We start from the raw sequence: 71522 nt of genomic DNA, 5'->3' as shown, positions 1-71522 counted from the left end.
GTGCTGAAAGTGTTCATTAACGAAGTGCTGAAATTGTTCATTAACGAAGTGCTGAAATTGTTCATTAACGAAGTGCTGAAATTGTTCATTAACGAAGTGCTGAAATTGTTCATTAACGAAGTGCTGAAATTGTTCATTAACGAAGTGCTGAAATTGTTCATTAACGAAGTGCTGAAATTGTTCATTAACGAAGTGCTGAAATTGTTCATTAACGAAGTGCTGAAATTGTTCATTAACGAAGTGCTGAAATTGTTCATTAACGAAGTGCTGAAATTGTTCATTAACGAAGTGCTGAAATTGTTCATTAACGAAGTGCTGAAATTGTTCATTAACGAAGTGCTGAAATTGTTCATTAACGAAGTGCTGAAATTGTTCATTAACGAAGTGCTGAAATTGTTCATTAACGAAGTGCTGAAATTGTTCATTAACGAAATGCTGAAATTGTTCACTACTTTTGCCTAAAAAGCGTACATGCTGCTTTGGCAACACATTTTTGGTAAACTCTCTTGATTTTGCTGGATTGAAGAATCATCAAAACTTTTACTACACGATATTGTCATTTAGTTAACAGTAGCAATTTTAAACTCCGGTTGAACCGCATCACTAAACAAACTGCAGAGATTTCTTGTCTCAGATGGCCAAATCACCTGAAGCTTTCCTGCTCAAATCGCCTTAACTGGAATAGAAGTAATTTGCAAAATGCGTGCAAGTCTTCTTCATTACAGTAGAATACACCTGCTAGCCTCTCAGTTTCGTAGCTTAAAATGCTAATTTATTTAATCCGCGGATAACACTGATGGCAGTCGCCTTTGCCAGATAACAAATATGCACTTGGTTGAAAATTTCACAGCTAGGGCCATTGATGAGAAAGCAGGTGTTGGCAACTGCATCTTCAAAACCTGCTTTGGGATTTGATACAAGAACGTCTTTATTGCGTGTGGTTTTATCACCCAAAACCTGTTGAACCCCCGCTTGTAGATAGCAGATGAGAGAATCTGATCCTTTGCTTTCTTATGATACAAACAGCAGAATTCACATATACTTGGCGTGAAAGAAATCACCTTGCTACATTTAGGGAAGTTCTAAAAGTACAGTGTAAGTACAATTACCTATCCTACATATTTACATCATTATCTAGAATGTTATTCAGTTTTAAATTAAAACATTGGGTAAAGTTTGAAAGTATATTAGCCGGGCTCTGTAGGAGAATGTTCCATGGTCTCTTAAACTATACACCGATTAATATTTATATTAACTGGAGTTTAGAAATACGTTTTTAGGTTTCAAATCAAGAAATCTTAGCTTGCCCGACGCGAGTTTGGAAATTGCGTATCCGTTGTTGGTCGCTGCACTTGATTAATATTTGATAAGATGCAACTGTAGTCACAACACATTCTTATTTGATTATTATCAACGTGTAGCAAAGTGATTTATCCCTACTAAAAGTAATTTTAAGCACTTCAAACAATGTGAGGGCCAGGTTTTCAGTTGAGGACTGGTGGACGGGTGACGGCCAGTTTGATATTCATGCTGAAGTTTAACAGAATTCAATAGTGTATGGAGTTAGTGATTTCATAAATAATCAATGTTTAGCGTGAATTTTCAACTTCAATCTGCGATTTCTTCAAATAACATTCTGTTTGACGTGAAATTTCAACATGATATTTAAACAAGGCTGGCATGGCACAACAGTATCGAACTCCTTGATATGACTTTGCAATCAAAACTAGTATTAAAAAAATTATTAAAAGCTCCAGCAATTTGATAAAAACTATAGCTGTGTATTTTCAAACCTGCCTGGATCAATTTTATCACCCAGTAAACAATTTGCCAAGGTGATCCATCTATTCGTGGAAGAAAATTTATCTTAAGTATGTTACAGTTACGTTTATTTTAATTTTCATTACTCAAATATTCAATGATTACTATCTTTATGCAGATTATTTGTTTTTCTGTGCTACAAAGCTGCCTTAATCTTTTAATTTTTTCTCAAGACTTAGGGTGCAGGTTTTAGAAAAGCGAATGCGTTTTAAAAGCAATTCGCAGTTCCTACTTAGTCCTTCATAACTGATATTTAAATTAGCTCTGCTGCAATCATCATGAAAATTGGCGGAGTTCTTGCATATGAAAGCAGGTAACACGTTTGGAATAACTTCGCCTTCAAAGGAATGAAATAAGTGATAAGAAATAACAGTGGTGTAGATAGAGGGGGAGCAAGGGTCGAAAAACCTTTCTGTGAGGCTTACCTTTTGTAGGAAAATCAATAATCTTTCTCTATGAAAATAAATAATCTTTCTCTATGAAAATCAATAATCGGAAGAAATAACGATGGCTCTTTGTTTCTTTAAGAGAAGTGAAATGATGTTTTTCAATTAGCTATGAACTAGCTATGGCATTCACTCCTTATTTCTAAGAATAACTTCAAATAACAAGAGCCTCAAAATTGGTCAAAATTTAAGAACAAGCAAAAATGAATGTAACTTTGCACAAAGTTTTAGAACACCCTTAAATATTCACCTTGTTAAAGTGCCTATGAAATGAAATTTGACAAGTTTAGATAAAGGCACATTTTTTATAAGCAAAATTTGCTGATTTCAATGATATATGTTGAGGTGATTTTTCCTCGAGGAATCGTCAAAAACTTGGGCTGAATATCTTATTTTCACGCTTTTGACTGTGACAAAGCGCGCGATATCCATGACGTCACAAGGTTAGCAAGTACGGAAGCAGTTGGCTAATAGAACACTGAGGAGTATAGAGGTCGCTATTGGAACTACAGTTAAAATTGCCGAAGGGGGCAATATTAAGTCAGGGTCCGTGTCCAATCTTTTTTAGGCGCATCAAACTGTCCTTTTTGTAAAGTTTCATACTGTTGTACCAAAGTACGACTGAAATACGATAATACCGTCTATTAAGGTCTGGGGCAGTGTACCCCAGTCTGAAAATAGAACAAGGGGGCAATTTTCAGATAGTGTTTATATCCTATAATTTTCTGCGTATCAGATTGCCACTTATTGCAAATTTTCAGCCAGGGTCTACATCCTATCTTTTTCAACATATCAAACTGTCTTATTTTGCAAAGTTCCGTGCTGAAGTACCAAAGTACGAATAAGATGCGATAACACCGTCTCTAAAGGTATCGAGCAAAGTACCCCAGTCTGAAAATAAAAAAGGGGGCAATTTTTATGGGGGCCCGAATCGTTCAAAAGTATCCCTTATTAATAGAAGTATACTTGTATTAAATATTGCCACGTTGAATTAGGAGCAATTTTCTTGGTTAGCTTCGCCACTGCATGACTCCGCACTCGTGACTAGGCTGAGCGTTAGGCTTAGTGACCTCGGTTTGAACAAGCATTTGAACACAACTTTGCCTGCCATAGCCCCATGTGCTGATGCAATGTAGAAATCGAATAAATTGCTCAATTCTTCCTGCATTGCCAATCATGTTTGCAGCGAAAGGAAACCCTGCTTGAGGAACTTTCTAACATTACAAATAATAATATAACTCAATAACCTGATAATCATTTATGTGATTTGATACTTCAGGGTAGGAAAACTTGCACCTCAATAGCCAACAAAAATGATTTTGGAATGTACCGTGATGAAAAAATAACAAGTCAGTTTAGATAAGGACGTAACCTTTCTTACCCTGAATACATTGTTAATACTTTGTTATCATTCAAAATGTGTATGGTACTATTTTTATTTCGGTGTAACTGTCAGTGTTAACTAGGGTTGCGGTGCGGGAGGCAGCTTGATTACCAAGGTATTTTGTCTCTCACCCCAAAAGTTTAAATTCATTTTGTATTGTAGTTGTTCTCTGTATTTTGAATTTTTTTGTTGTAAAAAAATCTTAACTATTGTCTGTAAAGAAATTTTAATCTATTTCTCTTTTTATTGATGCTTTTTTATATATTTTTATGATTATTTTGCACTATCATTTAGAATTGGAAGTGGCAGCTTACAACCCTTTACTCGAGGAGGCAAACATGAACTTTAAGTTTGTTTTTATTTTCTCGTACGCATATAAAAGAAAGGTACTCTGTATGAAACTCAAAATTTTGATTGCTTTTAGTTCACACGAGTGAATTAAAAATGTAGAAAATGACTTCATACAAACATCTGTACAAAATGTTGGTACATTCAAATTCTTTTCAATTGATTGCAAATCAAGTATAGACTCAGTATATGAGCAATCATGATACATTTATGAATCTAATACGGTTCGTTATATGAGAAAGCCAAACAACTATAAGGCTTAATCAAGTGCCCTCTTTAGAAGAACCCCTTCTATATAATCCAGCTCTTTTCTGGATTTTGAAAAGTCACCTTTAGATTTCTTTCGGTGCGTACTTCTTCTCTGATTTAGAAGTATTTAACCGTATTCTTTCTATTCAAGTGGTAAAATTGAGAATATTCGAACAATAGTGTTTTATGACGTCTTTAATATCGCCGTCGTGTCAAGAAAGGCGAATCCGTTACGAAATGAATTCGGTTATGTGTATCGGAATGAATTCGGTAATGTGAATTTTGTATCGAAAAAACCGTAAAACTCATGTCAAATTGGTTCAGTGAAGCCCACGATAAAATAAAAACCTTCATTTTTATTCTAACCTCGGGAGCAATGGATTTAGACTTTTTGTTCTTGCTAGAATATAACGATAAACAACCAAAACTGGATCAAACTTTGCTAGAAAGTCAAGCAAATCTAAATGATTTCCAAACTTTCTGAATGACGACATTTCCTTGTTTATTTTCAGAACGATAAATTCTGAAGATAAAATGCCCTGTAAAAACTCAATTGAAAACAAGAAAGCTATATTAAGCAATATTACCCAACAAAAATACAGAATATTGAGGAATGAATAAATACAAAAAACAAGCAACTTCAAGTAAATATACAGTATACAAACTCACATTCAGTAAGTCGAGTGAATAATCACCCAAAAATGGGATACAAAGCCTTTAAAGCTACCAGAAGTGCACGAGGAAAAAGCGAAGAAAAGCGGAATGGAAATATTTAATGCAAGCTAAAGTATACGTTGCAGAAAAGACTAATATAGAGTCCTGTCGCCATGAGTTGGTGCAATCAATATTAGCAAAAACGTGTTATCTTGTTTGAACAAAAGTTTTTAAAAAAATCTAATCACTATTGAAGGACATCTTGGTGTGTCCTCTAAACGATGTCTTTGAATTATTGCATGCGACAGCATGCCTCCTAATATTGACAAAGTTTGAGATTTTAGTGCAACGTCAGCAAAATTTCCATTGTCTTTTGGGAACAGGATCCCTATGGCAACTATGATTTTAGTGATCATCGCATTTTGATTTATAATTTTTTTCTTGTGTCATACACTTCGCTGCAGAATGTATGGCTTAAATGCGAGTGACACACACACACCTGAGCGACTCCTGAGGTATGACATTTTAGGGTAATGAATCGTACATCAATGATTAGGAAGGCAGTGAAGTCTATCAATTTCCGCATTGCACCGCAAGAAGTGACTCAGTGTATGGCGTTCTATTGCATCTCGCTATTAGGCTGGTTATTTCGTGCGTTTTTTTTGGTGTAAGGATTAACAGACTGATAAGAAAAAGCAGTCTTTGGATTGGAAGAAAAACTGATGCCTCCAGTATTTCTACGGATATAAGTGATTATGGATCAATTTTACTTCACCGGTCTGTTTACAACTAGGCCAGTCCATACCATTTTAGGTTCTTCCATATTGTCGCTTTCTGTAAAATTTATAAATTTTTCCTTTGGTACTTGCTAGATTCCTTTCGTTTCATGACCGATGACTTGCAAGGTGATCACTTGACACACCTCGTCAGAAATATCTGCTTCAAGTATTTGACTGTTTGTTTGCGAAGGTCCACCAGAAAAGATTAAAAGACAAGTAATAAATAAGAACAAACCAAATATTCGCCATCAGATCGATAAACTCATTTTGTTTAAAAATGTTTAGGGACTGCCAAAAGACTGTAGATCCTCCAAAAACAATGATCGGTACCATCACTATAAATGCCAAGAATTATACCTTACCTTCCCATTTTCCTTGAAATTCAATTATTCACGTTTGTAGGTGTTTCATATTTTACAGTTTAATCACTTAAAACTTAATTTTCGCCTGAATTCTTTGCTTAATTTTGCACGTTTCATAAAATTATTTGTACAGCACCTCTCCGTTCTTGCCATACAATGTTTTTATAGGCATAGAAGGTAAAAACTAAAAAACCAATATGTGAATAAAAGTATAAAATCCAAAATAGAAAAATGAGAAAAAAGGTTTTTGTTTTTATAGGCATAGAAGGTAAAAACTAAAAAACCAATATGTGAATAAAATTATAAAATCCAAAATAGAAAAATGAGAAAAAAGGAGATAAGGAGTAGTCACTACCACCTGGTTACAGCCTCAAACTCCGATGGGGGGTGGTTGTGTGTGCCCTTGTATGTTTTAAGCAATTAGCTTGTAAGGGGGCAGAAAATGATAAAAAAGCAACTCATCAGCCAGAAACCCACGAGGGACATTTCGGGGCTTTAATTCGGTATGTCCATTTCTCGTAGGCGCCCCTCGCAATCCTGCGTCCAGGATCACGGTTGCAAAGGTCAGGAAATACAAATAAAAAATATATATATATTATAACGATCAACAAAAAGTAGCAATCGACACAGAGTGCTTACTAAAGTAGGACTGTAGAGTGTATGGAGGCATTTAAATTGAGTGGGTGAAGAGGATAAACATGGTACTGCGTGGCTTTGGGAATAAAGGGCTGGGAGAAATGGGAAGGGTTAAAAGTATCACCTGTGGATAACAGCATAAAGTTAGAGTTGGCGGGGTTGGGTGTGGCTATGGGAAGGGCGTGCCAAATGGGTTGGGTAGAGGAAGAAGAGGGTACCTAATCTGGGAATGGGTTTATATGTATAGAATGGATGGAGGACAGGGCTGTTGAATGTTTGGAACAAGGGGGGGGGGAGAATTGGGATGCCTATCTGTTTCAGGGGCCCCATTTGAGGCCCCAATTAATTGGTGTAAACTTTGTATTTCGACATGTGCATGTTTCCTTGTATCAGACGCCACAATATCGTTGTCCATAGAGAATGTGGCGAGATTATTGGTGGAAAAATGTTTGTTTTTGTTATAGTAACAGTTATATCAACGAGCTATAGTAAAATCACACTTACGAATACACCTGATGGGTCTATCGGATGAGTTGTAATGGCAGTTATGTGACATATGTATGTCACTGAAAAAGCCGTTTGATTTGGACATGAAGTTTAATTGTTATATTTCCAATACGAGGGAATAGTTAATCAGTAAGTGTTGTCATACTGGCCTCATACCAAAGAAGAAATAGATAAGAAAACATTGGCGAGCCGTGAATTAAATTGCTAGCACTGCACCAGGGGATCATTTAAATGTGTAGTAATTATATCAGTTTAAAACTGTTATTTTTAAAGGTTAAGGTATTTCCAAACAGTATAACATTTAGTAGTTACTGTTGTAACAATGACCTTGTAGAAATGAAGAAGGAAGAATAGATTCCACAGGGCCGTAAATACAAACTGACCACTGGCTCGAGTAGGCCTGTTTTACGAATGGTAATTATTATGTGTGGCATTGAATAGCCTTTTCATTTGGAGGTAGGCTTTATGGATCATATTTCGAACGGTAGGAATTAGTTTAGCCCTCAGTGTTATTGAATTGACCTCATATAAACAAACAAACAAACAAACATATAAATGCCCAGGTAAAATTGTGAATAGATGCAGAAATTTTAGTTTATGAAGTAGCAACTATCTCTTGAGGTGAATAATAGAAAATAGCTAGGCCCATTTGTCATGGTTTTATTGCCATTTCTTTATTTGATATCTAGGTATTCGCTGAACACTTTTGAACACTTTCATATGGCGAACCTAGCCTTCTGTATAAAGCATGAGAATTTTGAAAGCTTCTGTTCTATTACAGGCAAAAATTCCTAAAATCCTCAAAATATACTTTGTCTCTACACCTGGAGTTTGGCAGATAGAAATCTATTCGTAATGATGGCAAAAACGGGAGCTCATTTGATGTTGCTAATACTTTTTCACTATAAGTTTTGTTACTAAGCTATTTTGTTCTGTTATTGTTGATATCGTGGTGATAATCAAGTACTTCTTGTGTTTGTCTTTGTCCATTTCTGTGTACCGCCATCAAACAACTTAACATTGGCTTTCCTCAAGCGCTGGCAGGTACCCTGGGTAACAGACTCTCTATTATCTTATATAGTGAGTCTGGTACCCAGGGTAGCTGGCAGGGGGCAAAGGAGCAATTGCCCCCCCCCCCTCTTGCCGATCAAATATCGGGGGCACCAAAATGAATTTTTACCTTAATGGGGTGCCGAAGGCGCCCTAGCCAAATATCTAGCAAACGAGGACAATTTACATAAAAGCAAACGAGGACACTTTATGACAATCCACGATAAATCGCTTTGAAGAGAAAAAAGATCACCTTGTAACATACCACCTCTTCTTTCTTACAAACTGTTTGCAGTTGCATAATATTGCAGTATGCGGTAAATATTGCAGTTGTATTTATATCAAAAGCAGAAGACAACAAATGAACCAATAATTTACCCTGCCTGGAAAATATATTTTTAAAAGGAACGGTTCTTGATATGCACGATTCTTGATATGAAAGAAAGGACTCACTTTTCAAATTCCGAAACAAAGCTTCAAAATATTTGCAAAAATCATCGCATGTAAACCAAGCAATGCTAGGAATTGAAAAATATTGACATGGGGTCAGCGAATCGTCTTCGCGCGTATTTTTTGCCAATCTCAACTTTTATCGCCCTTTTCTTCAAACTTTGTACATTCAGACTAGTGCACTAGCTCATGGCGACATGACTCTAGCGTTAAGACTAATATAAAAAGCTGTCACATGAGGCCAAATAAAAAGTAAGCTAATACAATTTCCAATTAAATATATTTTGGACTGTTAAAGAGTTTAGTAGCCATTACCTGAAATTCATTATGTTTGGTTGATTCAACCACTGTGTGCGAAATGAGCCGTATTTTTGCAATCCTAGGGCAAATTAAATTTATTACAAGAGGAAGATGACATGTTTGATTTGGTTCCATGTTTTGACCAAACAGCAATTTAGTTCCACTCTTTCGAACTTGCTAAACTACAAGCCTCGAAACTCACATCAACTTGGTCCAAATAAAACTAAAATAAACTTTACTTTAAAATCAAATTTAATCTTTCCGAAAATTGTTCTGCTGAACATACAAAGCTGTTTTCTTAAAAATTGCTTCTAGACGGAACATTACTTATCAAATCTAATAATAGTAGAATGTATTTCACATACGCTACACTAAGGCTGAAAATAAAGCATCTGATTAATTTCCGTTGCTCATAAAGACTTTGATGACAGAGGAGTCAGTCTTTGCTGAAATAATTTAAATGATTTAAAAAAATATAAATTGTCAAAAATTATTTCAGACTCTCGAAAATGGCAAATTTATGATCAGTTGGTTTTTAAAGCTTAATGCACTCACCAGATTGTATCAAAATTAAAGATACCTTCCTTAAAGGACAAGTGACACCCTTTTGGCGCCAAATTTTTTTTTCTTTTAACTTAAAGTAAAATGCTGTATGAGAGTGTTGTTGAAATATTTTTCCTTTCTGATTTCATTTTCCCACTTAAAAACCCATTTGAAATTCTGGCGGGAAATGAATCACGTGACACCGTGACGTAGATTGTGATAATTTTTTATTGCTGGTACTGGTATAGAGTGCAATATTAACGTTTACAACACGCTTGTAAACGAATACAGTTCGTCTGGACCTGTCGCGTCGTGTTTCGTAAACTCTTTATAAATTACAGGAAAATTCTGAGTTATCACAACGTACGTCATAGGGTCACGTGATAAAAAGCAAAATCGCGTCCCCTGTGCCCCCTGATTGGAATTTTTTGTTCCAAACCAGGAAAAACTTACTTCTAAAAGATGATCTATAAGTTAATGAAAAGAAAAGATAGGGTGAAAAGTGTGTCACTTGTCCTTTAAGAAAAATTCTACGCTTCAAGTTGCTAGTGGGTGCTACACAGACCCTGTCATTGGAGGTGCGGCTCAGCACGCGCTATAAAGCACCTAGAAGCGTTGTTCACTGCGCGCCTGGATTAAGATTTTAATCATACGAAGTGATGAAAATTTGCTTCCCATTATAGGCAATGACAAACTTAGGAGTAGGGCAGAAAGATTCTTTCGCGCTCTTCTGAAGTTTATTTGGAGAAAAAACAGATGGTTCATCTTTTAACAGAGGGGGATTCCGTCTGAAATTAGCGATACGGAATAGGGAAACGATTTATTTTAAGTTAGATTTATCTGAAGAGAAAAGTGAAATATTTGGCAGACGAACTATTACTTTTGTAGGCTACTTACTGTTCGAACGATGAATAAATATTTTATTAATTTATGACTTTATTGTTTTAGTTGTTATATTTTCTTCCAATGAAAGTTGCCATGCTTTCAACATATTGTTTTTACAGCGTGTTACCATATTTGAATACCACAGGTCTCAAATAAGGGTTTTAGTTCGAGGCATGCATTTATTCCTGTGCCTATTGAAAATCAGACGACAAGGTCTGGTTCTACATTTCCTGCTCAGTTATAGTTTCTTTTGACAGGTTGTTTAATAGTGCTTGCTTAGGCCGATTTGATGCATATCAAGAACCAACCAAATATAAACTGGATAATTAGAAAAATAGAAAAAATGACTTCAAACATGTTTTATTTTCAAACTTAAACTGTTTTGCTTCTCTTCCACATCTGATTTGCAATAATAATATATATTAGAATATCTAAACTATAGTTAATTGAACTAATTGATTTGCTAGAACTAGGCCATTTAGCCCTTTGATTTTACAATGAAGACTATGATTAAGCTGAGTAGGTTAAGCTTTTCCATCATACCTGGGTTAAAGACGATATTTTTTCAAAGCAGTTTTTTCTTTATTCACTTAAAATTTTTACAAAACATACACAAATTTACCAGACGATACCACAGAGAGCATGGAATGCAAAGCAACCCTGTGGCAATTTACAATCAACATGAGTTTAAATTAACTTTAATTCAAAGATGCAAAATGAACGAAAAGAACAAATAGAAACTCTTTCTAGAAAGATGGGAGGAGAGAGGAAAAATGTTGTTTGTATCACCAATTTATTCAAAACGTTTAGAGGCCTGCATATATTTTAGCGTTGCAGCGATAATTTACGAATTTGATTCGAGTGGTAATTCTTCAAAGCCATAGAGGATGATATTTAGCAGATCTTCTTTTGAAAGAATTATCGAATATCGCATGAGGCAACAATATCGCATTTACACTGTTGAGGAGATCACATCTCGTCTCGATCTTGTAGATAAAACTGAATTAAATTGTATTGCATTCAAAATTTTTCTACATTTGAAAGCAGGCAGCTGCTACTAAACATTGATGAGTTTCGCATCACAAGCTGACTTTTGACAGGTTTTGAAATTGATCTTGTTACAGCTTAAAAACTGAGCCGAAATCTCCAAAATTTCTAAATGGAAATCTCAGTTTACTTTTAAATGCAGCACGTGACATATTTTTTGCTTGGCATTTCGACGGTATAATAATTCTGAATAAGCAATAGATTTTTGGTCAACATCCTAAACGTCTAGTTAGGTTCAGGTGCTTATTAATCGGATTTTCAAGGTGATTTGGGATTTTGTGTTTGACGATTACTGTAGTCTTTGGTGGGGTGATTTTTACGGGTCAATTTTACGGTACTCTATGTAACTATTGCGAAAAGTAGCTTGCTCAAGTATGACTGACTTTCCACTGCGCAGGATATATTTTTATTGTTCTGAAAGAAAGGGGAGTGAGCAAAGGGCCTATAAATAATGGAAAGGCATTAATTGTCCTTGAAATTCAAATAAAGCAGCGATTCCTATATGCCACAATTTGTGTGCGTAGCACAGAACATGCCAAGAGTCGCTCCTTAGAAATAACCAGATTATAAAGAATTTGAAATTTGACCGTCAAAATCATTATGTGGTCTCGCTGTTGGTAATTAATTTTTCATATGCTCGAAGCAAATTTTGGCCTAAGAACACATATTGTTGTTGATAAAGTGCTTTTTTCAAAGACTTTAGGATGGTGTTTGCTTAAACTTTTCTTCCATAAAGATGTCAACGATGACCTGCGTTACTCTTTTTAAATGCAAAGACAACTGTTTTTACTGAGACAGATGAAATAATAATTGAATTAAGTGCTGTACGGTAAGAAAAACACGTACTTTTTGGAAGCTTTTATTCTATACTTTTAACATGTCACTCTTTCGAGAATCGTCATGAACTGTCCAAATTTGCTAGGATTCAGTAGATTCTAACGACGATGGCATATGCTTGTGAAGCAATACAAGACTTTGAATACAGTTTTGCTGATCTATGGCTGTTGACTCAATACAATCACGACATAAAGGTGCTAATGTTTTTATGCCTGAAGTAAAAATTATATAAATTTTACTCGCTAGTTTAAATAACAAAAATATTATAAAACTGTTCACTCAACTATTATGCAGTTAATTAGGCCGCTATTGATTTCAATAAAAGCCATCATCAATCAATGCTCCAAACACAAGAAGGAAAATTATTTAATGAATGAAAGAGAGAGTTGATTAAAATGTTTTTTTCTTTTTTTTGTGATTGATATCATTTTAAAAATAAGAATTGATGTAACGATGTATTGATTGATAATTTGTCATTTTATATTGTTTTGTTCTTTTAAACTAATATGAACGAGGATTTTCTAGCTTATGCTATATCAATTCAAACTTGGGGAAATAGGGATTTTTCCCAGACAGTTAGTTTCATGATCAATCATCGATTTTTTGTAATTTTGACTTTAAGATAAGTCAATTTTTGCGCTGGTTCTGGACAACTATAAGAAAATCAACCTAAGTTTGTTATCACAAGTACAACATAGCGGCAAGCTTCAAAGAGTCGGCTAAGCGAGATGGTAATCATATTGATTTTAGACTGTCCAAAATTAATAGTTGCAGCTGATTTTAGAAATCTAGAGAGGCTGATTGTGCTGTTCACACAGAAAGAGGCTATTCTAGATTAATGACGAAACTGCGTTTTCGAAAATCACTGTAAAACATGATTATAAATTTTATTAATTTAGTTCATAGTTTGCCAGTTATGTTGAACGTTTAGAAATTTGTAAAAATGAACTTTGCCGTTATATTTTAGCTGCATATTTAAATATTTTCACGGTTCTGTATATGTATATGTATCTATAATAATGAAATATGAATTATTTCATTTGTAGTGGAATAATTCATATCAAAGATATTTCTTAAGATCTCGATCCAACTAGTATTTTCGTTTTCAGTTACCAAACTTCTACGAGAGATTGTAAATAATAGTTTCCTTATTCTAAATTTGATCTTTCGGAAGCATTTATTTGAAAAAGCAAGCAACAAATTGAACTAAAAAACATTATTTCTTTTTTATAATTACGTAACTGTTCTTAACTTTTGAATTTGTAATTTGACTTTGCTTTCAATTTTAGAGTTGAAGAGCCACGCTTGTAGTGGATATGCTCGATTGTACCATCATTATTATTAGTATTATTATATTATTATTATTATTATTATTTGCCTCCTTTTCCTGCCAGTATCTTTATCAGAATATGGCACAAGGTTGCAATGGAAAACAACTTGCTTCTTACTCTGCCTTGCCGAGTCAAAAATGAATTGAATTGTCACCAATTCTAATTTTATCATTCTCTAGACTTTTTTGTGATTTCTTATGATTCAGTCCCCGTTCATTCTGTTGCTCAGGATCTACGTAAAAAGTCGCAGTTTTTTCTTGATTTTTTTTAACATAAAACAGAAGCTTCTATCTCTGAAAACAAATATCTAATTATATATTACAGTATTCTTCTGGCGTTTTGGCCAAAACCTCAAAGCTATTTTGTAGGTAAACAAAGTTATTAATTGTTTATAGAATAATAATAACCTTACTAACACTATTTTTCATAATAATTTCTATAGGAGATATTGCTATCCTCATGAATTCTATCGCCAATATTCAAAGGATTCATGTTTATATTATCTGCATTTTAATAATCTGCCGCAAATATATCAGTATTGACAATAAAACATAACAGAGTAAATTTAATCTTTAAATGACTTTGTAAACAAACGCTAAAACATTGCCAAAAATATCAAGTTTTTGGATTTTTTCATCAATATTTTGTTTTCTGCATTCATATAACTGTAAATAAAATACCATTCTATACATATATTATATGAAACTTGTTCACAGTAGCAAGCTTGTGTCAAATTAAGTCAAATTTTACTTAGAGTTTTGCTAGAATCATTTTACAAAAATTAATAAGATTTTATAATTTTATCTTATGGTTAAAAGAACATTTTTTTCTTTAAATTTGCGTATGTTTTTTTTAAATAAATGTCTGTATCCTGGGTCACAAACTCTTTTGAAAATAGCCAAGCTCGATTAGTTCGATTTTTCCTTAATGACCCTTCCATGTGCAATGCACGTGTAGATAATTTTAGCGCTGCTAAAAATCCCACCGTATTGATGGCGTATTTTTTTAAATCAGATTACTGGATGTTGTTTTGAAACAAGATTGGATTGATGTAAGAATAAATGGGCTCCTACCACCTGCCCGAATAACTATCAATGTCTACGAGTGTTTGGTGTTCTGCTATGAGAGGCATTCTTAAAACATTCCACCTACTTGATTCAATCAAACCGTCATGTTTGCTTTAAATTACCATTTATATTAAATTCATGCATGAGTTACGTTGAGCATAGATAATAGCTTTGAAAGATTTTGAATTCAGTCTTCCATATAGGTATATTTCTATTTCTACGTCCTTAGCAGTGTCTCGTGTTACTAGCTGGAATCTTGCTTGCAAAACGGCAATGCGTAGAGCTAAGATTTTTGGCAAAATAGCAGAGAAAACATGCACAAAGTAGGGCAATATGATGCACATGCTCCGAGTGTGCTTTCACAGGAAACTGTGGTAACGATAGTAGCAGATGTCTCCGTCATTTCGTTTTACTCAGGATTGAAAAGAAACAATGAAGATAGACATAAGTCTTGTTGTTTCTATAGAAGAGAGCTTCATTGATCTTTCATTCCCATTTAACACACGCAAATGTATGCGACAGGTGATGTTTGACTAAAACACCATTTCACTACGTAAACCAGGAGCTGAAGACATAGAAATACGCATCTCTTTCGAATGAACAATAATGTGCCACTCAGATATGGCGCAAAGGTACAGCTGACGCGCAACATTAGAAGTTCAGGTAACGAAAAAAATCATTGTAAATTGATCATAAATTCTGAGTATATTCGTGAAATTTTTGTTTCCCGTTTTCAAATTTATTCCCTTGATGTCTTTTCCACGTGAAGTATATTCTTTATTGACTTTCTGGTTCCTGCTGATAGCCAAGGAAGTTTTTCTTCAACAAAACGATGTAGCTTCGCTGGTCCTTTGTTCAGGCTAGCTTGCTAGAAATAGTATAGTTGATTCCTTACAGCAACTTAGCTCCAATCGATTACGTTCTTCCCTGATGTTCAATATCACAGTGGCAGTGTTGCTTTAGATTTGCGGGAGCAAGCTCAGCTAAAATTCCGACAAATTGATGTGTCCAATTTAGGCGTGGTTTTCAAATGTTATTAGAAATGCAGTGTTTATATAAGTTAACCATAGCAATGTTTGTTGCCTTAACAAAACCTCGTGATGAAACATCAGGATTTAATCTCTTCTTTGACTGTTTAAAACTTTGTTGATGTTGCTAAAGGCTGAAAAACTGATGCAACCATTATTTATAAATGGTTCGATAACGTGAAATTACTTTAAGAGCATATTACTAGGTGAAACTAGCCCCATTTCCAACATTTTCTGTCATGGTTGAGCTAAAAGGTATGCCAGTTATCTTTTCCAAGATTTTTATTCTATTTATTTGATGTTATTTTCATGGAACAAGGCGCTGGACCTTCTTAGTAAAGTTGCATAGTTTTAAACATTGCATTATATTGGCAAGTTGGCGGTCTCATAACCAATGCAGGCTGCGTTTTCGTTTTTCAAAATCAAAGTCAGGAAGAAATAATCATTCCTAAAGATTTATAATTATTTTCATCTTTTCGTCGTCAATATTTTTATTTTCTTGTCATCATTATTTTCATATATGTCAAATGTTTAATAGCATCCACTAATGAAGGCTTGTGTTGGTAGAACATGATTGGATAAGTTGTTTTTATTTCTTGTTTGGAGTAGATTCTTGCGAGCTAACGGTACATATGGCGGAAGGAAACAAAGGCGGTCACTTAGCTTTATACTTTGCCTATTATTGGTAATTGAATATGTTAATGAAATGGAATGGATAATGGATTATTTGATGACATATATAAGCGCGAAGAACAAATGTTTCCCAAGAAACAAGCAGCCTCAGAGCAGGCGCGCTAATTGTTGAGCATGCGTACTTGCCTCCCATGTAGCACGAAAGCCAAAACAGAATTTTGACTGTCTTGAGTGTCCGGTTTCTTTTGTTTGGCTTAATTGCTTGGACAGCGAAGGTTTCAGCTGTTATTCAATCGTGGTCCAATTAAATTGTTGAGATACAGGTCTTTTCAATTATTAAAATACTAAATGAAATAACAGCTTTGTGATTTGCAAGTAAAATCCGATTATATTAGGTAAAACAGGGATTGAAGGTCTGACTCAAGTCCTGCGCAAGAGATCAATGTTGGAATGCATGTAACTCTAGGACTTTTTCTCTTGATAGTGACTCTAAAACCTTTGGTGCCATGATCTTTGCAAGTTTTTGTGGACGCCATTCTAAAACCTTCCGTATTACGGAAGTTCTCTATTTTGCTAAAGATGGTAATGTACAGAGTACAGACATTAAAGAATTTCTGTCAGATGGATCGCAGCAATGTTGTCGGGAGACATGTTTATAAGTCCACAAGTGTTGTGTTCGATTTGTTAATGCATAGAAAGCCAATGCAACTCAATCAACATTGGTTTGCTTCTTGTTGATCTGTTGTAAGAGAGTGCAGGACGTCGATCAATTTACTGCAGTAAAAGTGAGATGTAGACAAATATAACTTGCCAAGAAAACTAGTCTGCCCTTTAGCAGGAATTATTAAACACTCGTTATCATCTATATGCCATTATTTTGTTTCTACATATATTACCATCATGGTTAAGTGTTGTAATTGTACGCCAAGTGTGATTCCTAAACATGCGCAGAACTCTTCAGAGACTTATTTCCGACGTTGTCCAGCTGCAGGGAATAGACATAGTAATTTATTCAAATGATCCACGTAATTACGTATAAAAGCTAAACATTATCGTCTTCAGGTTAAATCCAGTTTTATCATAAACAAATCCGAGTTGTTGCTGTTCTGCAAAGATTTCAAAACATAAATAATGTAGTTTTAGCAGAAAACAAAGTAAAATGTTTTAAATTTAAACAAATGTTTCATTTTAGGAAAAGAAATCAATTTCAAAACAGTCATGAAGAAAGGGTTCTAATATGCAGTGAAGAGTCTTGTCAACTATTCCTGAACAAAACAACGGACACCAGTTATTCGTATACAGTAATCTTGAACCGGACACCAACGAACACCTGTTATTTGTATACAGTAAAAGCTTATAAGCGGTAGCCACGGTTTCGACACAATGTTTTCGAAATCCAAGTCAATAGAACTTGGCGGTATTCAACCAGAATTCGACTCTAGATACTACGACAGCCAGCCGAGGCGAAAGTCCCATGCAGACATCGAGAAACTAAAGCACATTGCTGACCGCGGAGGGCATGCGAGCAGGAGTCTACAATCATCGCTTCGTTCAGTAGCGTTCGAGATTGGAGCATCCTCCGAAGAATTTTTAGAATACAGGGACGTTGCCAAGTCATACGGGGCTGTGTCAAAATCTCTTATAACTCAAGACACGTTAGATAAGATAAGAGACGTCGAACTCGAAGACGTCCTAATGAACGCACGTAATATTACTGATCCGGATCCTACCGCAAATATGTCCTTCTGCCCAAGGCCGGCAAGAGTTATCGAAGGTTCTTTTAGACATTCCGTTTCTGTCAAGGAAGTTGACTCCAAGACGGGGGCTTTCAGACATCGAACAATCGAAATCCTTAGAAAACCAGAGGATGAGCTTGGATTTAGTGTGAGACGGGGTGATGGTTGGGAAAAGGATGATGGAATATTTGTTTCCAGAATAAATCTGGGTAGTGTTTTTGACAAATTCGAACTTATGAGAGTTGGTGATGAGATCGTCAAGATAAATCGTATTGATATGAAAAACATGGACGTTGAAGACGTGGTTAGGCTGATGCATATTCCAGAGAAACTTTCAATTACTATCAAAATACTGACGCCTTTCTCAAAAAAGAGGATTGCGAACAGCACTATTGCAAACGGTACGAAAACGAGGCAAGCCGGTAAGTTTGATTTCATTGATTCCAAGAATACAAATTCTTCCATTTACAAAATCGCCCATATGAAAATTGGTAAAAGCGTCGAAAATGCCAAGAAAAGCCATGAAACACGTGAGAGCAAAAAGACGGACGCAGAATCGAAAGAGCAAGCAAAAAAAGAAGATTCTAATAAGACAGCAACAGTGACAACAGGAAGGTCACCATACAGGACAGGCGCTTCGCAAAGACAGTTATCGCCTATTCGTGAAACCGCATCGGAGGAGCGCGTAAACAAGTCTTCTAGTGCTCTGAATGTTTCAGGGGCAAGACGAACATCTGTGACTTGGCTAGATCAAAGAAGTTTTAATAGTGATCCAGGAAGGTAGCCTTGTGAAGGTACAGTGATGCAACATGCTTACTAGGACATACTTACCAAGTGATTTAACTCAGGAAGGATAAGATTACAAGATATCCTGGAGCTAGAAGTCATCATATGGATTCAAATAGAAGTATTTCTATAGGATTTTAATGATTCATTCGTGACATAATTTACATTGTGTCTGTGACCAGGAATTGTTCTTCATAGCTATATATGGAATCATTTTAAAATTTTAGCATAAAAAAGGTCAAATGTTGAAATATTGACTGGTTTATCTTTTGGAAGGCACTTCGTTTCCAGCATACATTTCTAAACATGTGTCGCGCACTTAAACCTGCTTTTCCAGGTATTTTCGCGGATACCCACTTACTACATGTGATCTGTATGAATGTCCATTTTTTCATAAAAGACCAGTTAGCAGCTCGGGGGGGGGGGTACCTTAACATGTTTGAAGATACGGGGCACCTTTACGTGCAGTTATCTAGGGGTACCTTCTTTCTGAGAAGTGCGGAATTATAAGTATCAGTTTTTTTAAAAATGTGCGGAACTATCGGTTCTGAATTTTTAGATTTTTGCGGAACTATGGGTACCATTTAAAGAAACATGCAGAATTAGGGGTACCATTTTGTGGAAATATTGCAAAATTATTAGGAGGGAGATATAGCATTAACAAAATGAATGTCCAGCTAGAAACAAAAGTGTGAAATATGTGTAATATTAAGGTTTTGGGGCATAGGACATGCAAAGTTTGGTTGATGATTTGTTATGTGCTTTAAACACATTATTTGCTCTGCAGAATAATGGGTATAGTGTTTCATCAAGTTTTTTAACCAAAATGACATGTTCCCGCTCAAAATTAGGTTCAGTTACCCCCCCCTCCCCCCTCCATTGAGGTTAGTAGGAAGGTTCAGCTGTGTAAAGAGGACAAAGGACACTGAACCTGAGCTTTTCCCTTGAACAATTTGCTTTAATAAAGCAGTTTGATCGACGTACTTTTACGTTATTGGAGTTTTTCTGAAGATACTAGTGGAGGATGTAGAACCGCTAAGAATATCGCGAAACTGTACAAAATCTGAGGAAGAAGAAAGGAATCCACAAAGCAACCACAATAGATATGTAGTGAATTGAAAATTGACTGTTGCAAATAAGTTATTTTTGTTATTTAGATTTTTGAATCTAGATTTACTTGATTTTACAAAGTTAATAACTAGGGTCTCAAACCAAGGACCGTGAAAGTGGAGACTTAGGATTTCAGCCTCCTAAAAATTTTCTATACTTAATTACTTAATACTGTACTTAAAACTGTCATAAGCTGTACTTAAAACAAAACAAAATGATCTTCCCTTTGGCTGTTCCAAAACTTTTTGTCTCCGCACACCCCCCCTACCCTTATCTGCTCCGCTGTCCCTGTCCCAGACAAATATTATAGAAAATTATTTACATTACTTCAAAACTGGTCTAGACATTAAGGTCACGATAAAGCAAGCTCAAGCACATCAAACTGCTTTAGAAACTGGAATAAAAATAGTTCAGAAAAATTTACCATTTTAGCTGTTACCACTAAGAATGTTTCACTTTTATTTTATGAATTTTTATTTTCAGAGTTGTGACTTGTCAATTCAAAACGTATCCGAACTAACACTTTAGAAACACAAACTTTGCACTATGACCTTGATATACGGTTGGATCACGATAAATCAACTACCACTTAATTCGAACTACTGCTATGTCGATTTGTTTTTAAATGTTTTGGGTATAAAAACTGCTCCGGATTGTTGGAGCCCCGAAAAAGGCGAATATATCAAGAACCTGATCAAATTATTTGCCAACTTCAGCACATAAAGCGAAAAAAACAGCAAGGTCAAATGGATGCAATTAAACAGGTAAAGTTAAAGTTTTTGGTTGACTATTTCTAATAAAATTCGCCAACACAGGAAATTAATTACAGTTACCGTGTTAGACAAAGACGAAGAAGAAGGCCAAATTGAGACCCTGTGATAAGTACAAAGATATTTGTAAGCTAACAATGGTTGAGGTACATGGTCAAGATAGGAGGGCATTGAGACAGTTTGTGCCAGGGTTTTTTTTACTGGGCGGTTCAACACAAAATGTGCAGTTCGAAAACTTTTTGTGCAGTTTCTAAAGAAAAATCTGTGCAGTTCTAAAATTTTACTTTAATAAACAACAAAATTAGGAAATTGCTGCAGACAAAAACAAACATGATGAAAGATTATGAAACACGAAAAAACTTCAAACAAGCAGACAAAAACAAACATGATGAAAGATTATGAAACACGAAAAAACTTCCAAAGAATACGCTAAAATGGAAGAAGTACCTTTTGGGATATATAAATTACAGATATAGAAATACATTCGATTGCGAGGAAATATAATGTTTATGAAAATAGCTATTATTTCGTTCTTTGAGTCTCACCTACACGAAGCATGAAATTGATAGCGTCAAAGCAAAAACACTTTTAAACTCTTGAATATTTAAAAAATCAGAGCCAAAAGTAAATCATGTCACAAGTTTCGAATTTAAATTTTACAGTTGTATGATCAAACGACATAGACAAAAAACTAAATTGGAGGCTATCTGCAATTGTCATTTATACCTACAATCACTGCCAAAAGGCTTGGAACACTAACGTAGGTTTTCAAAGGCAAATTCAGCCATCCCCCTCTCCCCCTAGGAACAATGTTGATTTACTTGAGAAAAAAGAGAGGGGTTATGGAGTACGCTTTTTCTTGTGGATTGTTTGATATTTTTCTATACTTTAAACATTGTTTTGGGGGGAAAGGGGGGCGGAAGTGGTAGTATTGAAGAAAACAAATGAAAAATAGAAAAGCACAGCCCAAAGTGTTAGGTGTTCCAAGTAATTTTGGCAGTGATTGTCTGAATGGAAATTTGAAGCTTATCAGATACACTATCAAATGTTATGTCTACCCATAGGTTTTCGATGGTGCTGAGTCCATTTATGGCATTTTCAGAACCGTACGTATTACTAATAAGGAGATATGGGGGTATTCTTTGTTTTCAGGGGCTGGGGTAAGCTACCCTCATAGAACTAGGTACCATGTTTCAAAAATGGTTTAAATTGAGAAAATTAAAATTGATTTTATTTACATGGTAATTTTATTCTATCCAATCATTCTGTGCTAAGGTTTGTTAAATAATGATAGTTGTGATGATATTAACAAAAAATTGAAGTATATCATTGCTATAAGAGAAAGCTGCAGAGTCAACCGTAGAAGCCCTCTATACAGGCCTCTCCCACCCCCACACCCCCCAAAAACTACATTGCGAGTAAAAATTTCGAATTTTTATTAGCACCAATGAATTCAGCACCAAATTCAGCCATCCCCCTCTCCCCCTAGGAACAATGTTGATTTACTTGAGAAAAAAGAGAGGGGTTATGGAGTACGCTTTTTCTTGTGGATTGTTTGATATTTTTCTATACTTTCAACATTGTTTTGGGGGGAAAGGGGGGCGGAAGTGGTAGCATTGAAGAAAACAAATGAAAAATAGAAAAGCACAGCCCAAAGTGTTAGGTGTTCCAAGTAATTTTGGCAATTGTAGCTTTATCATCATCAGTATACACCGTCTAATTGGCGTACAATGCCTGCCAAATGTCTTGGAACACTGACATCAATTTCCAAGGTCAAAACCAATCATCCCCCTCTCCCCCACGGAACAATGTTGGTTTACTATCAAACGGATTAGGATTTTAGGAAGCACTTTCTTTTGCGCTTCTTTTATGTTATTTCTCTAAATCATCAACATTGTTTGAGGGGGAAGGGGGCGAAAGTAGCAATTTTTTTCATGAAAGGAATGAAAGATATCAAATGCAGCGTAAATTGGTGGGTGTTCCAAGTACTTTTGGCAGGCATTGTAGCTCTAAAAATAAAAACGATATTAAAGTTTAGTATACATCAGATGACAGCGCTTATAAATGTCGTTCCGCAAACATAATTTCGTTTCTTGAGGTTCTTTATAGTTGAGTTTGGTTTTTTGTGATTATAACCAAGAACTCACAATGGTTCTTATATTTTCAAACATTTAGTTTTCTGCCATAATGTACCTTATAATTTTGCTTCCAAGTTGAGTTAGAATCTAACTGATATTTCTGTAAATTGATATTACATAATATGAATCAAATTGATATTACATAATAGAAATTTTTTTTATACATTTATACATTATATTTTTTCGAAACATTTACTCTTGAATTCTAGACAGGGTCGACACAAGAAGGAGGACACAAGAAGGAGGTGACACAAGAAGGAGGTGACTGGGAAGCTAGAGAATGCACCGCCAAACTGTCTTCTACTTTGTGTCTGTAATCCTCTGAAATATCTCACCAGAGAGCTTGCATGCAAATGACAAAAATCGAACAATGTTTACCTCTTTATAAAGCTGTATTACCACATAAGGAAGGCAAGAAGAAATTTTTTTTCATATTTTTCAGATTTTGCCCTTTCTGGACTTTTCGGAATAGAAAGAGAAAGAGACTTGCAGCGATTCCAGGGTGAGCTGCAGATTTACTTTTCCGTAAGATTTTGCCAGTTTGGCTTCTTTGTTAAAATTTGTCAAAAGATTCCATCTTTAACTCACAAAAAACTAAACACCTCTTGCCCCCCCCCCCCCAAGGCCATTAGCCGTTGTTGTATTAGGTACAACGCAAAGTCTGATGGTACGCCCTTCTTGCTGTTAGTTCGTGCCCTTTTGTCAAAGGGAACACCAATTAATAATATTTGGTAATCCGGCGGACAGCCTTTTCTGCGTTTCTTCTTTCTTACACATATTTCACACTCGGGAGAGTACTTGACTCGGAAAAAGATAGGGGTGTGTGGAAGACATTTTTGCACCCCCACCCTTTTCCATAAGTAATTTGACGAAAATCTAACTTGTCCTTTAAAAGAAATTGCCAGTAACATGGGAAAATTATGCCAAAATGCACCTGATCCCTAGCAAATGTAACTGGAACATCCTCTTTCAAAGATCTTCAAAAACAGTAACTTGTTCCCACATATTTCTTGCTTATCATTATATATTTCCCTATTTTGATACCTTATCCCAGAGCTTTTATGCAGTTCATAATACCTTTTCCCATGATATTTATCTGAAAAGATACCCTGTGCTGCGAAAATTCCCGTCAACTATGGGAATGCCCCTCTCCGGCCAGCCTGCCAGCCTCTCTTTATCATTTTGAGTGCGTTTTACATGAGTCTATTGCGTAACAAATTTAAACCGTAGTGCATATTTGAAAATGCAACAGACGATATCGAGCAAAGAACACGCAAAGTTTACCAACAATATCCGAACATAATTGACTGTAAACCCTTCAGTTTAGAAAAATGGGCGATGACGAATGGGAGAAGCTTCCAACAGAAGATAAAGTTGTTCATAAAGTACGTTTATCTTGTGTGAGATTTTGTTTTCATCTGTAGATTTCTGATTGGTCTTGAAAGCTTGTCCAAGCCCGCGCTTTTTTATGTATTGGTAGCAAGGAAGTAATACTTTATAAAGTTTATTGAATTATGCCCAACTTACATTAACGTGTTTGACATTCTCCCTTCAAATCTCAAAGCTTCGATCTACTTTATTTTCTGCAAAATTTCTCGCCCACTTGATGAAAAGCAAAAATGCGCAGGGTGTCCTAGGCCCTTTTGGGTGTTTGTATTTTTCTGGGCGGTTCATTACACCAGCAAAAAAACAATTATTTACTGGGCCAGAAATTGTTAGTTAGGCTATGTTTAATGGTTTTTGATAAGCTCCAGCAATCAAATCGCAACTCATGATGTTTTTTCGATAACTGTTCACCATGCGTTAATTGTCGTCTCTATGAATTCTCAAGACATCCCTTAGTGGAGATTCTAACCAAGCATTTAAAAACGATATTTCAAGAAGATACAGGCATAGCTTTCAAGATCTAGAATGTCGAAAAATTTTTGAAAGCTTCAAAAAGCTTCATAATTATAATTCAAGAAGATACAGGCATATCATTAAATATCTACACCGTATGCTTGACTCCAAGAATCAAATCTGTTTTTATTTGATGCATTCTCTTCATTTGGCAGTGACCTACATAGAACATTTTAAGGCTATCAAATGAATAATCATATGCAATACCTGCACCTCCACAGCTAGCTAATGACATTGCTAGATAAGAGTATGCTAAAATTTTGTCCTGCCCCTCTATGAATCTTACTTGACAAAGAAAGTATGCACCTTAATTGCATTTAAATGCTAACTGTGTTTAATATACATCATTTGATTTCTCTAGCTGTGGAAAGCAAGAGTTGCAGGCTATGAAGAAGCCAAGAAGAAATTTCAAATGATTAGCAATGAAAAGACTAAAGAGTTTACTTCATATCTTGGTATTTTGAAGAAGTTTGTGACTGACAATAATGCAGTTGCACAAGAAAAAGGCCTACTGGCAACATTAGCTTTTGTCGAGAATTGTTCTGATTCCACCAGGTAAATTGTATATATTTAATTTAATGCACATTGTTGCTGATATTGTTCAGATGAGCATGAAACGCAATATTTAGGCCTATTTAGGCCTAATGAACAAACACAATAACAGTGTGTCTAGCTTGCTAGCAATGGATCCCGAGCAAGTGTGGATAAAGGGACAGCAGAGTTCATGTTGAGTAAGCGACAGCAGAGTTCATGACAGGGCACTGCTCTTTAAGCCATTATAGATTCTTTTTGGCATAACTATAGTACATAACAATATGAAGGTAGGTCTATGCATAAGAACTACCTTTGAGTGTAAGGTCATAACAAATGCAAATGCAAAACAATTTTCAAGAAAGTTGAGCAACATATTGCAATAATTTTTTGTTTATTGTGAATTAGGGTTTGCAGTGATGTTGTGTCTGGAGTTGTTACAAAAGTGCTTAATTCAAAGCCAAAACTCAAACAACTTGGAATGGACATTTGTTTGATGTACATTGAACTTGAGAAACAGGAAGTTGTCATGGTAAGTTAAAAATGTCTTTGTTCTAATTTATTTGCAGGCTTTTTGTGTCACCGTGAAAGAGTATAATTTTCAACTGGTTAGTGAATTAATATCAGGCCATGATTTTGTAAATAAATTAATATGATTTGTTAATATTAACACCATAGCAAAATAAATTGATTGAAACATAGCTAGTAGTAAGAAGCAGAAAATTAGAAACTCTAGACTGAATTTTGAAATAAAATTGCCTAAATTAGTAAAATCAACTGCTTAACTTAGTACAAAAACTTGGTAAAAAAGGGTCAATTTATTTGTTTCAAGAAACAAAAACTGACATTTTGAGATTTTTGAAACATTGTTGATTTAAAGATGTTACATCTCAAATTTGATGATTTGCTAGGCATATGTGATGATGTCACAGTATCAATAAACACTACCTTTTCTTCATTCAGGAAGAGCTAATCAATGGGTTTTCCAACAAACAGCCAAAAGTAGTTGCAGCTTGTGTTTCACTCACAAACCAGGCATTGCGGTATGACTATTCTTATTTTACTTTAGCTTTGAGAAAGTCACTCTCATAACCTTTATTTATATTACAAATGGATGGTATGACAAATATTGAAAGCGTGCTGATAGAACAACAGTCATCACATGTCTCATGTTTTCTGTTAATATATTCATACCATGCACCTTACATTGCCTGATTTTTGCAGGTGTGAAATGTCAGACTTGCAACGTAGAGCATTCCTGACTAGCACTTTATATATGACAGACTGGTAAAAACTTGAAGATCTTCTTATGTGTCAGCCATCTTGCAGCCAAAGGCATTAACATTAATATCTGTGTTAATGCGCATTATGCTGGTTGGCTGCCAGGATAAGAAGTGGCTGGCCCTGCAGATGACTTTGATACTTTTGTCTCCCAACAAGATTTAAATCAGGCAGCATTTAAATGACATCTGCTATCACATTTTGTTTTAAACTTCAGATGCTAGTATTTAGACACAAATATGCATCATTAGTTAAGCCTAAAACCAATGAAAATGTTTTTTCTTCAGCTGGTGGCCTTGTCTGCTTTAAATCACTTATCTACCAGAATTAATTCTTTTTAGTGAATTTGGCGGCAAGGTGATAACTATGAAGCCAATTGTTAAATCATTACAGAAGCTGTTGGAGCATCAGGATAAATCTGTCCGTGAAGAGGTAAATTTGCTAAGGAACAAAACCAAATTGCGGAATAATTGTTCCATTAGCTCAAATCTTCAGCCAAATCCCATCTTCCTCCTTCTTGAAGGAAATGAGTAGAAGTCTCCCTAAAAAATTTATGTTCAGTTGAGTCAATGTAATTTTTTTTAATGGTTGGTTGCATCAAATATCAGTCAGCAATGAGTAGCTTCTTAAACTTTGTATCATTTGAATTTCATGTACCAAGTGAGAAAAAGTAGGTCTCAGAAAATGCAACAATAGACATGGACTTACTGCTGACAACCAGGATGGGTATACCATCGAATGCACTGCTTTCTGGTGAATCATTGAATTCTGAGTAGACAGTCTATCACATCCTTCATCGAATGGTTTATTGGTTTACATGCTCAGAAACTGAGGACAAAAAAACCCAGTCATTAAACTATATACTGTTGACCAGTGGCGGACACGAGGGGGGTGATCGCCCCCAATACTTTAAAGGACAATGGTCTTTTGTTCTTGAACAATGAGACATGTGACATCATTTTATTAAAACAATAGGCTTGTCCCCCCCCCCCCCCCCCCCAATATTTGATCAAGTGACCGCCCCTGCTGTTAACATATATATGGTCAAAGTAAATGATTCTGGTATTCCCTCGTCTACTTCCTAGGCAAAATCCTTAGCAGTTGAGCTTTACAAATGGATCAGAGATGCATTGCGTCCCCAGCTGTCTAGTATCAAGCCAGTTCAGGTATTTTAGTTTTTGTACAACTAGCAAAATATTTTCATTGAACTGTTTGTTTAATGATTGAATTCTTTAAGCTTTTTAAAGTGCTTACGTTTTAAATGTGTTGTATTTTTGCTTCGAAATGATCTAAAAAAATTATATAGCACTTATGGATGTTAATTGTTTTTGCAGCTGAAAGAGCTGGAGGACGAGTGGGCCCAGGTTGATGCTAACAAGCCTAGTCCCACTCGATTCACTAAGACTGAACAAGCAAAGAGAGCTGCTGCCCCGCCACCGCAAGAGAAGACTGCCTCAGCATCAGATGAAGGTTGGTTCAGCTTTTGCTGCTCGTACAGGTCTTGCCTAAGTTTTTATATTTATGAGGCTATAAGTACTTTTTTATGTTAAGTTGCTCGATTTTAAAGCTTTGATTAACGTTTTTCATTAGGAATTATGTGCTTCTCTTTATAGTTGTTTGTTTACAGTATCCTAATTCGATTCTCGACAGTTGATGCCTCTGAGGAAGTGTCAGATGAACCAGATGAAAACATCGACCCATATGATTTAATGGACGCTGTTGATATTATTCCGCTCATTCCAAAAGATTTTTTTGAACAAATAGTAAGAGACGTGCTTGTACAATTTTTTCTCAGTCTATTGTATGATGTACCATGTGATTGATATTTGCCGTAAAACCCAGAAGGAAACGCCGGAAATAGTTCGAGTTAACAAATGTTTCCAACGTCGCAGGATTGGTTCAAGGCGAATGCATGAAAATTTCGTTACGGTTGTCTTAATTCCCCCAGGCTGCGGTTACCGTAAAAGCTCTATTATGCCCCCGGGGGGGGGGGCTTATTCATTTTTACCAGTCCTAGAGGAGGGACCTAAAAGAGAGGGGGCTTATTAATAATTTGAAGTAAAAATGTTTTAAAAATGCCCTTGTCTATTTTTTTGTTATAAAAATGTCACACAAATATTCTCAGCAAACTTCGCTAACTGCTTCGAAAGTCTAATTAATCAATTATAAGGTCCTCACCTCTATCAGAATCTCCAGGATCAATTGATAACCCTGGGACATCATCTGAACAAATTTATTAGGCGCAAAAGTGAGTCTTTTCAAGGGCCGTATTTAATGTACACGATCTTATTATCATCACATTCGTCAAGAGACCCAATCAAGGCACATTTGTTCTTTGTTTGACATCGGGGGCTTAAGTGGGGAGGGGGGGGCCTTAATGGAGCTCACAGCTTCGGAAAAGCAAAATTTGTTCCAGTTATCTAAATTTTACATTATTGTTTGTTGACCTAATCAAGGATAGTCGGGAAATGAAATATTTATGATAGAATTGACCAAGAGTACAGAATTTTGATCAAAAAAGTTACCATTGCAATTTCTTATTATAGCCCTGGAGTACCACACTTCTGCTCTGTGTACCTTATAATTGTTGTCTCAGTAATTGACAGTTATTTTGATTTCAAGGTGCAAACAAAGTGGTCAGAAAGAAAGGAAGCTCTTGAGGGCTTAGACAAATTAACGTCAAAGCCCAAAATAGAAGCCGGACAGTTTGGTGATGTAATGGGATGTCTAAAAAAGGTAGGAATCTCCTGTTTCGGTAAATTAAGTATTTTAGTTTTATTGTGACAACGTAGATGTTTGAATAGAACCAGGTTGTATATTTAGGAACTTGGAACTAGTAACTACACATCTAATGAAACGAGGTTACCCTTGTAAAACGTCTTCTGAACAGTCAAAAAGAACTATGGATTACTCATTACTTCACAGGGACTGTACCATGTTTCTTGTACCGTAATGAGAATGCACATTTTAACTACATTGGGATGCTACAGAATCAGGCAGTATTTTACATTATGCAAAGAACAAATGCCTTTTTCGAAGCAATTTTCTTTTCAATCTCCACATAGTATCTGCTAATTATTTATTAAATATACTAAAATGCGTGCGGTACAATATGATGAATTTAAATAACGATCAATGTAGGTAAATTGTACCAGGAAAATTTTTTTAAAAATAATTAACGACGTTTCGAGCATAGCCCGTTATCAAGTGAGATAGAAAAGCGATATAATAATTATTTATTATATTGTCTAACAAAGTACTGGCTCATTTTATTTTTATCTTAGTTTTCGTTATTTGTATATATTCAAATTTTGCTAAGGTCGTAGCCAAAGACAGCAATGTTGTTGTGGTTGCACTTGCTGCAAAGTGTGTACAAGGTCTTGCCAAAGGACTGCGAAAGAAATTCAACCCATACGCCCCCATGATAATCCCAGTCATTTTGGAGAAGTTCAAAGAAAAGAAGATGAATGTTGTCATTGCTCTGAGAGATGCCATAGATGCAGTTTTCTTAACGGTAGGAGAAATCCGCCTTGCAAGGCTGTAAAATTTATTTCCATCAAAGTATAAATCATAGCAGGAAAATCCGAGAATTGAACACGAGCAATATCGCCCTTTCTATGCAGTATCCACGGCTGCAAAAATATTTTTTTTCTTTCTGGAAACCTATGTAAGAAAATAAAAGTTTTCTACTAATTGTAAAAAAAATCCACGAAAATTTGACTCAATGTATTTTTTCGAAGTTTTAAACTCTCATTAATTTGCAATTACAAAATTTCTTTATCTCTTAATCTAATATATAACTAAATATTCATTTATTTAGTTTTTTCTAAGATATTTTGATTTGTTCAGTCTTGTTTTCTGATGTTCAGGCTTTTAATATTTTGTAGGAGTATTTATAGTGTTGGTATAAAATTCATTTTGGTAAAATTATTTCTGCTAAGTCTGAATATTTAACCTCGTGTCCAGGGTGCAATGCTTTTTGCTGCTCTGGCAGTATCTTTCACAATGAGAATGTCTTTTTTCACTTTTCTTTAATTAATTGATGGATTGATATAATGTTTATTGTATTAAGGTAAAAATACCACTTATATGCATGCTTTTCTTGAATTATAATTTATTATCCTTTACTAGGGTGAACAAAATAATTTTCTGATAATCATTCTAATATTGTGTAATTAGGGCCATTTTCAAAAGATCTGGTATGAAGCTAGCGTATAGTTTTGATTAGTGCATATACTTGGCAAACATTTCCACGGCCCCAAAACCAAAAAAGAAGATTGAAATTAAACATAAAAATATTAGAAAGAAAAATATCAACTCTTGAGTTAATACAAGAAGGGATAAATTGCGCTAAAATTATTAGTTATTTCAAGTTGCCAACAAAAGCCAATTCGAACATTCCAAATTAGTAATTTTGATGCAATGCTTTAATGCAATTTGGCAAGACGTTTTAATGCAATATTTTTCATCATTTCCACAGAAAGTTTTCCCTCATTTGATGTATTCCGAGACAGAGAAAAGTTTTTCTGTAACCATACTGCATGTGCCAATGTCACAAACTTAGCTGAGGCCTTAACAATGAGTAGGAATGCCCGTTTTTACATTTGAAAGTTTCTTTGTTGGGTGTTTTGAACTTGGATGTGAACCTGAATGTCTTCCTATACCTGTATCTCTTTGATATTTTTCTCTTGCCTTGGTTTGATTATTTTCTCATTGGTGAATTCTTTTCAGACGACATTTTCAAACATGGTCGAAGATGTAATAGCCTCTCTCGAAAGCAAGAATCCCAATGTGAAAGAAGAGACGTGCAAGTTCCTCACCCGCGCCATCAGTCAGTTAACCCAGGCTACATTACCCAAGCCAATTCTGAAGCAAATAACACCGGTTTTGATAAAGGTCAGTAATAATCTCATTTTTCATGGTTCTTTTTCTTTATTTTCAACGAGGCAAGAAAATCTTTTATTACAAGCTTGGTGTCTGAATTTGAAAACTAATCAATGGTTTTGTGTTTGGTTCAGTGACGGACACCTGGGGGGCAAGGGGCAAAAGGGCCGTCGCCCCCACCCCCAGTGTTTACATCATCTTAAAGACTCATTGCTAACAATGGTCCTTTGCGAGCGTGGCGACGATCCAAACAATGGCAGTAATTTTCTACGGATTAACCAAAATTGTCTAAAAATGCATTATGGGATGCTTACGTAGCGCAATGGCTCATCTTTAACAAAACAATAGGCTTGCTCCTCCAATATTTGACCAAGTGGTTTTTGTTCAGTTCCTTATCCAATTAAAGATAATCACAGAACAGGCTACCCAACGAAGAAAAGAGACAAGCCTTACCTGGAGCCAACTCTTAACGAACAGGGAAGACGGTTACGTTAAAAATATGGAACACACTGCAAACCGAATTATATATAGTTCTAAATATGAACACACTGCAAACCGAAGATAAAAAGGCGTATTACAAGAGCAGTGTTATTAAACCGACCAGTTCTCTGAGTGTAGAGTATATTCTATTGATGACATTGGAAAGGGCGTCTATTAGTGCACATGAAGAAAGCTGACTTCTAAATATGTTTGACGATTTTCACATTTGGATGAAAATCAACAGCTTTTCTACAGAGTCTTTGTCACACCCAATCATTCAATGCAGAGTCTTAAGGATAGCCACCTCCACCTATTTCACAGGGAAACGCATTTCAAGTGGAAATCAGTTTTAGATACGTAAAAGACGAACAAAAGAAGTCAAACTTGGTCTATTTGAAAGGGCACAATTCGCACCCTGTATCTAGAGGCGATTGATGTGAAAATCAAGATTCTCTGAAGCTATGTATTTCTAACTAAAAAAAAGCCATCGTTAATCGAATTTATGCAAGTCAGTGGCGGACACCTGGGGGGGCGAGTGGGGCGAGGGGGGCGACTGCTTTAGAGGACAATGGTCTTTTGTTTTAAAACACTGGGAAATGTGTCCGCCCCCGATGCATTTGTTTCCAATAATTGATATATATATATGTTATGTTTTGATATTTTAGAAAATGGATGATACTGTGGCGGGTGTGAGGGACAACGCCGCAGAAGCTCTTGGTACATCGATGAAGGTTGTTGGGGAAAAGGTCATGCTGCCCTACATCGACCAGTTGGATAAAATAAAAGCTGAAAAGGTACGCAATACTAGAGATCTTCACCCGGTAAACGTTATAATATGCAGTAGGAGTTTGGTATTATCTACACTGGGGTCACAAAAGTATGGAAGCGGTGCTAAAGATGGCGGCTCACAGAAGCCAAATGCCTAAAGCCCCGGCAAAACGACTGGACATTTTCACTGAACATGCACAGGACAAATGTCCAGCGTAAATTTTGCGTCGTTTTGCCACCTTGTCCAGTCTTGTTCAGCGATGTTGAGTGTTGTTCAGACGATTTTGAAGGCAGCCAAAAATGTTCAGTGGACAGGATTAAATTTCTTTTGTTCACTGATGTTGTACAGAAAATGTTCAGTCGTTTTCCCACTCTACTGAACATTGTCCAGTTCGTGCACGCGCAATCGATTAATGGTTTGGATTTGGCGTCAGTTTGTTTCCCATATTCAAATCTTCAACAAACTTTCCTAGTCAACACCGCGAACGAAATTGAAACAACGTTAAAATTCAATTCGACGAATAGCAGAAAAAGGCATTTCATCAGTAACGACGGGTCTTCTGAAGAGATTAGCTTTAGTTCCGATAAGGAATGCGATGGCAGAGTGCACGAGTACAGGGATTTTGATAAACGTAGCAAGTCCTAGCCATTCTTCTTCAATACACTCTAATTCATACGATAACACGGTTAGGGCTATGAAAAGTTTATTTTCAAAGGTAAAGTGATGCCCTGTTGCCAGTTTTCCCACCCGCATTCTTCAACAGGGAAAAAGTTCACTAGACAATGTTCAGTCGTTTTGCCACCATCGATATTTTCTTGATGTCCATACTCTGAGCAAGTGAGCAATGTCCAGTGTGTGACCAGTGCAGATGTCCAATCATTAAGCCGACAGGTTTTTAAAACAGAAGTGCAACGCTAAGGGGTTTTTGTAACGAACGCTTTCGCCACGAATTTTTTTTGCGGAACTATCCAATGGCTTTTGAATCAAATTTAATTTGAAAGATTACCTTACTGTTTTATGGCTAAAAAGTCAAGGAAACGTTTTACCGATGCTTCAGGAAATTTCTGGAAAATATTTTCGAAGGATTCGTAAAAAATGCCTCAAGGTACAGACGAACCTTAATAAGCATACGATAATTAATTAAACTTGAAACTTAATACGTGCACCTTTGTTCCGACTTTAAATATATTACCAAGAAGATCATTTCAGCTGGGATATCAGGTTTTAGGTTATTAAAAGTGATATCAGGTGAACAATTTCTAAAGCTTTCGTTTAGTGATCAAAATAGTCTTCTTGCTAAATAACATAGACGCTTTGGGTGTAGAAGATTCTTTTCATTAATTTCAAAAGGATAATTTAAATGCTGTACGTTTTGCTTTAATTTCTTGATTGCCATGTGCTTCGATAATGAGTAAAACAGAATTTAAGATAAAAACGTCTTTAACATCAAATGTAGAGCAACTCACCTTGTGTCAGTATTGAAACTTTGAAATTAAAGTGCACTGCTAGTGTCACTTTCTCAGTTATAACTTTTTCATGAAAAAGAAGCTTTAATCAGTTTGCTTTGAATTTCAACATTTTTCGTTCACGTTTCTTCAAGAAAGTGACACTTCGTGGTCATCTTTCATGAATACTCGGAGAATCTCTTGCAGAATTGTTTTGAAGCAATGCTTCAAAGTTTTGCTGGAATTTTCCCCTCAAAACAGCAAGCCAATAATTAAATTTTCTTTAAACCGAAAGTCGAAGAAATGGCGAATGCATTTTCCCGCCATATCCTATCGTTTCCAAGCCCTTTGCCTCATAATTCTGATTTTGAATTTGCTAAGCTTAGGCCCGTGGTCATTGTATGCCGCCATTTTGACCTACCGTTTCCATGTTTTTGCGACCCCAGTCTATTTAGTTATGTTTATTGTGTGAAATGTTGTATTCAACTGGTGGACCAAAAGCGGAACTGTTTATAACATGTCTCATCAACCCAGTCATTCACATCAGAAACTAAAATCTTTAAATTGTTAGTTTTCTGACATAGCTGATCTGCATTTCAACCTCTTTCAAATTGATCTTTCTTTAACTACGAAAGTAGTTTTCAGTTTCAAAATTGTAAATAATTTTTTATATATCTTGTAATATTTAAGCGTATTGTAATATTTTTTCCTTTTGGCTGGGAAAATTGGAAAGCTGTTTATTTTATATAAATGGAATTGTATTCCAGTTTGAGTATTTTTAAAATAAAATCCCAAAATTTCCGATCAAATTCAAAATTTCCATTACCTTCTTTAGGTGAAGGAGTGCTACGAAAAAGCAGAGGTTGTGACATCTGGAAAATCGACAAAAGCAGTTAAGCCAGCTGCGGCTGCCAGTAAGACGGCTAACAACCCTGCAGCCGCATCGAAAGCACCTGCAGCTGCTAGTAGTAGTACAAACACGGCTGCCAAGAAACCAGTAAAGAAGAAGCCTGCGGGCGCTGGTGCGGTGGGTATTCGTTGCAGCTATAATAGTATTGCTTACTTGCTAGTTGATATCCTTACGGAGAGTGAAAGCGTTAGCTCATTGGCACTCGCAGCTTTCATCTGTTTATTGAATGCAAAATTCTAGGGTAATTATCATTTGTGTCCCCTTGCCCAAGTTGATAAGTCCTTCATTGTCCTTTACTTCCTCGTGTGAACATTTTTAAACGAGATTAAGGTTTCAAATTCTCTTCCCAAAGATTCACTAACAATTATCAAACGCACAGTTTCTGCTTTGGACTATTGAAATGTATTTGACTTGCATATGTATGGAAAGCCAGTAAAAGCATATCCTAGCTAATTCAGAAAATTAATGGAAAAGTTAGTCGATTTTACGCTTTTAACAGTTAATTTTCTCTTTTCACAGAAAGCGAAAAAGCCACAATCAGCTCCTCAGGTATAAGCATTTTTTCATATTTTTGAATTGTTATTTAATATGGCAGGTTTGCCTTTGGACGTTTATTATTGAATTGTTAAAGTTTCCATCATACTAGAGTCACGTATTGTTGGTCTGCGTATTTCCCTTCTTGGTCTGCGTATTGCACTTCTTGGTCTGCGTATTGCACTTCTTGGTCTGCGTATTTCCCTTGTTGGTCTGCGTATTGCACTTCTTGATCTGCGTATTGCACTTCTTGGTCTGCGTATTGCACTTCTTGGTCTGCGTATTGCACTTCTTGGTCTGCGTATTTCCCTTCTTGGTCTGCGTATTGCACTTCTTGGTCTGCGTATTGCACTTCTTGGTCTGCGTATTGCACTTCTTGGTCTGCGTATTGCACTATGGATGTTCAGGTATCATAGCGCATTTGCAAAAACTTATTATAGGAAACCGATGAGTAAAGAAAGCAAGAGTGTAATTTTGTTTGTTTACAGGGAAAGAAAGATGGCGGCAAAAAAGCAAAGAAAGGCGCTGCTGCATATGCAGACGATGAGGCGGAACCAACCGAACAAGAATTATCGGTTTGTATTATTGAATTTGTTTGTCTCTTCCCTGTTCTAACTTTTTCAAATACAGTTTCGTTTCGGTATGTATCAAAACTACACATATGTATACCATTTTTCTTTTTCCATGTGCCAGTTTTTCAGAAGCGCAACTGCTCTTCGCTATGACTCTTTGGTCTGATCTAAGGGGTATGGAAAAGAATGTGTTTGTAGTATCATTTACTGGCGTGGAAAATCGTGGGACTTTCTTAATAAAATTAAGCTTCCCATTACTAGATCTGACCAGCAGCGAAGATTTTGTCATTAGGTTACATGAAGAAAATAATTAACAAAATGCCTTCCTGACTCTATTCAATTTAACGCTTTCATACTTAAAGGTTTCTTCAATATCCAATGCCATTTTAAGATAACAACACCGAAATTTTATCAAAACTAATGAGCTTTTGCATGTTCAAATAATTTAGATGACACATCTTCAAGGTTGTTTCATTGCCTTTAGTGTGTATACCCATTCAGGTACTGTATGTTTCCACTGCAAACAAAGTACTTTTACTTTTGTTTATGCTCTCTTCTGCCTTTTTTGCTTATCATTATAGGGGTCGCGAATACCTAACAACCTTGTCGTTTTAGCACTGGTTGGGGGTAATTATAGCCGCTCTAATTGAACATATTATTTTAAAGGAAGGAGTAGTTGAAGATATTGCACTGGAATTGTTTGGGGAAACAATTTGCAAGCAGATTGTAAGTGCAAACTGGAAGGAAAGACTTGAAGCAATGGAAGAAATGACAAAGGTTTACATTCTCTCTTGGTTTTCATAAAATATCCTAAAAGTCTTGCCTTAAGGAATAAATCACATGCCGGGAGGGCTTTCAGGGTTGTACCCCCCTTCTATGATAATATTTAGCTGCACTAGGCTAATTCAAAACTGTTGCCTAGACAACCTTTTGGCAATGGTTTGTCCTTGTTGAATGTGTGTTTTCTACATGTGACAGAACTGTTTGCAATGTCATTAATTGATATGCGAGATTTTTAACTATTTTGTAAAGGGCAGTGTTTTTTGTGATTATATGAATCAAATCTAAATAAGTATGCCAACAACCCCAATTAATAATCTTATCTTCATGATATGAACATAGTATCTGCATAAAAGGAACATAAATGAGCGGTGATTGAAAATGTTAGTTACATTGATAAACAGGTTTTAATCCGTGTTTCTCTGTTGCAGAAAGTCAACGTAATGACCCCAGATGCAAAGCAAACTCAGACAATCGTAAGGACGCTTGCCAAAAAACCAGGTTTCAAAGATAACAACATGATGGTATGAACAACAGTATAGATGTTTCACTTTGTAAATATCGTCTCTAATTCTGTGTAGGCTTGTCTAATTGTGTTTAAATAGTGTCTAGTATATAACTGCGCCTTTTTACGCTTCAAAGTGACTATTTCTTGCATACGTGTCTACTTTCTCCAAAGAAACATCCATACATCTTCGATTTTAGCGTAGAGAAAAATATCAACTCATATGCTTTTACTAACTTTGTTCTGCTTTTTACAAAAACAGACGAAGAGTAATATTTTCTAACAATTTTTGGAGACTTCGCGTTTTTTCTCTGTTTTTGGACTCTCTATGCTACTCTGTCCTTACTTATCCGTGGTTCTCTTTTTCAGGTTTTAAAAGGAAAATTTTCCTTACTTGGAATACTTGCAAAAGTTTCTAAACCTTTTTCACGCCGAAGTGCACTGTATGCAATAACTGGCTTGATAGAGAAAATTGGAGACATGAAAGTAAATATTTATGTTTGGTTGATATCCTATGTATAAAGTTACATAGTCTACAAATGCTCTCCTCTATGGATCTTTGATTTGTTTTGCTATGTTTAAAATTCGCCTGTATGTGGATATAGAAAACTGGATGTGAAATACATAGCCTGCATTGGTCTTGCTGTATATGCTAAACACAGACTCTTTCCTTATTGTATTTCCCAGCATTCCTCTGTTTTCGTCCTCTCTATTTATTACATTAAACTGTTGTTTTTTATATTTGCCAATCTAAGGAAAACGAAGCGCTCGTTGTCAGTTTCAAATTATGGTTCTGATTCCTCAGTGATTTTTTTGGAATAAGTCGTTATTGTCCATCGGCATAAAGACTTATTCCAATGATAATAATGCTTTGAAAAACGACTTGTTTCATCTCTCTTTACCGCTGTTGCTAGTTATCGTTCATCTTCAATCATATCTATTGCTTCCCAGTTAAAAGATGCTGTAAAAGAAACGCTCAAGATTTTTGCAGAAAACATATCATTGAATTACGTCAGTCTCAAGGTATGTATTTAGGCTATATATACCTCTGTATCTAGCAAACTTACTGAACCAATCAATGAATCAACCACCCAATCTATTAATCAATGTATCAACCAATCACTCATCATCGTTAATCCTTAGAATCTATCCTCATCAGTCATATCCTACATTTATAACACCATGCCCTTAATTACAGTTTTAATCTGAAAGCCATATTATTATTGTTATAAATCTATTTATCAAAAATTGATTGATATTCATCCCTAAAAATCTCCATTATTGATACCAGCCATTAAGAGCTACAATATTCGCTATTTTCACAAGAATTTGGTTTTCTGTATCCGCCCTCAAGACTTTTTAACCGAGATTTTTTTACCGTGTTTTGTTTAAGGTTGCTAAAGTGTCGAGTCAGGTAAAAAATCCAAAGACACAAGCTGAAGCGCTGGTTTGGATGTCTGAAGGTCTCAGGGAATTTGGTTTCAAGTATGTACCCAAACTATTTTTTATTTTTACAAAATATTTGTTGAAAGCTGAGATACGTTTTTCACCGCACATTTAAGGGCTTTAATTTACAGTTCTGAGAGAAGCTCCTTTTTGCCTATGTTTTAAGCATATTTTCAGTATATCACTTTATTTTGACATGTTGTTTCGTCCATTTCAGAATTGATATGAAGCCGCACATTGCATTCATAAAGACATCTCTACAAAACACTAACCCGGTACTGTTCCTGTCATTTTCATGCCTTTTCTTGCTGGATATGTCTTCTGCTCTCAATCATAAATCATTTATAATCACATCTTTGTCTTTATTAAAAGCTTATCTCGGCTGAATCGACGTCTTCGTTTGTCACTCAATTTACTTCATTTCATTCAGGCTATTCGTGGCGCTGCTGTGCAGTTTCTTGCAACATTATACCTCTACGCAGGCCCAAGCTTGCGAACAGTTTTTGAAGACGAAAAGCCAGCTCTGCTTCAACAAATTGATGCTGAATTCGAAAAGGTTTGCACAGCCTTTGATGATTCTCATAGGGATCTGATTCCTTAGAGAAGACCAATCTCTGTTTCTTTGGGAACGGTCTTTATGGTGTTTTTATGCAAATTCTGCTTTATTTAACATTCAGTGACGTTGGAACACGTTCTGAACCAATTCCCCCCCCCTAAACCAGCCCCCCTGTCAAACATGATTGAATAAGCGAAAATGAAAGTGATAGATTGTTTTGAAATGATAACGCTCTTTTTTATAAGAAAAATTTTTAAGAATACGGGCGTAAAATTTGTCATTTGATTTCATTTCACAAGCGAGAAGTTTTTTGCCATTTAGGGGTGCTTTTTTTCGGTGAATTTTCAAACTTGTCGGCAATTAAAGGATTTCTCATTCATCTTTTTGGTAAATGAGGTCTGAACACACCCTAAAGTACACTAGCTAGCAATTGCACTGCTTATTTTCGAGAAAAACAAATCAAGAACAGCCAGCCTGATCTTAAATTTACTGGTTTTTATAAAAACGAGTGTATAGCAAAGTTACATTGATAATAAATTTGCTTCGATCCATGCTCTGCTAAAATGTTCTGGGCCCGAGCCTTGTTCGCTAAACTAAGCCTTGTTCTACGACAGGTTAAGGATGAAAAGCCTCCAGCTCCCGTGCGAAAAGTACTCGGAGACCAAGACGACGAGGATGAAGAAGAAGAGGGAGCCGATGGTGAACAGGATGAAGACGCGGTTGACGGAGAGGCCGGTGGAATGAATGCGGATGACCTCGTTGACAGAAAGAACATCAGGTTTGCTTTCCTTGATTGACATACGCTTAATACCGCTTATATGATATTTTTATATGACGGCATATTATCGAAATATGCATGTATCAACAGCTTTGTTATGTATCAAATTACACTCTTTTGTATTTAATATACATTGCGACCTTACAATGCCAGATAAGCTCGGGCTGGTTGCATATCACTCAAATTTACTATTTTTGGATTATTGTTGCATTTTTAAAAAGGACGGTGTTAAATTCCCTGCTTCAAATCCTGGTATCAAATCTTCTTTGCCAAAGCAATTTCCTAAGCATTCACATTTTATACGCTTTCAGTTCGTCTGGCAAAATGGTGTAGTTGATCTTAATAAAGGTTTAAGAATGATTGGTGCCATCGAAAATACGGACACTAGATGAATAATTATATATTATTATAGAAGTCTGATTTGTTTTGTTGTTTATTAGCTATTATCAGTCGCTAGTGTTTTCACATTCCGGCCCTCTGTGAAATTTCATAAAATTCCCTTTTTGCGTGTAACAAAATGTTGCTACTAATGACTTCAAAGTCATGCATTCATAATTACATAAAGTAACCATGTGAAAAATTTTCTTTCCAGTGATAAAATAACAGAGGCCCTAATATCAAAACTAATGGACAAGAATTGGAAAATAAGAAATGAGGGTTTGCAGGAGGTAATTATTTCACAGTAGACTTTGCTTTTACTGAGTGTTGAGATAATTTCATATCCAATGAAACATTGGATATGTTACTGTTTGTGCCGTCTGTTCATCGCCGTCCAATTTTCTTCGTTACAGAGGACCATACTGTCGTATGAAGACCCTTTATTTGACTTTGAAGTTAATAGTCATTGTATATTTTGTAGGTCGTCGAATTATTAAAAGAAAACAAGTTCATAATGCCTGATATTGGTGAGCTCCCTATCGCGCTTAAAGCTCGTCTTGGCGAGAGCAACAAAAATCTGGTGCGTTTTTTCATTCTTTGATTTTTTTTAAACTCTTATTTTAAGTCGATAATAGTGGACATGTTTACATACGTACTTTATGTGTATTTTTTTCATCCTTCAGGCCCATTCTAAGAGTACAGATAATGGGCTAACGAACATACATTCAATTTTTGTCGCCTTAGGTGATGATATCACTAGGCATCTGTAAAACGCTGGCTGAAGGAATAGGATCGCAGGTGTCGAGGCACAAGGGCACTTTGCTGCTGGCCATGATAAGCACTATGAACGATGCAAAGGTGAGCAGTTTCTATTGAAGTCAAGACGCGATAAAAAGTTTCCGAGATTCAGAGCTGAATATATCATATGAATGATCTTCGCTTTTAAAATTAAGTGCAAACTAAAAATACTAGTTCAAATTTGAATCGAGGATATTCCTATCTTGGATCGAGGATATACAATGCAATGACATCGCTTGTCGTTTCAAATAAATCACATCCATAGCTGATAAAAATTTAACTTTTTTAAACGAGAGTTAGTTGTCAGCAGTTAAAGAGTTGTCCTGATGTCTGTAAAAGCTTGTTTGATATTATCGGCTGCATTTCAAGTCAACTAAACCCTCCTCTACCCATCCCCCAACCCCCCCTTTTGTTTGATGAGAGATTCCTGATATTTCCTCCTGGATGATATGAGTACCCCTTACTGTAATGTGGTTCATCTTGTCGTCACAGGAATAAACTGTTGCTTTAAAATTGTATTTGTAATCTCTCCATTTCATTTTAACTGGTTCTCACTTCAAAAAAAATTTTATTTTTTTTACTTCAAGCTGCCTTCAATAGCCCTGTTGGTAGTATTAAAATGTATCAATCGAAATATCAAATGCATGTTTCATCTGCATATCCTTGCAGTTTCAGTTTTCGTTATCGCCTCAAACTTCTTTCTTCCATCTAGCCACAAGTCACAATCACTGCTAAGGAAGCTTTATCTGCTTGGCATTCCAAGATTGGCTTTGCACCCTTTCTGACAGATGAGATTCTTTCATCAGCAATGAAGATACCCAAGCCTAACCTAAGAATCGGGGTATGTGGAGACGTTTTGTACACAGTTATTCGACGCCTTACTCCTTAATGTACACTTGAATGTTTCACAGAAGCTCATCTAGGCACAAAGTTGTTGAAGTGATTTATTCAATTTTCAATTGGTCTGCTTTGCTCTTAATAATCATAGTATTCAAGCTCGATTGAGGTGAGAAACACGGACAAATTTGTTTGAAAACTTTATTTTATTTAATTCCTTTTTTGTGATCGAAAGTTTTTTTGGTTTTTTTATCGGTGCAAACCCTAGAAGCAACAATGTTTTGTTTTATCTAACTTCGTTTTATACAAGTTACTTTGCTGTCCTTCTAGTTTCCGTTGAAGATCTTTTTTAATCATCAAAACTTGATGTCTCAATTCTTTGTTATTAGGCCCGTTTCTTTGAATTTTTTATCATTGGAATTTCTTCAAATTTTATTTTGGCTGACTTTAGTCTAGTTGTTTCTATTTGAAAATTTTTCTTGCATTTAAAGTTACTTTCTTGGATGGAAGAGATTTTGAAGTTGGAGACGAAAAAGCTTCCCGCTGATCTGCTAGAATCGATTCCGGCTCTTTTTGGCTGCTTGGAAGATAGAAATGCCGAAGTGCGAAAGAACGCCCAAGCAGTATTGCCATTGGTAATGGCACACACGGGCTTTGAACCGATGGCAAAAGCAGCTAACAAACTTGAAGTAAGTTTAGCGTGTCATTCTTTTTAATGGATTGCTTATGACAAGACCAGAAAAAAAACAAAAGTATTCCAGGTCTGGATGACGACAAAAGGGACACATTGTAAACAAACGACATATATATCAAATGGAAGTAATTTTTATCGTGTGTGGAAAAATCTGTCCATGTGTCTACTATTAGAATTGAAAGCAAGGCATCCAAGTATCGGGTAATTATAACCCAATGAAGAAAAATATTGTCAAGAAGATCTTGCTTCGACTAAAGTGTTTGGTTGACATGGTGAATGTGTTAAATGGCAATGAACTTCGCTTTTCTGCACTTCCATGCGAGAGCTTTTTTGCATGTTGTGTACTTATTATTTTTAACTGTGCAATTTGAATAAAACTGACAGCACACCCTGCAAGAATCCTCCTCTCCTGTGTTGGTAATCATTGAGTTTATTTGTGCCCCGTTTATTTCTTCGTCTATAGAATGTCTCTGTTATACTTCTGCTTGTTTTGTTAGGCTTCTTCAAAGGCTACGGTAATGACTTTGCTCGAGAAAGCAAGAGAAACATGTGTCCCCATCCAAACGGCAAAAAAGACAAAAACAGCCAAACAATCAAAGCCTGCTTCCTCAGGAGCATCAACCTCGGATGCCCCGGCAAGGGAAGTCAAAAAGGCAGCTGAGGAGTCTAAGAAGACAAAAAGCGCAGAAAACAAAAAGCCTGCAGCCAAAAAGGTATTTATTCACAGTTCCTTTTTCTTACTTGATCGTAAAGATGAAATCCTGAATTTTCCAAGATACTGATGCTCTTTCAATTCGTGAGATTTCTGATATGATAAACATAAAGTGAAATAAAATACAGATACGTTTGCATCAGGATTGAAAATGGGTGTTTGAAAAGACCGGAGCAAATCAATCCTTGTTGACCTTTCAGCCGGCATCTGCATCTACTTCGAAAAAGAAAAATCAAGAAGAGGACGATGGGCCTGCGATTTTGCATAAAATTGGCAAAGATCAAAGAATGAAGGACGAAAAGAGTCTCAAGGTTTGTGGGTTTTTTTGTTTGAATAGTCCCGTTTGCAATAGTTAAAAGCTAGAAAAACCATCATGGACACTGTATTGACAAGGTTGTTGACAAGGTGTTGAGGCTGATGTCCAAGCGCCCATGTTTCAACTTACAAGGCCAGTAGCTCTTTTTCTCGTCTTGTTGACCATTGCGTTAGATCTACAAACTAAGTCATGATTTCGTCAATTTACCCTTTTTGAGTGTTCTTTGTACAAATGCCGATTACCTAAGACCTTCTCTATGCTTAAACAGACTTTAAAGTGGAACTTTACGACTCCACGTGAAGAAATGGTGCAACAACTCAAAGATCAGATGACTCCATGTTTTAGTGGTAGCATGATGAAGAGGTTGTTTCACGACGACTTCAAATTTCATATAGAAGCAATTGCGTTGTTCTCTCAAGTAAGTAGCCCATTGTGAGAGCGACTAGTTTGTGCCTTAGTGTACATCTCTGTGATGGCTTTTTAGAATTGTGAGTACATCGGTTTTCTTGTCAGATATCGTTGATGAAATCCTGCTATCTTTGTATTTTTTAATTGTTTAACGACTAATACAGCACCTGCATGGCAATTATGAATTTGATACGAACCAATTTTGTGTCCATGTTTTTTTGGAGCTAGACATGGTAAAAAGTGATTTCCTTACTTCAGTGCTCCCTCAGCCGAATGTGTAGGCCAATACTAACTGAGTTATGACGTGTACTAGGGATACTTAAATATGAAGAATAATCGATGCGTCTTCAGTTTTTATGCCGATATCAATCATCATAATAACAATATCAATAATATCTAATGATAACAACCAATGTTTTTAATCATTGCTGGGAGTTAATTCAATGTGGTTGTACTTGATCATCGTCAATGTTTTGTCTGTTCGTTTCCCTTATGGCAATCTAACTTGTTGATTTGTCGTAGGGCCTGTCTTCAAATACGCCAGCGATGATTGAGTCCCTTGACATTATACTGCGCTGGTTCACGCTGCGATTTTTCGACACCAATACAAGTGTACTACTCAAATCTCTTGAATTCCTGGAATCGTTATTCGATATTCTTGCGGAAGAGAATCACAATTTGTCCGAATTCGAAGGATCGTCGTTTGTCCCTTACCTTATCTTAAAGGTAACTTAATCTTTATTGTCTCTAAACTTCCTCTAAGTTGCACTTTTGTTTTGTCTAAGACACGACTTCCAGTAATACTGTCTTGTTCCTTATTTACTCTTCTGGTTATCGCAATGGATTTGGCAGCTCTGCACGCCTTTATTCCGTATGTTCATTGTTTCATAGATTGGAGATCCAAAAGACAACGTAAGGAAATCCGTTCACAATCTCTTCAAAAAGTTGGCAGATATTTATCCAGCAACTAAACTGTTTACTTTCTTGATGGAAGGATTGGTCTCCAAAAATTCGAAAACAAGGATGGGTGAGACAATTGTCTTTGCTTTAACTAATCTGTGTGACAATTAAATTGCTTTTTAAATTCGCAGTGTAGTATAGAATGTTTTGTTTTTTTAAATGATACCTACAAGAGGGTGTTTCCTATGCATACTGATCTAAGAAACTTAGAAATAGATCTAAAATGGGATAATAGACACAACAATATTTGGATATTTCAAGGAAAATGTTTTCAGTTTGGAAAATGATTTGGAATCAATAAAAAATAGCCGTCCAGGTTACTAAATAATTCTTTTAGAATTCACTTTTTGAACTTGAATTCTTTAACTTTACACGTAAAAATATCGAAAAGTTCTTTATCTTTGCATCAACACATTTTAGAGTGCTTGGTGGAGCTTGGCACCTTGATTTCAAAAAGTGGCATTGAGGTTTGCCAACCAACCCCTGCGAAGGCTTTGAAAGAAATGGCAGTTCAGATAGCTGATAGAGACAACGGAGTGCGCTCGGCAGCTTTGAATGCCATTGTGGAGGCGTATAATATAGTTGGTGAGCAGGTTTATAAAATGATTGGAAGGGTGAGTAGGAGCTCTTGTTTACATGCTGATTCTGTATATTTGTATTAGTTCGTCATTTATGTTCTTGTCGCAGTTTTGGTGAAAAGGAAGTGACAATCAAAGTTGCTACTACCTGCTCCTTACGCACAAATTAAATGTCAAATGCTTCCAGGCAAACGTAATCTATCTTCTACACATTTAGCAAAATCTATTTTCGAATCTCAGGGTATTTAATCAAGCTGTTAATATGTATTGTCTTGATACTCGTTTTTTTTCTTCATTTCATAAAAATTCAAAAACTTAATAAGATAACTAAAAAAAATGTTTACTGTACTTGGTGTAAGGAGGCACAAGGTCATTTAACCGCAAACGATCATTCATTAAGAACTGTAACTAAAGTTTTAAACATTTGGCTAATACCTATGGACAGTTCAAGAAAACAGTCTCAACAATGATTCCAACCCAATTGCAGTTAAAATCTGTTGTTTTTATGGTCGCCCCACGCTAGTAATGTTTCTCTTTTTTCAAAGCTGAATGACAAAGACAGGAGCTATTTAGAAGAAAGAATAAAACGTGCTGGCAAAGTGAAGGCTGCCCAACCCCCGGAACCAAAAAAGCCGCCCACTGAAGTCAACAAAAGCAAAATTGCCCCGAACAAGCCAGCTTCCGATGCAAAGGACCAGACTGATTCGCAAGTTTTGGTTGTTTCAAAAATGAAAGGCCGGGGGAGCTCTTCTTCTAAGTAATCTTCAAATATTTCTTTTTTGAACAAGTTCGCTTGTTACCAGTTAATGCGTCGTTGATTACATGTCAGTTATATTAATTTGTAAAAATATATTTAGGCGATCAGTAATAATACACAATTTCAGAAGAAGTTCAGTTTTTTGGCAATTCTCAAGAATAGTGCTTCTTTTTTAATTTGATGTCAATGTTTCCTTTATTCATTTAGTTTGATAAGATCAATCTTAATTCACGTATTTGGTATGTTCTACTGGTGTTCTGTATAGTGTAGAGATTACACGAGGCCATCACAGATATTGTCAAGCATTTCGATCATATATTTATTGTTTCAAATTTTAGTGATGGCCCAGTTCGTCCGAACACGTCTCCACAAGTCAAGCGGGAATTCGAATTGGACTATGAACAGATAAAAGGAGGCAAAGATATTATTAAGGGGGTCAAGCCAAAACTAATCGAAGTTGATGTTGATGATGATGATTTCACCATTGCTAAGCCACTGTGAGTTTGACATATCCGTTGCTTTTTAAAACAGAGCCCACAGCAAGTTTGAGGGTAGAACTTTGATGTATTCTGTTTCATTAAAAAGTTTTCTATTTGGTTTTCAAATGCTAGCTCGCCAGAATGCCAGTGCTCTTTGTCAGGATTGGTTTCTCTTTTTTGTAAACTCCGTCTTTGGTCTCACTGAAAAAACCTGGCTATTTTGTAATTGGTATTATTGTTTGTCTTTTTTGTTGCTAGAGTCAATGTGGCTGGCAAAACAGCAATGACGTCAGCTGCCCGCGATATTCCCGCGTGGCTTGACTTGACCATCGCCCAGATAGCTAGCAGTGAGGTAAATGTTAGCTTGGAGGCTTTAGCGCAATTTGAAGAGGTTTTTAAGAGACACAATGAAGAGCCCGAAGTTATCAAAAAAATTGACCAGGTAAAGCTCTCGGTGGATTTTTTGGAAATCATCTTGTTTAATTTGTTTGAGTTAAAATTTTGATTATTAAATTATGGAATTTAACATACACAATGATACTACTGGATTTTCATATTTTTATCTCTATCACTTAAGTGAGAGGTCTGTAATCAAAGAGGTCTGCAAAGTTGAAAGTTAGCAAATGCCTATCTTTAAAAGGCAAAGCACTAAGCAGTTCTCTTAGCCATCGATAAAGCAATCAAAATTCCTTTGAAATCCTTGCAATTCCCAAATATATAGCTAATTTTGATTACTAGAATACGAATAAAGGCTAGTTTGCCTATTCATGTTTATCTTTCAAGCAATTATTTAAAGTTTGACAAAACATAGCACCTCGAAGCAAAAAATCAGGCGTTATTTATCGGGTTATGCAAAAGCTCTTTCTGTCAAAAGTATACCTGATTGTCTAAACTTTTATTAATTTCGAAGTTTTATTTTCAGTATCTGCTAACATGCTTGGTTCAGTTCCGAATGTTTTTCTCGCGTCACTTGGAAATGAAAGAGAATTCGCAAGAAGAGATCATTCGCTTGATGAAATACCTCCTCAATGGCTTCATGCTTACATTTTCAACTACCTCATTGGCTGCCGCGGTCTCTAAAAATGTGCTTAAAGACAGCATTATGTTTTTTGTCAACATCATGCTCGACAGCAAACTATCCCAGCTAGAAGAGTGTGCTGTTGTTGTAAAGACTATCAATATAATTTTGCTTAAAGTTATCCACAATGGTGACCAGACATCGAGTTTTTGGTAAGTTTTCCAATTATTCTTCTTGCTTCAATTGGTTCAATTCAGAATATGAATACTTGAAGAAGTAGACCCTCTTTGGTTTATTCTAAAATTGTTTCAATTTACAAAAGTAGATGCGCACAGCGACGAGCAAATGTACTTAAAATGTTATCATGTCATCAACACCCTCGTAAAGGTGACTGTAATAAAATTTAGAAGAAAACCAATGGATGATCCAGATTGAGGAGTTAGCTCAACAGCTCTGTTTGGTCCCGGCTAGGGATGATTTTGCGGCTTTGGACGTTTTGTTTCAAGTTTTGATTTTGACTCTTTTCATGGGCTCATATTTAAAGCAAACATGACCCGTTAGGTAGAAGAAGGCTTGTAAAAGGGTTTCTTTCGGGAAAAAGGTTTGTTTAGGTGTGACATGGCGACGGGTCTCGCGAGTAGATTCCTGTTTTGCTTCAGTTAAACCCCTTTTATTTTGTGGTATTGAGCATCAATTTTTAGGTGCGAAGAATGTGTACATTGATGTCCATTGAGGTAGCTATATATGTAGAGCCTTTGTATTCCCTTTAGGGCCGTTATCAAGCTGATGATGGATGGAATAGAACATGAAATTCCACAGAAAGTTCAAGATTTGTATCTCAAGGTGATTCTACTTCTTCTAGCTATGTTGCCAATATTTATTTCATCCTTTAAGCTGTATCTCATTTATATACTGTCATTTATATTGTCATTTTTATATATTTAAGCTGTATGTCATATGTTCAATATTAATTTTCATTCAAATTTCATATCAAACAACATTGAAAAGCTTGTTTCATGTAGAATGCAAAACCTTTATATCTTTGCTCAAAACAGAGAGCATCGCGAAAATGTTAAAAAAACCTCTTGACACAAGAAAATTTGGCCTGCGCATAGTAGAAATTACGCCTAAGTCGAAAATATGTTTCTTGTCCGAATAGATTCAATTTTAAGGCTGTTGCTGAAAGATTTATGCACTGCTGTTGTTAACTAGATAACCTGTTTATTCCATTTTTATTTGAAGTACAATGTTATTTCAAGTATAATAGTTGTCGAATATATCAAGACAAATCTGTTTCATTGCATATACTGTGAATGCTGTTAGTGAAGTGAATGAAGTCCTGCCACTTAGCCTCCAGTATCACATTAATTCTAGAAAAGTTATCTGCGTTTTTCACTTGGTCTTCTTAACTCATATATTTTTCCAGTGTTTGTGGAAACTTGCCCGGTATTTGCCCGAACGTATTCAAGACTTCCGGACTGATGCTGCTCTACTTGACATGCATCTGTTTTTGAAGAAATACCCATCCTCTTACTGGAGAACAAAATCGGACCGAAGACCCATGGAAACAATCAGATTGTTTCTCCGGACTTTAATGAAACTTCTTGGTCCGGATGTAAGTAAATTTTCGTTGATATGATGTAATATAATGGGAAGATAATAATGATAGTTCTTTTGAATCTAAACAGGCGGGAAACAGTTAACCTTTGCCAAGAATTCAATTTTTCGATATGAAATGCCTGATTGGGAAAATGGTTCTCAGCTTTTTGTCGATATTTGGTTCGCTGGACACTAAATTCTTTTCTCAGTTGTCAGTCAAAAAGCAATGAGGGATGCGAAACTCTTTCATTGAATGCTTGGTCCTGCCAAAAAATCGTAATCTGTTGGCTAAGTCTAAATAAAACTAATCGTAATACAGTTTACAAATGCACGTTTTCAAATTTTTTCAACTGACGACTATGCTTTTGCTGTCATGTGATCTCTGTGAGTCTCCGTAATGGTGTATGACTGAGATTATTTGGATACTCAATTTTATCATTTCTGCAGAGGGTTTCTCGCTTTATTGATATTTTTCTGTTGTAGATTTTGAATAAAACAATTCTAATTGAGGACCCAGATGCCAGTGAGCTTGTTCCGTTTTTGAAGAAGTCAATGCAAAAGACTGCTGACACAAAGGCAGCTGTAAACACTGAAAGTGTGAAGGAAACAAAGGTATGTTTTCTAGCATAGTCACCGGCCGTCCACATTCAAAATTTCAAGCAATCTGTCCATTGAGGGGGCAAGATGAGTTGTGTGGGCGATTGAAAATAATGAACCAGGTCAATTTTGACAAAAAACGAATGGTTAATTGACAACATATTAGTGAACACCCTGGTGTGTTTTAACTAAAAGGTAATAAAGTGAGATTATAAAAGTAATAAAATTTGTTCAGTAAGAAGTGTCCTCAAACCAAGATTCATATTCGGGAGCTGCCCCCATTCAGTATTCTGTTTGTAAGGAAACAGTACACAGTTGGGGCTGGATCTCTGTAACCCACTCTGTGAAATGGTTGCCAGTGACTTCATTGACTTCAAATGACTGAATCAGTGTTGGAACTATGGTGAATCAGTGTTGAAATGGAGTTCCTTCAGGTTGTTTTTGGTTTTCCTAGGTTGAGCAATCAATATCTAATGGAGGTGGAGAAAAATCAACTGTTGATATGTTACAGGAAATCTTTAAGAAGATTGGATCAAAGGAAAATAGCCAAGAGGTAAATTTAAACGTTATTTGTGAGTCTCACTGATGTAAAATGCAAGCAGTTTATCTGGTCATATTTGATAGAAAAACAGCGAAACTCTTTTCATTGTAACAATTTGTGCTGATGCCTTAGATAAGATACACATTATGATACAGCAGGTGACCATCAGAATGAGGCAAAAGCCATTTTAATAATGGAAACAAACAGGCACGCCATATTTGTAAAAGTTAGAATGATTATTGTACTAAGATAAAATGTGATTTAAACCTGGGTCAACATTTCCTGTGCTTGCTGTTTAGGGTTTGAAAGAACTGTATGAATTTAAAGAGAAATACCCGGAAGAAGATGTTGAGCCATATTATGCAAAAACGTCACAATTTTTTCGCAATTACATTGAGCGTGGTTTGAAATCTATTGAGACAAAACGGAAGTCACCTGATCAAACGACAGGTAAATTTACCAATTTGCCTATTTCATATATTCATTGTTTTTTACTCTTTACTCTTGGGTGGCACTTTTTGCTATGAAAATCTTTTCAATTGAAGATTTTGTGTTGTCTGCACTTTCCATTCTTCCTATGATTTCGTTAAATCCATTACACTGTGCAACAGTATTTGCATTCATTTTACCTTGCAAACATATGCAAAGTCCCTTTGCTTTGTGTCAGATGGCTCCAGAACCCTCATTTCAATCGGGAACAATGGAGGCATGCAAGGCAATGGTGTGGCGTCAGTTGGAGGTAATTACCCCATTTTTAACTCTGTAGCTTAACTACTTGCTTTTATCAAATATTTAGGATGAAAGCAAGAAATTTGTGTAGACAACAGTTCTCAACAATGAGATGCAAGGACATGATGAAATCATCACGCAGCATGTTTTTACTTTCCAGGGACAGAGACTAGGTCTATTAACATTGAACCCAGTAATGTCTGTTTCTTACTTGCTTTGTTACTTAATTTTTAGTACAATGTTAAGTACAGTTTGAGAAGTCATTTGCTACAGGTAGGCAAGGTGATAGCTCTGAAATCAACATTTTGTCTGAGTATGTCAGATAGGTAGTGACTAATAACACGAGAAGTTTTCAGGGCATCAGGGCTTATCGTCTGGTCACTTGACATATCAAATGATGTGACAGATTACTTGTCATATCAAACGAGGCATTTAACACATTACATTACCATAATGAGGAGACTTCTACTTACCAAAGTAACCAATCTATCTTAAGGATACTTATCGCCAGATTAAATGCCTTTGATTTCATGGCTGCCTGGCTTTGAAGCATAGCTTCGAGTGTGCTAAGTGTCTGTGCTCAGGACCAGATTGTCTCTGAGAGGGCCTTAAAGAGTGGAAATGTGATGACGTCAGAAAGATTTATTTCAGAATTTTTTTGATTTTGAACAAGTGTGTTGAAAAAGCTAGATCTGTTACTAGTGAGGTTGATAAGCTGAAATAACGTTCAAATTGTGATAAAAGCATGAAGCTTGGTGAAAATACACGATTTGATATGCGTAACAAGATAGGATATAGACCTCTTCTGACAAATGCACCCTTGTGCTATTTTTAGACTAGGGTACTTGTGCCCGATCCACCAAACACGTTATTGTGTTAAATTCCTTCCTGTTAGCTTTACAACCAAGAAACTTTGCAAACCCACATAATTTGATGTACCAGAAAAGTTAAATGTAATCTCTAAACTTGGAAATACTCCTTGTGCTATTTTTAGACAAGGGGCACTTGTGTCTCCTCCGAGGATATAAATGTGGTTAGTATCTTTCTAGTAGTTATAGAGCCACAAAACTTAGTAAAACTATATAATTTAAGATGATGAAAAAGATTAAAGTGGTTTCATAACTCAGAAATACCTATAGTGCTATTTACAGACTAGGGTAGCTTACGAAAAATGGTTCACAAACGATGTTAGCATTTGCTGATGTTTTGGAAGGCGAAGGAAATCCATTCGAAGAAGAGGAAGATACCGTAAATCCTCGAATAAGCCCCTGCACATCAGTACTATTGATGTAACAGCTTTTAACATCAGTACTATTGATGTAACAGCTTTTCTGCGCTACTTTTAGACTTGTGGTGCCAAAGTATTTTAAGGCACTTGTCTTTCAAGTGTTAATAGACACCCGCAAAAATGTAGCACGTTGGGGGTAAACAACGATTTTCTGACTCCACCTGGTACAAAAAACATTAAGGTAGATTATTTTTTGTCTAAACTATTTCTGGGGGTTTATTTGCTGTGCTACAGTTTGAAAATTAGCCCTGCCTACCTCGCAGACACTCAGAAAGTTGTCCCTGGTCTCAGGCCTGTGATTCCGTCGTGGAATGCACATTGAGCCAATCCCTCCAGCATCCAGCCAGCGCTACCGTAAATCCTCGAATTAGCCCCCTGGGGTCTTATTTATTTTTGATATTTTTGGATGGGGGCTTATACGAGGGGGGGGGCTTATAGAATCATTGTTGACATTAAGAAAACATTATTAAAATACCTCGTTTATTTTAGTGGAAATTTCTTTATGAGCATTTAATTAATTACTACCAAAAGTATGAATTTGTTGTGGTAATTCAAAAAAAAGCCATAGGCGACCTCAGATGGCAAAAATCATCAAATTGAGGGGCCCAATTTGAGAACTTATGATAGCAGTAGGGGCTTATTCGTGGGAGGGCTTTTTTGAGGGTTTACGGTATGTTCTTTTATGTACTCATTGGCCTGCCACTTTCCATTCTATCATCCACCTTTTCCAAACTTATTTCATGAAAATTAGCACACTGAATAGATTTTATGATAAAGAATCTAATACAAAATTATAGGCCCATCTATCTTACCTCTAATTTAGCCTGGTAAGTATGAGATATGAATTTCATTTTGAGCAGCCATTTTGAGTAGCCCCTGAAGAAAATCTACATCTGGCTGACATTCAAAATACTTAAGAACCCCTACTATATACTGTGCTTCAAAAAATAGAAATAATTGCTGAGACTCATCACAGGTATTCATGAATTTTTTTGACAATGCAGGTGTTATGAACTCAGATTCTAAAATGAGTTTATAAAAGGAGGAGCTGATTTACATTCTTTTTTCTTTTCTTGCTAGGAAATTAACACACATTTGTTCCTTCTTTCTAGGTGCAGATAAATACTTAGACCGTTTAAAACTGTTGCGTGAAAAATATTTGCAAATGAATAATGAGGTACTAAATAATTCTTTTTTATCACATACCTTGTTTCAATGAATTGCCTATCACTATTCCTTGGTAAATAATTATTACATTAAGCATTTTTTATCGGAATTAGAAGCATCATATTTTTATCAATGTCTGTTGTCCTTCTTATAAATTTAATTTATAATAAAAGCATGTTGATATCAAATAGAAACAGTATGTTCACCCACAGCCAGTAGATAAACAGGGTCTTCTTTATATCATAATTCAGTTCTTTATTGAAAATGCCTCTCTCAACTTGCCAAGCAACCATTTTATATTGATATACAGGCTTCTTAAGTTTAAACCCCTTGCAATCATCCCAATCACCAATCTGAACATGTCACATGGTTGCCTTATAACAGAAGCCAAACTGTCCATCATTACCACAGAACTTGCTTTAAACCAACTTTTTGTAATAAGCATCTCCCTGAAGTGCTATGTTTACACAGTTTGACAGTTAATCCAAACAAGTCTCCTATTTGTTTTCAGCAGTCTCAAAGTGAACAGCAAAAAGATTCTGTTGACAACAAACCATCTTTACCTTTGGTTGATATAACAACATCAAATCAACAAGAACAACCCATGGTAAGTCTAGAGCTTCACTCAGTTTAAAGACACCATTGTCCTCTAAATATTGTCCTGTTATTTTTAATTTTTAACTTATAATCAAACACTTGCTGCCTAAGAAGGTACAAACAAACTATCAAAGGAGACTGGTGTATAGGAATGCTTTGAACCTTTTAATCTTAGATCTTAAAAAAGAACTTGTGGTCTTAAATGCCAAATCACCCTCTTTTTAGAGATTTTTGCATTTAAATTCATGAAGTGTCAACAATTTACCACAATGCTCAGAAATATTCTATGAGCAATATTAACCAGCACTTGCTCTGGTTCATAATGTCACATCTCTTATTAAATAAACTTGGTGAAGAAATAAACTTTAAAATATAAGCATATATAAACTTTAAAGATGTTCTTTTACATTCATGCTTTTGTGGAGGCATTCGTATAAGTAGGTGTTATTTTCATACTTAACATGTAAGATAATTGAAAATTCTTTGCAAAGGAAATAATTATTTCTTGCAGTAACATTCAAATTTATTACAAAATTATTCTTGTTTGCAATAAACTGCAATATATAGCTAAATAGTGACACTGCCTTAGTAGGTGGCCTTTTTAGTTCCCTTTATTTAACAGCTGTTATTAATAAGAAGGCAGGCCTTTTAAGGTGGGTTTGAAAAAGGAAGCATTTGATTTAACTTTATTAGAGGGTGTCAATTCAAAAGGATAAATTGGAAAGAAGGGAGCATTTACTTGAAGGGCACACTTTTATATTAAGAAACATACATATTAGAAACATGAGGTTGAGATTGCTGAAAAAAATATAAAAAACATTTATAAGACATATAGCCAGGTTCAAATTAGAGACTAAATGGTTTTCATAACATGCAGAATTTTGTACCTGGAACAAATAAAGAAAAACAAAAAAATCGAAACAAGGTAAAAATACAAGGAATTATATCAAAGGATATTTAAAATTGAAATGTTTAATGTTTGTTTATGTTTGTTTATGTTTACACTTAAAATGTTTGAGGCTGAGTCTGGGAGATATTTAATGTTTATGAGACTGACATTAACTCATTTTGTGTGTCTCTTATACAAAAAACATGTTAATTTGTGTTGAAAGCAGTTATGGTGTAGACTAAAAATGCCTCCAAAGACATCTGATATTTAAACATTCTGTTTATTCTGCTCAAACTGCAAATACTGCTACTAGCACCAAACCATTTCAAAATGCCATATATTTGATTTCTGGGATAATGTTGCCTGCTTCTTGCTTTTTCAGCCTGACATCACACAAGTGGCAGAGAAAAAGGAGAAGAAGGAGGTCAATTTGGATGATTTGCGTAGAAGATTACAACAAATAAAGAAAGGCTCTTCAAGCTAGCATTGTGGAATACCATTGAAAGGAAAAACTTGTGTAAGATGGTGGCTACTGATAGCTTGTATGATATGTGAAGCACCCACTGCCCAGTGCCAACAAATGCATGTGTCACTAAAACTAGGTTCCAATTTACATTAAGGGATTTATTCATTTCAACAGAATGAGCTAATTCCTTGTAATGGTTGATTCTAATTGTAGTTGTGACATTGCTTTAGAGCAGTCATAGTTAGAATTTATGTCCATAGTTGGTGTAATTATGTACTGTAACAAATCAGAATTATTTTTCTCTTATGCTGATACATTTTTCCTTTGTTTATCCTGGCAATGCTTAGTGACTAGCTACAAAGTAAAAAGAATTTGTTTTATAAGGAAAAAAGAACCTTGATCAATTTTACATTTCAGGAATGTGGATTTTTTAAGAATTTATTTTAAGTTTTTATGAACCTTGACATTCAGTTGCAACATGGGGCAAAATGAGAGAAGTTTTCAAAAACCACAATAGCTTTTTCAAGGGTTACTGTACTTCAAATGCTTAAACTTCTTCACACAAACATTAGACAACATCTAAATGGAATAGTATTTACAAACCTAGATCACAAGTCTTGTTTGTTGACATAGAATTTATAACTGAACATTATTTAATTACAAATATTGTCATAAAAACCTATCGGCTTTTGGTTAAAAAAGTCAAGAGTTTTTAAAAATAAGCATGAAGTTATTTTTAAAAATGAACATTGTAAAAAGTTTAAGTCAAAAGGATAGAGATTTGAACTCTCTAAATAATGTACAGGCATAGGGTTTACAGTTATTTTTTACAATTTGCTACAGCTTGATGTTTGTTGTTCATGATGCTAATATTTTTTACAATGTTTTAGAATACCTAGTAGCTAATAGTTATTCCTTTATACAGCTTTGAAATCAATTGGTTATGATATTGAAAAGGATAAGATGGAAAAAATGAACAAACTGGTATTGGGTTGTAATATTTTACATTGTGGAAAAAAGAAATTTCAAAACCTGGCTAGGTATCTCAGTTGGGGAAAAACAATGTATAATACCCTTGGTCATGGACCTGAGCCCTGCCCAGATCACATTTTCTCTTGGTAAATATTAGGTTTTATCATTTCATCCTTTCTTCCAATATTTTGTTCAAAATTAACTCTATATTCCAATTAAAATTCAAAATGAACTGTTTTTACAAAATTCAGTTCTGTTTTTACCTGTTTTTACCCAATCCAGATATAATAACACAGGACACTCAGTTTATTTACAGTAGCAAATTGAGGGAACTACAAACTTTTATTGCACACTTTTTTAACAATTCACCAATGGATGGTGAATGATCAAGAACAAAATACTTTAGAAATCCTCACTGCCATCAAAGTATGCAGAGGCAAACTCTTGAAATCCAATATATAATTCACCATTATTTCCCACTTTCACTGGGTATACATTTGTTTCTCTGTTATGCTGTGGGACTTTAAGCTTACCAGTATTCAGCTCAATTTTCCAACGATGCCATGGACATACAATGCACAAAATGTTTGCTTCACTGATGGTTTCAATATCTCCTATGTGAAGTGGCCCACCTAGGAATGAAAGAACATCACATTGCACAGTTAGGTAGAATTATTCCTTAAACTTTCTATCGTTAAAATATATCACTTGAATAAATATTGAAATTTTATCACCAAAACCTATTAATGGTTCAGATATGCAGGTACCATCTAAAGGAAAAACTTAAAAAAGTTTAAACTTATATGAACAAATTTATACTGAGAATTTATCAGAATTTACCCAAATGTGGACACTTTTCATCAATTGCATATGCTCTTTCCCCATAACGGAATACAGCAATCTCCTTTTTGTTCAGATGAATAAGTTGTCCACTTTTTGTGTTGTGTTCAACAGCTGTGATTTTTCTCATTTGTTTCCCATACTTCATTCTGTCTCCAAAGTCATGCAAATCTAGGTAGAGGAAACATTTATGAACACTCAATAAGAAAGAAAATTTAAAAAAATATCATAATGGATGATACCCTTAGCCTACTTACATGAACAAAAATGGAAAACAGACAGAAAACACAATACTATTGAACAAAATAGTTGACGTTTTCGTGGGTCGCAACAGGCCAGTTTACAACTCGTTAAGATTGTTTACAAAAACAGTCACACTTGAGAATAAAGAGCTATGTCAGGATATTTTGGAGGCAGAATCTGAAAGAACAAACTTATTTCAGTCGAGTCGATATTATCGTTTCATTTTGAGTCGATTTTATATTGTTTTAAACAACAGAAACATAGGCCTACCTTGAAAGTTGACTCCATGAACACGAAAGTAATACATATCGTCTCCTGCTGCCGGACTCAGCGAAGGCCTATCAGCTGGTCCTTTGAAGTTTCTACTTTGTACAGCGAAATTCAATCCATTCCTTGTTTCTTCATATTTTATTTCCGTTTTGGTCCCTTCCATTTCCAGTTATAAACATAGCGCCAATTTCGGCTGCGAAAGGTTACCGGCTACCTTCTCGCCATTTGTGCAGAAAGGGCTACATATGAACTACCTTATGGTTAATTGGCTAGTTAAAGGTCACCCAAGGACTAGGTATGCCTAAAACAGCCTAAAAACGGTTCCTTCTTCGCTTGTTTTTAAACTTCGGTGCAATTGTTATCTGTTTTTCCGACTTTCGTTTTCCCGCTAATGTTTATACTCTGCAGTTTATTCCACTTGGCTCCTCCCAAGTTACAAGACAATTACACTGTCCCGCGGGCCCCCGCGGACTTATGCGCGAAGGAAGCATGTTTTTCTTTGTGTGAGAAGGAAGAACCGCAGGATAGGCTGTCCGCCGGATTCTGTGAATCTTGCAATGAGATTTTAAATGGAAGATATACAGGAACAAAGCAATACGACGACGAGAATCCAATGTCAAATAAAATTTTCAAAATAAATTAAATTTAAAGAATGTTTTTCTTTCCTTTGATTCTCATTTTATCTATCATCATATCATTAAAGAGTCTAGTGATTTTGTAGAGTTCGTTTAGCTGGACAGGCCGCGAAAAATGCAATTTTTTCAAAAGTTTGCTTTTCTATACATTCCTATGCAATTTGTTGCTGGCAAACAGGGGGTGTATCACATCACTCCATGAATACAGAGCCGTCGCTAAACTCGTCACTTAGGGGGTACCAGTCACTAATTTGCCAACAAAGAAGGGCGTGGCCTAAAATCTATCAAATTTTGAGTGTAGCATTATGACGCAGTTTATTTCATTTATCAAAGAGTATGTTCTCGTCAGTTAATCATAGCTTCGATTTTAGCGTTGTTATTTCCTTTCCCTGAGTACCTGAGAGTGCCTTATTGATTTTACTCTAGAAGTCAAGTTTTCAGCAATGAGATAAACTCATTTTTTCAGATAATTCAGCACGTTTAAATGGAACCTTAGTTTGTATGAGCAGATCTCAGAGGCAGGGCCGCCGAGAGGATTCGGGGGACTTGGGATAAAATAGAGGAGGCCCCTTTTTGCGACCACGCCCTTTATATTTTCTTAGAATGCATTTCAGAATATTTTTTGCAGTCATTTCTGGCAATAGCTAAGAACATTTTACTATTATCTGGCACACTTTTTGCTACGTTTTATTAATTCCATACTTAAAATGGAATTCATTAGTTTATGAGGCCCCGTAGACCTCGAGGCCCTTTGCAGGAGGGGCAGTTTGCCTCCTTGCCCCTCCTTTCGGCAGCCCTGATCACAGGGGCTTTAACTGGAATATTACCATGGCAACCTTCGTCAAGGCAACATACAATAAATTGTGCCACAACAACAACCCAAATTTCAAAGGTGCTTCCTGCTGATACCATTTGAATAGATGCTGGGCCAAGATGTGATGATGATGGAGGAGGGTAAACTAGAATTGTTAAATGATACCATTTGAATAGATGCTGGGCCAAGATGTGATGATGATGGAGGAGGGTAAACTAGAATTGTTAAATGACCTTATCTCTGTTGAGTCGGATGTGTATATACGTAAAGTAGACTTTGCAGATTTCGAAAATGACATCGACCTAATTAATCAACACGCTAACGATGAAGATGTTTGCGAGATCGAAACAGCACAGACGAATAATAATGAAAGTGAATTAGATGCAAATGATTGTGCTGGAAATATCGATAAAATTGAAGAGAAGCCTCAAAATGTCTCACCAACAGTTGAAATACACGGCAAGGACATCGCCTCTACACCTCCAAAGGAGGCAACAACAGATGTTGAAGGCCAACCTGAAAAACAAACTGATTTTAGAAAAAGAGTTGTTTTCAACCTTCCGGATATACCAGAATATTCAGATGACTTTGACTCAGACATTGATGAAGTTAATATCGAGGAAGAAACCTTGCATATCAACACTCCGTCAACTCAAGATTGTGAAAAAGAGAAAAACTGCCACTGTTCAAAGGAACTTGGAGTTATTCAAAACTGTAACAAGTGTGATTGCAGGTTGACATCATTAAAAATGGTTGATTTTCCAGAGCTCAACAGCTTATTTTCAAAAATGAAAACAGAAAGGAAACTTAAAAATGAAAATAAAAAGGCATGTTCCAAACCTATTAAAAGGAAGAAATCAGGCAAAAGAGAAAAAGAATTGCTCGATAATCCATTTGTACAACCAGAAAATGCCAAAACAGAGGGGTTTTTACAGAGAAGTAAAGGTAAAGTGGGGCAAAAAAGAACCCAAGTACAGAACTTTTGGGATGATTCAAGTGACCGGTCTCTGCTTCAATGGTTGAAACAGAAGAATAAGGAAACTCGAAAGAAAAAGATAGAGGAACGAAAGCTCAAAAAAGAGGAGAAGCGGGAACAAAAAATTAAAGAAATTGATAAAATTTGTAGAAAAGAAATAGCATCCAAAAAATTTGATGAATGGATCAAGACAAAAAAGCAGGAAAAAAGAAAGGTTAAACTTGCTTCAAGGGGTAAGGTTAGTCCTACCAACTACATAGGTTCTAAGCACACTGTCTTATACCCTGAGGGATATACAATTTTTGAAACATTTTCTGGTAGCAAGAATAATGACCCTGGCAATAGAAAAAAAATTGAAGAGAAAGATGGAGACTCAAAAAAGGAAAACTGGGTTCAAAATAACAATAGCAAGAAGAATAGAAAAAATACTTCAATTTCACAGCAGCAAAAGTCATATAAAAGTAGAACTCTGATCTCAAACGCAACATCAGCAAAAACCCTTGATTTGCAAAGTACCAAAAATGAAAAACCCCATCAGGCAAATGTTTTGAATGAACAACAAAAGTGTAAAACAAGTAGAAAGAAGAGATCTCAAGACATAGCAAATTCAGTCTTAATCAAAGAGCGACCAGATCCTCAAGGATGTGATGATCCAGGCAATGCCAAAATTTCTTCACAGGAAGAATGTGCAGATGTTCACAGAAAGAAGGGCACTATTGAGAAAAACAATGATCTGCTCGGATTTCTATCAGGACAAAAGCGACCATGGATGGATGGCGCTGATAGAACTAATAAGGGTCTGGTTCAGTCAAAGTGAAATCTTTTTGAGTTGTCCCCATTTGCCCTTTTTGCATTTTTCAAAACATTAATGGCCCCCCTGCTAAAATATCCCAATCACTTTACTCAGCAAGTTAGGCTTGGATGGAAAAAAATTTTATTATGTATAATAGCTCTTCAGCAAAGGTATAATAATTACATTGATTGCAAAAGATGTCTGATAATAAAACCTTAATAGGAACATGTTTTGTCCCAATTTTTCATAAAAAAAAATTCATTTTCAATGTTCAAGGAAAAGAAGCACAATACAAGATAATGTCAACATTGGCAGTCACAAATACTTCACCATTATGTACCATCAATTTTAAATAAAAAATGTTGAAGTTAGGAAAATATTGATTCATACTTATTTCTGTTTTTTAATTCTACTTCAGCTTAGACCCTAATCTGAAAATTGTGGTGTGTCCAATAAATGGGATATCATTTGGTAATTTTTGGTTGAAAATTGAACCATATTTTGAAACCATTTTTATTAAAATGTTAGTAATGAGAATATAGTTTGAGACTCAAAACTGCAAAAAGTTGAGAATTACTTAAGAAGAACTTGTCTGAGAAACAGTCAAAAGTTTAATTATCCTGCATATTTAGGTCCGGAATATTTGGTAATAAATGCGTTTGGCTGTCATAATTCCTCGTACACTTGCAAGTATCAGTACTAGTTGGTTTACCAACTTCTTTGTAGAATTATATATTCTTCACAATGTACAAATCGAATGTACCTCATTCTTAGCTTATTTGCATTTAACTTTAGCAATGTTATATTGTAAAATGTTTTTTACTAAGGAATGCTTAGTCATTAAAAAAATTCTGGATCATTACTAAATTTAATTTTCCAAATTTCAGATTTCAGGTTACAAACAAATCTAGTTCATTTCAGAAGAAACCTTCAAATATCAAACAAAATTTGTTTGTTTTACTGGCCAAAGGAATAAAATTTCATAAAACGTTATCTTAAAATTTCGAGCAACACTTCATTGAAACTTCATATGATTCCTTTATATGTAGCTCCCCTTAGAGGTACAAAAAGCCTTTGAATGTAAACACATCCTTCCTTATTTCATTTTCTATTTATTTCTGCTTTAGTATAATTTTTGCAACTGTAAAATATGTATAAAGTAATCCAGTAGGAAGAACAAGCTATAAGCAAAACATATTTATTAGAATGTAATAATATTTTGGTTTTTCAAATGAGATTTGATGAATTTCCATTGTATTGAATTGCTTCTCATTTTGTGACGTTTTCTTTACATCATCTAGTAATTAGTTTATGATATATATTAGAATTTGCCGACTGTAAACAGTGGATTTTGATTAGGAATTTGTAGTTAAACTGGCATTAGAATTTTTAAAAACAAGCAAGAAATTCAGCAATATGTATTTTCTGGAGCAACCCTCCTACCAACATTAACAGACCGTTCATGTCTACAGGTCGTAGAAATTTAATATAAACGTTACTCAATTTTTTTAAGATTTCAAACCCAAGAGTATCAATAGCTCGTATGGATAGTACAAAAGATTTTGAATTTCTTGAAAGTCAGTTATTCTGTCAATTTTCTTATAATTGATTGTACAATTAAAAGCAAGTATCATGGTTTACTTTTTAGGTTTTTGTTTCCAGGTACCTAGGCCTTTCTTATCCCTAACCTGATTTCCATTCTCTTCTACTTTCTATTGTGACATCCAAGCAATGAACTCAAGCTGGTATGTGTCCGCCCACTATGGCCAGAGGCATATATAGAAAAGTTCTACTGGAATAGTAACATGCACTTAAAATGCATCAAAATATCTGCTCTTGTTTTATTTTCCTGAAAGGCATGGTTCTCATTCTTTGGCCATGCCAGTGTTACAGAAAACAATATCTTTCACATCAATAAGAATCTCATAACTAAACTTCCTATACCAAAGTTCTGAAGAGAAACAATATTCAGGACTAAGCACTTGAATAGACATAATTTGAAATAAAACAATTACATTTAGTGATATGGAATCTACAAACAGTTTGAAAAAAGCATAAAATATTAAAATCTAATGACAAAATAAGAGCAAAAACATCACAATAAAAGTTTTCATGTGAATCTTTGTTGATATTTATAAAAGCTAATAAAGCTATTAAGTGAACTGAAACCCTTGGTATCTTAGCAAATCCTTAATGTTATACTTTGTCTCAACTGTCCTATAAATTCTATTATACAATAATATGATTTATCTCAGATTGAACATTCTTGTTGAGATGTCTGAAGTTGGCAAGCAAACTCTTCAGCTACACCAAATCATGGATTCTTATTGTTACAGTTATCACATTCTGAGCTCAGTAACCATACCTAAGTTTATGCTAAGTGAACATCTAAAATCAATGATTAACATTATTTCTTTCCTTCTTTGATGTATTTCAGCAGGTTGTCAGCTTCATTGCTGTCCTTGACCCTAATCAGATAGTTAAGCGGTTTTGTATTGTCACCATCTGTTGCTTTCATGAATATAGGTGGGTTTGGAACAGAGACAATGGAGACATTGTTCTTACCAACCCTGCCTGCTGGTATACTGTCACTAACTGAAATATTTAATAGTACTTTTCCACCAGCAGTCTCCATTCTAACAAGCAGCTGTATTTTTTCACTCAAAGGCTTCAGATACAACATGCCAACACCAAGCTCTTTCCATTCTGTTCCTTTCTTGAAAAACAATTTGCATCTTGTTGTATAGAAAGAATCGTCTTCGATTATTCTGTGAAGGTAGAAGTAAAAGATGAAAGAAAGTAAAACGCAAACCTGCAAAATAAGTAAATTATAAAATTAAATAACTTAACTTAGGTGGTTTCTTATTACTACTAATATCACAATTAAGTATGACACATTACTATCAATTATATCACAATTAATAAATGATTTCTATTCCACACACCGTGCAAATGAACATTTAATATCCTATTTCAAAAGGTATATCTGAAATAATTTTTGGGGCCACAGACTATAATTTTTCTATGAACATTGAAAGCAGGGGAAAAAAATGCTAATGGGCTAGCCTGTAAATGTCCCAGTTTTTAAAACTCTTACTTGCACAATAACACTCCTTTTCTTTTGTTAGGCTGTTTAATTGTTTTGAATATATATCAAGATGTGCCTCAAATCTCCTTTGGGAAATCTCATTCAATTTGCAATCAAACATTCTAATTTTTGTTTACAATATTCTTACATTTTTTGATCATCCTTTTCACCATCTTCATCTTCTGCTTCTTCCTTATCTTCATTTTCTCTCTCATTTGTTTTAAATTCTAGAACTATTGTGAACACAAAAAAGAAATTTAGGAAAATACTGATACCAACGGAATCCTTCGTTATTGCCAAATGTTTGAATTGCATGGAAACAACTGCTTTAAAAATGGTAGCAGACCATGGTATCTCCAATCTAACATTTCTTGTTTATTAAATGGCTGGTGATTATATTTTTAGAACGATCAATTTGACAACAAACCTTGAAAAGCATTATAAAATACCCCTATGTATGAAAAAACAAGATTGTCAAAAATCTTATGAGGTATCACTTCAAGAGCCAGGCTACTTCCAACAGTTTTAAATTAGAAAAGGCAAGAATATTTTTACTATTATCATTACTTCACCTTGATTATTTTCACATTAATTTCTAGCTGAATAGTAATCAATCGACTTTTCTATAACTTGCTACAGCCTTTTGGTTTTAGCTCATAGCTAAAAGAATATTGCAACAGTGTGGTATTTTTTTGGAAGGTGGTTCATAGTGTAATAAAAGAAAGTAAACATATATTAAAAGCCAAAGTAGCTTGATACAGGCCTGGCCATTTGAGACAAGCTCTGATGGCCTCAGTGTCTCCTAAATTGCTAGAGAATAGTGATCAATTACCTGCCACTGCACAAATTTTTTAGTCAACTGCCTGCCTTACACTTTTATTGCCATTCTAAGCTAATCAATGTTTGACACATCTTAAGCATCTTTTCATTTGGGATACCATAACTTGTTAATATTAATCTGAAATTTGTCTTTCTGTGATTTTACAAGGTCCTGTCTATTCATTTTCAAATATTTCTTAAAATGTAGATAATCTTGTCTATTCTTTAAGATTTAATAAGCATCAGCTTCCACTGAGGACAAATTTTGGTATTAGGAAGGACAGTAGATAGAGCTTGTTATTCATTTTGTTCTGCTGCAGAAAGGACTTGCTATACAATTTCTGGTTTTTAGGACCTTTTTGTCTTTCACAATTCTTTCTATCTGCCCTAGTTATTTATAAATGATTTCAAATATAAATGATAAGAATAGAATAAATACCTGAAAAAGTTGCCTGTGTATTTCCTAGAAAAGTAGGGACCAATGTTGATTTGCCTGCTGTGACTTCATTTGCCTTTGTGATGATTGGCAAACAAGTTGTTGCTTCAGATTGCATTGATTTGGCTGGACTATTATCACCTTTATTGAAATTATTTGCTACTGCTTTGCTTGTTTCTTCAACTGATTTCCCATACTTTTTCTCAATATCATTCATGTGTTTTGTGTAGTCTGCAAAAACTGGTGTTAAGTCTATGAGTGGATTTTCATCAATATGCTTCTTTATCCAGCTAAGAACACTCACATTTAAAGCTGTGATCTGCTCAGCATACATTTGACCTGACTCTGAACTTTGAGGACTTACTTGTTTTATATTTTCATCAACCTTTTGAGAACCATTTGTTTTCATCAATCCAGGCATCATAGTTCCTGTTGATAAGTTGCTAAATAGAGTTTTACTTTCAGTTTGTTTTGCCATTTTACCAAATAAGTTCAAGCTTTGTCCAGATTGGTAATCTTCCTTCTTTAGAAATGATGCACCAGAAAGGTCTGCTGACTCTTTTCCAAATGAAATGGCAGAAGCTTGAGAAAATGGATTCTCTGATGAAGCATTGCTGGGTTCCATGGAGGATGCTAACTTTGGTACATTTGAAGCTTTAAGACTTGATAATATACTGAATGGATTTGATGATGGTGCCTAAAACAAATCAATTATATCAATAATAATAAGAAGCATATCAAAAGGTGGAACCTAATTAACAAGGTACAAAAATTACAGCCACTTTTCAGCACTGCCACCTTGAAGGATAAATTTTGAAGAACACCAAATTTTGAATGAAAGATACAACATTTTGTTAGAAACATAACTGGTACCTTGTGGAGAAATCTTTCCATAAAGCATATTCAACACTGAAACATTTGCATTTTACAAAATTTGCATACCTCAGTTTGATCAATTCTTCTCTTGGCTTTCTTAATTCTATAAATGTACAAGGTTTATCAAAATATTTCACAGACAATTATTGAAAGCAGATTGCTTTTTCAATTGTGTATAGAATTAACTTGGGATAGTCTGAATGGAACAAAATAATAATTCAACAACCTGGACAATTACTCACTTTGCTGATGAATAACCTTAATTAACATTGTACCAAAACTTTTTTAAAAAAATGCCAATCCAAAAAACTTAGTGAAATTAAAGAGGTCTATAATTTTCCTGGAACCAAAGAGGAATTTTTTTTGCAAAAAGTAAATGGCTTTAAAAATTCAAAATGAAATGATGTTTATGCAACAAGAATAAATTTGTTACATTTGAGGTATAGTTATTTGAAATATGAAGCATCATCGGGCCATCTTAGGAATCATGCCTTTGCAATTCAGATTATCAGAGACCAGCATTTGAGTGCTTCTGTGTGGTGTTGACCTTGCTCTAACCCACGTGGCTGGGGTTTCAATATACAAAAAACTAAACCAACTTTGTCATGCAATCACCTTGTACCTGATAGATAACCAACTTTGTCATTTCTCAACTTTTTAAACGCAAACAACTACATGAAGTGCCAGGTGCATGCAATTATTAGAAGGTGAAGAATATGCTTCCTTGAAAACCTGCAATACTTTCAAATTTAAAGTGAAAAAGTTAAAAAAGTAACAAAAGCTGATTCACAGAGATCATTTTAAGGCATGAAGTTCTGAAATAAACAAAATCAATGACTTACACCCTTCTAGCCATGACATCATCTGCTGCTTTGGAGAATGCTTTGCCCTTTTAAAGAGAAAATATGAAACAGTCCAAATGAGCAAATTTTTCTGTAGTAGTATACCTTAAAGTTACAGTTGCTTGTGACGAATTTATTTTTTATTTTAAAATAACAAAGATTAAGAAAATTTGGCCTTGATATTTGGGAAGAAACAAGAATCAAAGGTTATTGTGAAAAAACATAACAGATGGAGACAACTTTATGCCCCAGGGAGTGTTGTTCCAGAAATTTGCACCTGCAAATCTAATAAACTTTTGCAAGGCCTTCCTATGTATCACAAAAAATATCAACTTTTGAAGTCTGCCTTGTTTTATACTATCAGAGGCATGTATCCAAGACCAAAGCACAGCCCAAAGCCATTCTAATAAGCCGCACAAAATTAGAAGACATCCAGAGCTCCTTCACCCTGCTTTGTAAAATTTATTTGGATTTTGGAACATATTAAAAGCAATTGTTTTAAAATAGTTGGTATTCATGAATACCTTTAATACCCCAGTGTACCACCCATGTTCTAACTAAATAGTAGTTTTTGAAAAGTCATTGTCATCTGCAGCAAAATGTCATAAGGAAGCATCATTGATCACATCTGCGCAAAATGTATACCAGAATTCATACTCTGGAACCATTCATGCAGTGATCATTGCATGTTTTTGTTAGTTGTGATTTGGCATGCATTTGTCTGAGGTGAACATTGGTGAGTGCAAATTCATAAGAGAAACTTATTTTGACAAAAGTCCTGACATTTTAAAAGAGATGCAAATACATTTTTTACCAATTTATGTTTTAATATGTCTTTAAAATTCTTTATTTTCACCCTTCCTGCAATATGGAATTTTAGTTTGGGGTCTTACATATGAAACTTAAATCAATCCAGTGTTCTTATTACAGAAAAGGGTTATAAGGGCAATTTATTTTTAACACGTTACTTCACACTCTACTCCTATCTTTTCTGATTTAAAACTCCTAAAACTACATGATCTTTTCAGTTAAAATTGCTATGTTTTGTATATGAATCTGTTCATAAAATCTCTCCTATTTGCTTTCATAGTTTCTTTAAATCTTTGGAATCTGTTCATCAATATTGTAAAAGACAGGCTGGCAAGGATGATATTTTTCTAACTCGGAAAAACACCAGTCAATATGGTCTCAGATCAGTATGCTTCCATGGAGCAAAGCAGTGGAATGTCATTCCTGTAGACATAAAAAGGTCACCATCTGTTAATGTCTTTCGTCTAAAACTCGAAACCTGCTTTTTTGATAAGAATTGATATGTGTATCATAGACAGCTCACAATTTACCCATAGATTCTAAAACTATTATCTGAAAAGGCGGTGCTCTCTCCTCGATTAGCTTTGCTATTGAGAGAGTTCCTCCTTAAAAATTCCCTCCCCCTCATACAAATCCTCTAGTGTCATGTATCTTTCTTTAATTTTGTGTGTATTGTCTTATGTAGTTATTCAAATTGTAGTGAAGTATGTTTAATTTTAGGGTCTTTGTATGTAGGTGAATTTAAAATGAAATTAACTGAACTGAATGGAATGAGCACTTGTCGTGTGATATCCTAGTTTTCTATTTTGTTTAACTTCGCGGGTAATATTTTGCTTAATACCCACGCAAGTGAGCAAGCAAAGAACAGAGTCTCTTTGTGCCAACAACGGCCTATTGAGCAAGAAAGTACTGTACCGAAATAGGCCAACCACGCAAAACCGAGCTTAAACGGATCCAGGTCAAGGAACAGAAAAATCAAGGGGAGCAAAATCCCCAACTTACATCATTTGCTTTCTCACTATCATCTTGTTCCCCTTCGTCGTCAAAATTTTCGGCAGTTAACTGATATGCAGCAGTTCTCTTTGACATGACTTTTCTTTATAATTCCCACACATACGAATCAAATACCGAGAGCAAACTTAGCCGCCAAAATCTACCTTTGAAATTGAAAGCCTACTTCAAAATTGCCTTCGTCGCTCCATCGCCGAGGCTACAGCCTCAATTTCACGAGCGCACGTGTGGAACTATGGGTGTAGCAGTCACTGATGTTTTTTTAGATCAGTGGTAGTAGTGCGGTAAAACCCCAAAAATGTTCTTGTTAGCACATTTATGGAGAGTAGATTTTTTCAAGAAAATTTGGAAAGTTTAATTTGGGGCTTACAATAACCAGGCAGTAAATTGTAAGTGACTCAAGGCACAATATGCCAGCAATTAATCGATCAATTATGGTCGATGGATCTCGGCTTTTTGCTATTTCTAATACCAGTATCTAAATTGTTATTATTCCTTGATGTTTTTTGCGTATAAAAAATAATTTGGGAGTTGTTGCGTCTACAGTAAAGCCATTAATGATCTTTAATTGCTAATTTTAAGATTGATACTATGCAATACGATGTGCCTAAAATGTTAAGGGTAAACTGTAAGTGAAACACCGAGAAGAAGTTTCTGAAAATGAATGCGGTTGCTGTAATCGGTTGTTCTTTTGCCCTTCAAAGTTCTCCACCATCAATGAATGCTAAAATAGAAAAATAGGATTTGACAGTAGACAATCCTTTACCATTCAAATTTGTATTGGTTTTTGTTAACCGAAAGGTCTCCACAATCATTTGAAGCACGCCAATGTTGCCTTTCACTTTTCTTGCAAGTGAAATTGGTGAGGGTCTGTTCATGTTTTTGCTTGATTTTAAGAGATGTGTATTTTATACTACACTAAATTCAGATGTATCCTCTTTACGCTTTGAATTATTAAAACTGTTAGGTTTATTTGTATCTTTGCTAGCCAGAAAAAGCAATTTTAGAAAACTATTTAGCGATTGTTTCCTATTTGGTATGAGCTGGTGTTCTTGCTTCTGCCACATTACCTTTTTCTTTTTCCAGCAAAGTTCGTAATGTAACACTGATTTGACATGATTTCATAAGCTGATTATAAATGTTTAATAACTGCCTCGTGATAAATGCTTGTTTGTATTGATGTCATCAATTGATGCTGCTTATTTGTTTGGGATTTTGGTTGTTTCCACGTAGCTCTGCAAACTTGGGGACAAACCTCTTTTATGTACAATGGAAAGTGGCGGCAAAGGTAAAGATTGGCAAATCTATATTCAGTTTTGTTGACTTTTGACCATATAACCTGAAAGATCATCATCAAATACTTGTAAATATACAAAATAATTTAGATCTGTTACAAATACAACTAGTCCCTTTCTTGTTCTTCTCGCCATAATTTCATATTTCACGGTGTTTAGTTACAGAGGTGTTACTCAACAATCACGTAACCCGAATCCACAGGTACCAGGGCCGTAACCATTACCATGATTGCCCGGCGGTTGTCACCTTGGCGGGTGTCACCTTGGTGGGCGTCACCTTGGCGAACTTCATCCAGGGGGTGAAGAGTTATGCCTGAAATGTCATACAAATTATCATATTGGAGGATGAATCGCATCACAACTATCAATTCACACATATACAGCTATCAATTTATATTTGCCTCAGCTAATATCAGGGAAAGTTACGGACTTTTCCCCCTAGAATTTTTCTACCCCTGGAATATCTTAGGCTGAGGATATTTCCTTTCTGTCCGTTCTCTATTCTGCGTCTAGGGCTAAGAAATGGTTTCACGATGCATTTCATTGACTTTTAATATCAGAATTCAGCAAGGATTTCGAAATTTCTAGGCTTTGGCCCGGAAGCTATCGGATGAACCTCACCTATGCAGAGTTCTCGAGTGCATTTCCTGAAGGTTTGAAACATTGCCTCTATCAGGCATTGTTGGCAGATTTTAAATTGGTAATTCGAGCCTTAGATGCAGATCTG

General features: G+C 35.4%; 4 protein-coding genes across 8 annotated transcripts; 2 read left to right on the top strand and 2 right to left on the bottom strand.

Annotated features, from left to right (window-relative positions):
- Window positions 1-335: 335 nt before the first annotated feature.
- On the top strand, window positions 336-19235 carry LOC135695472 (uncharacterized). 3 transcript variants are annotated; one of them, XM_065214568.2, is made up of 2 exons: window positions 336-1095; window positions 17550-19235. In XM_065214568.2, the coding sequence occupies exon 2, from the start codon at window positions 17741-17743 to the stop codon at window positions 18875-18877; it is 1137 nt and encodes a 378-aa protein (XP_065070640.2). In that variant the 5' UTR covers window positions 336-1095; window positions 17550-17740; the 3' UTR covers window positions 18878-19235. The 3 variants fall into 3 exon arrangements, with proteins under 3 accessions (XP_065070640.2, XP_065070639.2, XP_065070638.2); XM_065214567.2 differs by lacking the exon at window positions 336-1095 and adding an exon at window positions 11688-12492; XM_065214566.2 differs by lacking the exon at window positions 336-1095 and adding an exon at window positions 14935-15359.
- Window positions 19236-24117: 4882 nt separating this feature from the next.
- Window positions 24118-56381, top strand: LOC135695410 (cytoskeleton-associated protein 5). Of its 2 annotated transcripts, none has more exons than XM_065214495.2 (47): window positions 24118-24282; window positions 25158-25351; window positions 25736-25859; window positions 26291-26370; window positions 26950-27040; window positions 27694-27774; window positions 27943-28078; window positions 28259-28371; window positions 29231-29344; window positions 29928-30122; window positions 31340-31504; window positions 32638-32766; window positions 35022-35213; window positions 35616-35645; window positions 36119-36205; window positions 36869-36979; window positions 37414-37506; window positions 37857-37973; window positions 38439-38510; window positions 38881-38972; window positions 39151-39208; window positions 39364-39489; window positions 40104-40267; window positions 40860-40935; window positions 41127-41225; window positions 41390-41503; window positions 42156-42284; window positions 42772-42969; window positions 43472-43687; window positions 43887-43997; window positions 44271-44420; window positions 44933-45136; window positions 45302-45437; window positions 45791-45984; window positions 46494-46705; window positions 47044-47202; window positions 47443-47626; window positions 48107-48414; window positions 48973-49045; window positions 49629-49817; window positions 50285-50413; window positions 50853-50951; window positions 51239-51389; window positions 51607-51678; window positions 54069-54133; window positions 54638-54730; window positions 55992-56381. In XM_065214495.2, the coding sequence occupies exons 1-47, from the start codon at window positions 24229-24231 to the stop codon at window positions 56091-56093; spliced, it is 6081 nt and encodes a 2026-aa protein (XP_065070567.2). In that variant the 5' UTR covers window positions 24118-24228; the 3' UTR covers window positions 56094-56381. The 2 variants fall into 2 exon arrangements, with proteins under 2 accessions (XP_065070567.2, XP_065070566.2); XM_065214494.2 differs by having other exon boundaries at window positions 54635-54730.
- LOC135695411 (uncharacterized) lies at window positions 50009-58827 on the bottom strand. Of its 2 annotated transcripts, XM_065214498.2 has the most exons (4): window positions 58401-58827; window positions 57888-58058; window positions 57581-57679; window positions 50009-55992 (listed from the first exon to the last, which is right to left on the bottom strand). In XM_065214498.2, the coding sequence occupies exons 1-4, from the start codon at window positions 58561-58563 to the stop codon at window positions 55988-55990; spliced, it is 438 nt and encodes a 145-aa protein (XP_065070570.1). In that variant the 5' UTR covers window positions 58564-58827; the 3' UTR covers window positions 50009-55987. The 2 variants fall into 2 exon arrangements, with proteins under 2 accessions (XP_065070570.1, XP_065070569.2); XM_065214497.2 differs by having other exon boundaries at window positions 50009-57679; window positions 58401-58826.
- A 4766-nt stretch (window positions 58828-63593) lies between these two features.
- LOC135695526 (nuclear pore complex protein Nup50) lies at window positions 63594-69707 on the bottom strand. The gene is made up of 6 exons (XM_065214643.2): window positions 69492-69707; window positions 67680-67726; window positions 66904-66940; window positions 65965-66658; window positions 64855-64939; window positions 63594-64386 (listed from the first exon to the last, which is right to left on the bottom strand). Exons 1-6 carry the CDS (start codon window positions 69576-69578, stop codon window positions 64026-64028), a joined length of 1311 nt encoding a protein of 436 aa, XP_065070715.2. The 5' UTR covers window positions 69579-69707; the 3' UTR covers window positions 63594-64025.
- Window positions 69708-71522: the final 1815 nt, after the last annotated feature.

The sequence above is a fragment of the Rhopilema esculentum genome, chromosome 2, assembly GCF_057945365.1.
Source record: "Rhopilema esculentum isolate cy_ngs chromosome 2, ASM5794536v1, whole genome shotgun sequence".
Lineage (NCBI taxonomy): Eukaryota > Metazoa > Cnidaria > Scyphozoa > Rhizostomeae > Rhizostomatidae > Rhopilema > Rhopilema esculentum.
This window is presented reverse-complemented; position numbering and strand designations above follow the sequence as displayed.

Excerpts from the sequence above, each read along its gene's own strand:
- LOC135695410 (XM_065214494.2), top strand. The coding sequence starts at position 24,229 with ATGGGCGATGACGAATGGGAGAAGCTTCCAACAGAAGATAAAGTTGTT. Across the intron at positions 30,123-31,339 it reads TAGATGCAGTTTTCTTAACG|ACGACATTTTCAAACATGGT; the intron begins GTAGGAGAAATC and ends AATTCTTTTCAG. Across the intron at positions 42,285-42,771 it reads AGCCTAACCTAAGAATCGGG|TTACTTTCTTGGATGGAAGA; the intron begins GTATGTGGAGAC and ends TTGCATTTAAAG.
- LOC135695526 (XM_065214643.2), bottom strand. The coding sequence starts at position 69,578 with ATGTCAAAGAGAACTGCTGCATATCAGTTAACTGCCGAAAATTTTGAC. Across the intron at positions 64,940-65,964 it reads TACACAGGCAACTTTTTCAG|TTCTAGAATTTAAAACAAAT; the intron begins GTATTTATTCTA and ends TGTTCACAATAG. Across the intron at positions 64,387-64,854 it reads GAAAAGGATGATCAAAAAAT|AATAATCGAAGACGATTCTT; the intron begins GTAAGAATATTG and ends CTACCTTCACAG.
- LOC135695411 (XM_065214497.2), bottom strand. The coding sequence starts at position 58,563 with ATGGAAGGGACCAAAACGGAAATAAAATATGAAGAAACAAGGAATGGA. Across the intron at positions 58,059-58,400 it reads TCATGGAGTCAACTTTCAAG|ATTTGCATGACTTTGGAGAC; the intron begins GTAGGCCTATGT and ends TCCTCTACCTAG. Across the intron at positions 57,680-57,887 it reads TGAAAAGTGTCCACATTTGG|GTGGGCCACTTCACATAGGA; the intron begins GTAAATTCTGAT and ends TTTCATTCCTAG.
- LOC135695472 (XM_065214568.2), top strand. The coding sequence starts at position 17,741 with ATGTTTTCGAAATCCAAGTCAATAGAACTTGGCGGTATTCAACCAGAA.